Source organism: Lolium perenne, chromosome 6 (genome assembly GCF_019359855.2).
Source record: "Lolium perenne isolate Kyuss_39 chromosome 6, Kyuss_2.0, whole genome shotgun sequence".
Taxonomy (NCBI): Eukaryota; Viridiplantae; Streptophyta; class Magnoliopsida; order Poales; family Poaceae; genus Lolium; species Lolium perenne.
Window position 1 is genome coordinate 111,592,033 of NC_067249.2, and position 72,089 is coordinate 111,664,121.

Sequence of the window (72,089 nt, forward strand, 5' to 3'; positions counted from 1 at the left end):
ATCGACAACGACGACGGCACCCCGAGGATCCAAGCGGTTCATTTGACACCTCCACCATAGCAAGTTCAAGATCGTCGGCCACCATCATCAAGTGGTATAACTTGCTCCTAACTTGTAGCCCTAGCCTCTTTTGCGTACCTTTCCTATCGAGAGTGGCTTTCTAGTGTTGCGAAGCATTGCGCAAGCGTCCCGACCGTGAGGGTGTGCGTGTGTTGAGCAAAGCTACGAAGCAAGCTCGTGTGAAAAGATAAACAAAAGAAGTGTGACATACTTACATAGATAGTAGTTTCTTTGCGTAGTGAGAAAAAGAAAGAAAAAATACAAAAAGAGAAAAAGAAAAAAGTGTGTGAGTGACACCTATACACAAAAGAGTCCAAAGCTTTTAAGCAAAAGAGAGAAAAGAGAAGAGAGGCGTCTTGCGCAAATCTTGTTGCTTCTCAATTTTGCAACCAAGCCACGGTCTCTCTTGCGTTAGCGTGACACCGAGCTAGTAGTCTTCATTAGGACCATTTTGTTCTTGCTCATTTTCCAAGTCGCGCTAACCCCATTTTGTCCCACGCGTGTGTTCCTCCTTGTGTATGCCTTTTGTGATCACCGCCTTTGACTTGTGACTTTTGGATCTTACCCACTTTTGACAATAGACTTTTCGTTTGGTTCTTCCATTTGGCTTTCCACATCCATACCTAACACCATATAGAGTTTTGTTTTTGTGTGTGTGCATACATATCGGTTGCCCTCCGCCTTGAAACACCTTTTCGATTTTGGTTTGCAAGTTTTGACCCTTTTGGTAGTCTTTCCTAACCACCCATACATAGTTCTTGTTTTAGTTGTAACCATGTCTAGTGGAGAAGGGAACCAACTACCGATGACGCGGCACCAACATTGGATAGCTACTCAAGCCGTCCACGCCAAGCTCAATCAATTTGAAGCCATGCTCAAGGATACCAATGTCCGCTATGAAGAAATAGCTCAAGTGCAAAGGAATGACCTCAACAATCAAGTTCAAGACCTCAATGAGAAGATTGAAACTCAAGGCAATGAGTTGAAGGCAACACTTGCCATACAAGGTCAAGAGACAAGGGAAATGAAGACGGCGTTGGACAATATCCTCCATACACTCAACCGTCAAGAAGATAGAAGACACCACTCAAGGTCTTCGCGCTCTCATAGCTCAAGGTCACGAGCTCCTACACCGTCTCACCATGATTCCAATGAAGACCCACGCCACCATAATGTGGATGTTCAAGTGCTTCACCAACAAGCTCAAGAAGCGGAGCAAGCTCGACTTCGACTTGTCCAAGAACGTCAACGCCTTGAAGAAGAGCGCCTTCACCAAGAGAACCTCAGTGCTCAATTCCAACAAGAGCAAGAACGCCTTCGACATGATCAAGAGCTAGTTCGAGCAAGGGAACAAGAGCGTCTCCGCAATGAACAACAAGCACTTGAAGAACAAGAGCGGCAACGACAAGCACAAGAAGCTCAAGCTAGAAGACAACGCCTTCATGAAGAGGAACAAAGGCAAGAGCGCCAAATCATCAATGTTGTTCATCCTCAACGCCCTCAAGGTCAAGATAATCGCCGCCATCATGATGATCGTCCTCATGCTAGAAGACCTCCTCCAAGGGCAAGAAATGAAGAATCAAGTCATCACCAAGCATCAAGTGAAGAAAGTGTGATGCCTCGACGCCCTCGCAACAATGATGATCAAGATGAAGGTCATGGAAGACCACCTCCTCGTCAACAACATAGCAACAACAATAGAGATGCTCAAGGTCCACAACATCCACCGCAACAACGTCAAGACCTTGGTGAAGAAAGACCACCTCCTAGACGCAATGACCGCAATGAAGAGGAAATCTTTGGGAAGCTCAAGTTCACCATGCCTAAGTTCCATGGAGAAGAAGACCTCGATGCATACTTATCTTGGGTTCTCAAGGTTGACAAGATTTTCCGCATACACAACTTCTCCGAAGTAAAGAAAGTGGCCATGGCATCACTAGAATTTGAAGGGTATGCAAATGTTTGGTGGGAAGAAGTGAACAAGAAGCGTGACAAGGAAGATCTAGAGCCCATTGCCACATGGGAAGAGATGCAAGAAGTCATGAATAAACGCTTTGTGCCCAACCACCATAAACGCGACCTCTTCAACAAGCTTACTCAACTCAAGCAAAGCTACAAGTCCGTTGAGGAGTACTACAAGGAGATGCACATGACCATGATGAGTGCCAATGTGGATGAGCGAGAAGAGCAAACAATGGCAAGATTCTTGAATGGATTGAACATTCCCGTCAAGAGGATAGTGGAGTTCTTGCCTTACACCAACATGGTTGAATTGCTTCATCAAGCTACAAGAGCCGAGTGCCAAGTGCGAGAAGACTTAGCAAGTGCAAAAACAAAGTCCTTCTTCGCCGCAAGAAATGCAACAAATACCTCCTCAAGCATCAAGAACACAAGTGCTATGGCTCCCAAGGATCCTCCTAAGCAAACGAAGAGTGCCTTCAAGACAACAAGCTTTAAGCCGGATCAATCAACTATGTCCTCCAAAGCTTCCACGGGATCTAGTAACATCACTTGCTTCAAGTGTGGAGCTCAAGGACATAAATCCTTTGAATGCAAGAACACAAGAGTTATGATAACTCGAGATGATGGAGATGTGGAGTACTTGAGTGAAGGTGAATATGAAGCCTTGGTACAAGCCGCAACCAATCATGAAGATGATGACTTGGAAGACCAAGAGCAAGTCCTATGTGTGCATGATGCAAGCCCATCTCTTGTGGTGACCAAAGTGTTGACAACCCATGCACTACCCAATGAAGATCAAAGGTGCAACATCTTCCAAACAAGAGCCGGAATCAATGGCAAGTCAATAAAGGTTATCATCGATGGAGGGAGTTGCCACAATCTTGCAAGCACCGAACTATGCTCCAAGCTCAACCTCACACTCCGGAAACACCCCCATCCTTACCATGTGCAATGGCTAAGTGACAATGGAAACGTCAAGATACAACATACCGTCTCCGTATCCTTCAAGATTGGCGCCTATGAAGACACCATTGATTGTGATGTAGTGCCCATGACGGTGTGCCACATGCTACTTGGTCGCCCTTGGCAATATGACAAAAGAGCAAGCCATGATGGCTACACAAATGCCTATAGCTTCAAGGTCGGCGACAAGACATTCATCCTACGCCCAATGACTCCTAGCCAAGTAATTGCGGACAATGCAAAGGCTTTAGCGAGGGCTAAGGAAGCTACCATCACTAGTGAGATGAGTGGTGAGAGAGTGACCCACCACAAAGAAAGTGAGCGCCACAAGCCATATATGAGTGAGATGAAGAGTGTCCTCATAGCTACCAAAAGTGAGATGAGAGAATTGCACCACAACCCATCCACCATATTGCACTACGTGCTCATTTGCAAGGGGCCATCCTCGGAGACTAACAACTTAACAACACTTCCTTCGTCTTTGTTGTATCTTTTGAAGGAATTCCAAGATGTCTTCCCCGACGAGCTCCCTCATGGACTACCACCATTTCGAGGGATTGAGCACCGCATCGACCTCATACCCGGCGCCCCTCTACCAAACCGCGCCACCTACCGCACCAACCCCGAAGACACAAAGGAGATTCAACGCCAAATACAAGACCTCCTCGAAAAAGGGTATGTTCGTGAAAGCTTAAGCCCTTGTGCGGTTCCCGTGATTCTTGTTCCTAAACCGGATGAGACGCAACGAATGTGTATGGATTGTCGCCCCATCAATGCCATTACCGTTCGATACCGCCATCCCATTCCGCATTTAGATGACATGCTTGATGAATTGAGTGGTGCCACGATTTTCTCTAAGATTGATTTGCGTAGTGGCTACCACCAAATTCGCATGGCAATAGGTGATGAATGGAAGACGGCATTCAAGACCAAACTTGGTCTCTATGAATGGCTTGTCATGCCATTTGGTCTTTCAAATGTTCCATCTACTTTCATGCGTCTCATGAATCACATCTTCCGACCTCTCATTGGCAAGAGTGTGGTTGTCTATTTCGATGATATTCTCATTTATAGCAAAAATCTCGAGGACCATGTGCAACATGTGAGAGAAGTCTTACGCATCTTGCGTCATGAGAAGCTTTATGCAAACCTTCCCAAGTGCACATTTGCTCAAAACAAGTTGGTTTTTCTTGGATTTGTGGTTTCCGCCAATGGTATTGAAGTTGATTCTTCCAAGGTTGAGGCCATCCACAATTGGCCCACTCCTACAAATGTTGGTCAAGTTCGAAGTTTTCATGGACTTGCCGGTTTCTACCGCTGCTTTGTGAAAGATTTTAGCACCATTGCTTGCCCTTTGAATGAGCTTACCAAAAAGAATGTTCCGTTTGTGTGGGGCAAGGCATAACAAAAAGATTTTGATGAGTTGAAAAAGAGACTAACCGAGGCACCACTTCTTGTTCTTCCAAACTTTTCCAAAACTTTTTAGATTGAGTGCGATGCGAGTGGACTCGGTATTGGTGGAGTTCTTATGCAAGATGGAAAACCCATGGCATACTATAGCGAGAAGTTGGATGGCGCACGCCTCAACTATCCTATATATGACAAGGAACTTTATGCTTTGGTTCGTGTTCTTGAAGTTTGGCAACACTATCTTTGGCCAAAAGAGTTTGTTATCCACTCCGACCATGAGTCTTTGAAATATTTGAAAAGTCAACACAATTTGAACAAACGTCATGCAAAATGGGTTGAGTTCATTGAGTCCTTTCCATATGTAATCAAATACAAGAAGGGCAAGGACAATGTTGTTGCGGATGCCCTTTCCCGCAAACTCACCCTCTTACTCACTCGTTTGGATATCAATGTTTTGGGTCTTGATGAAATCAAAGATTTATATGCCTCCGATACTTTCTTTGGCCCAATCTTTGCAAAGTGTTCTAGTGAGAAGGGCATCGATGATTTTTATTTGCACCAAGGATTCTTGTTCAAGGGCAACAAACTTTGCATCCCCATGTCGTCGCTTCGCCTTTTGCTCTTACAAGAATCGCATGGTGGTGGTCTTATGGGACACTTTGGACGAGACAAGACATATTCCATGCTCTCCACTCACTATTATTGGCCAAGAATGAAGCGCGATGTGGAGCGCCTTTGCCGCCGGTGTACAACATGCTTACAAGCTAAGTCAACTTCCAACCCCTATGGTCTTTATACACCATTGCCTATTCCTCATGCTCCTTGGTCCGATATAAGTATGGATTTTGTGCTAGGATTGCCTAGAACCAAATATGGTCATGATTCAATTTTTGTAGTGGTTGATCGATTCTCTAAAATGGCTCATTTCATACCATGCTCCCGAACGGATGATGCTTCACACATTGCTTCCTTGTTTTTTAGGGAAATTGTGAGACTCCACGGTGTACCAAGAAGCATTATGTCGGATCGAGATGTCAAGTTCATGAGTTACCTTTGGAAGACACTAATGGCCAAGTTCAACGTCAAGCTTTTGTTCTCCTCATCCTCACACCCACAAACCGATGGGCAAACCGAAGTGGTGAATCGAAGCCTCTCCACACTACTACGAGTCCTTGTCAAGAAGAATTTGAAGTCATGGGAAGATTGCATCCCGCATGCGGAGTTTGCCTACAACCGCGCCAAGCACACTACAACAATGAGAAGCCCGTTCATGGTTGTCTATGGCTTTGAACCACCTACGGCGATTGACCTCCTTCCTCTACCGCTACATGAGCAAGTAAACATGGACATCGACAAGCGAGCACAATACATGAAGAAGCTACATGAAGATACAAGGGCAACAATCGAGCAACAAGTTCTTCGTCAAGCAACACGCCTCAACATGAAGAAAAAGGCACGGATCTTCAATGAAGGGGACCTAGTGTGGATACATCTTCGCAAGGACCGTTTCCCTCAAGAAAGAAACTCCAAGCTCAAGCCCCGAGGCGATGGTCCCTTCAAGGTCCTCAAGCGAATCAACGACAACGCCTATGTCATCGACATACCAACATCCAAGTACTTGGTGAGCAACACATTCAATGTGTCCGACCTCTCGCCATACCATGAAGATGAAGAGACGTTAGAGTCGAGGACGACTCTTTCCTAACGGGGGGGGGGGGGGGGGGAGATGATGTAGCCCTACCCAAGGTCGATACTACATCAAGACCGACAAGCCCTCCTCGTGGTCCAATGACATGAGCTCGAGCCCAAGCCCTACACCAAGAGGTGAATTCGCTCCTCTCCACGTATGCTTTTGACACCCCTTTGGATGGCTTGCTACTTCATGCCAATACCCTATGTTCAATCAGGTACATCGACCAAGAAGAGAGCCATGGAGACCAAGCCAATGGAGAGAGAGCTGGAAATGATGAAGATGGAGCTACAGCTCCCAGGCCGGAACTTCCGCCCCCCAGGACCGGAACTTCCGGCCAGATGCCGTCAAGATGCCTTCCAGCGCCCAGGAGAAAGGATCCAGCTGGAACTTCCGCCCCAGAGGACCGGAACTTCCGCCCGCCGGAACTTCCGCCCAAGTTCCGCCCAACTTCCGAAAGTCCGCGAAAACCATACTGGATGCTACTGCGGGACAATGGCGGAATTCCGGAACAAGGCCGGAACTTGGCCGGAACTTTCGCCCCGACCAGAACTTCCGGCCCGCAAGACCGGAACTTCCGCCCCTGACCGGAACTTCCGCCCAAGATGACCGGAACTTCCGCCCCATCGAACTTCAGCAAAACAACACTTTTCAGCGTGTAACTTATCCCTTCGCCCCCACCTATAAATAGCCTTGTTGGCTCAGATCTGAGATTAGACTTGATGTGAAATTAAACCTGAGCTTAGCTCACCCTTGTGGGAACCCTACCTAGATCTTTGATCTTGTACCCACCCGGGCTCCTTATCGACTCGTGAAGATCTCTTTGGTGACTTCTACCGTTTGTTTGATCTTTTGCTTGCACTTCTACCTATTTGGTCTTTTGCTTGCACTTCTATCAACCTTCTGGTCTTTTCACCCTTCTAGATCTTGCGAGCTTCGATTTGTCGATCTCTTTGCGGGACTTCTACCGGAAGGTCTTTTCTCGCAACCTCTATCGAGTTGGTGGTTCGGGCCAACGAGGGAAAACCGATTTGTGTGCGTGTGTGTGTTGTATCCCCACGATTCCCCCTCGCGTTCTTCGTGTTCATCGCGTTCATCCACCTACCCCCACGAGTTCCACCCAAATCCGTGAAGATCGGGCACATCCTTGGGCTTAGCCCTTATCACCTTCCGTGCGCTACTATCGGTTGCCTCGGGAGGCACTGCCAAAGTGCCGCTTCCTGCTGATGATGCGCTGCTGGACTTGGGCTTGCTTTGGGTTGCTTCTTTGGACTTAGAAGGGGATCGCGAAGATGAAGATTTGGTTCCGCGATCGCCGTTGGCCTCCTCCGAAGATGTTGTTTCTGGCTTGGTTCACGACACCGTTGATGTACGCCATGATGAGGAGGTGCCAGCGGAGCACTGCGACAACCCCTCTGCTGGTGATGGCGCTCTTGGAGATGACTGATGAGGATGATGGGGTACAGGCGGGTCGAGGCGGCCGCCCCAGCCACGAGCCATCATCTTCGCCTCAGAAGGAAGGCCTCAAGCGTAGGCTCGCTTTCAATCGTTGGGCTCGTGGAAGATGCTTTTGGTGCCTCGAGCATGGCCACTAGGTCAGCACATGTCGTGAGCCTTCCATATGCATCCTTTGTCGTCATCCTGGTCACCGTGAGCATTTTTGCCGTCCACGGTTTCCCGTTGCTCGTTCTGACTCTCAGAATGCTCGTCCTCGTTCTCTGGATGCACACGCCACTTGGCAGCGGAGCTGCTCTCCGTCCGCATAGCCTCGTTGTCCCTCGGCATTTCGGAGTTGGGCTGAGGTCGTGTGCCACTCGTCGTCGCCTACAACTTCGCCGCCAGGGCCCTCTCCAAGGTGTTGCGAGGAGTTCATTGTCAACGCGAGTTTCGACTCTCGCCTTCAGTTCCAGTTTGCCTTCATGCGCATGGAGCTTGCTCAGTATGTTGCTAACCGTGTCGAGGAGGCATCTCACCCCCTTCGTGAGGAGGTGGCAAGTCTCAAGCTGATGTTGGCACGCGTTGGTGTTTCTTTGGAGCCACCGGAGGCGTGTTCTTCTGATGGGAAGGAGATCGCCACCGTGCAGGCCTTGTTGCCGCTTGGCTCCGCTGGACTGAATTCTTCGGTAGTTGAGATCACGCAAGAGTTGCATGAGGTGTGTGGGGATTCTTCTGTGGTGCTTGAGCTTCTTGAGTTGAGTGGTGGTGTGGCTATGCGTCCTTCCGTCGAGGAAGTGAGGTCCGACTCGCACGAGATCTCCGTTGTGACTTCCTCGCAGAGTCAGTTACTTGGATTTGACAAGAGTGGTGTTGTTGACGATGATGTCCCTCCCTCGCCTGAGTTCGAGAGGCATGTGTTTCCTTTTGGTGATGAGGTTGCTAAGTCAGGACTGTTGGAAACAGTGCAAGGCGCTCTAATCGCCCGAGAGGTTTGTGATTTTCGTGCCACCTTAGTTGCTGCCTACCCTGGATCCACAGTTGATTGATGGGTGCCCCCAATGTCATGACATGTCTATATCGACGCAGTGTTGGAGTTTGTTCATGTCGCCTTGTGGTCCCCTGTGTTGGCTAGAGTAGGTTTGGTCTCGTTGTTTGGGTGAGTTTGTGTGGGGTGGAACATATTGTCGTAGGTTTTTGGCTGGTTTTCTCCTAAAAACTGAGCACTCCCTTCTTAACTAATAGATGAGGCAAAAAATTTGCCTTCGTTTAAAAAAAAGTTTTCAGCTAGCTGAGTACTAAGTTTGTGCTCAGTTAAGTTCTACATTGTTAAATTTGCTTTATGATTCGTGCTAGTTATAAGTTACAACATGAGTTAAAACTCGACTAAGAACCTCGAAGTTCACTGAGAAATAGCCACATCCTTATTGCATACACCTGGCAAGCTGCGGAATGTACATTAGGACACCCCAATACTCCATTCACACACAGATTTGTTTTGCGTGAGCAACCCGCCATCGGAAGATTTCAGAATCATCCATTTCCACTCTCATCGTCATCAATTTCCAGGTAGCTGGCCCGGTGACTTTGGAATGCAAAGCCTGGGTCGTTGCCTCTCGTCCGTTTCTTATAATCTCCCTATCATCCTTTGGTCCCGGACGTACGTGTACCTTCATGCTGACTGTTCGCCAAGAAAATAACTTGTAGCACCACAAATTTGGGGGTCAAATGAATCTATCACTTAAGTAATCACGAAGCTTTACATTAACCAACCCAACACAGATCCACTATTGGCATTTGCAATCCTACTAAAGCAAAACCGCGACTGAAGAGAAAAAAAACTCAAGAACTCAAGTCTATAGGTAATTAGGTACCCTCTCAATCGCGAACTCTGTATTACATATGCTGCTCACGAAAATCAGTATGCTGTGGCTACATCCAGCAGGCGCCTGGGCTGGAGTAATACTGAGGGTAGCCATAGGCGCCGGCTGCAGGGTGCTGGTAGTAGTGCCACGGGTACGCGTACTCGACGACGGCGGCTGCTTCGGCAGGCTGCTTCTTCTCCTCCTCCTTCTTGACCTCTCCGACCTGCAAGAGCTGTGCACGCCCAACCTTCTTTCGCAACGCGCTGGTGAGCTTGACGGAGTCGACGCCGTCGCCGACCACCACCACCTGGTCCTTGCCGTCCCCGGCCAGCGCCACCGAGTCCACCCCCACCGTCGCCGCCACCAGCGCCATTGCCTTGGACCGGCACTTGTCGCACGTCATCTCCACCTTGATCACGATCTTCTGTTTCATGGCGGCTTGCTTATTTTGGCTAGAATCAACTTTCAGGGTAATGGAGGAACTGAGAATAGCAAGGTGGAAGCAAGAGTTTGCCGTGGAGGGAGCAGCGAACCTGGGGTCGATATTTATAGGCTTGTTGCCTTGCTGGTCACTCGATCAGTGCGGGGTGTGTATGTATGCGCGTACGCCCAAGCTGTGACACCTGATTGCGAGATCAAAGGCGTTTCCGGGAGTAGTTAGGATGCGATTAGACAAAGCGAGGTTCAAGAGCTGGAGAGTATGATTTTAATTCGTAAAGATGGGATTTTGCTTTGTTTATGGACCTGGCTCTGGTCCGTCAGTCTCACTCTCACCTGAAGGCACGACTGGGCAAGAAGGAAACCGTGTTCATGGTCCACTATAGGTTACTACATGCGCAAGTGTGCAACTAGTCAGTGCCCAACTTAGTGATCAAACAATCGCCTTGAGTCTTCGATTGTTAAGACAAGTGAAGAATTCTTCCTGATCGGATAACCTGCTGTTGAGCTGAACAGACGAAACTGTCGCGTTCATGCACGACGCCCGCTGCTGAACTGAATTAGCTCACCAACACACACATGTCCATCCTGCCGAACCACAAATCAACATGTACATATTGTCATTACTACTACACTGCACACAATGACGGCCGGCCTACTGGTGACTACGGACTGATAGTGATCATTCAGAGCAAAAAAACAAGATATTTCAACTGGGGCGTGGTTTACGGGTTTATGTTTCAAAACACCCATTTGACGTCTATATCTATACCTACTAATAAAAGAAGGAAGGTTTCTCCCCAAAATTTTCGTCCGTTTTGAATTTACCCTTGGCTTTCAGTCGAATTTACGTAGAATGCCACCGCATAGTAGTAAATAACGGTTCGCTATTAGTTTCGACCATCCAGCGCTGCTTCTCCCTTCGATGGCATGCCCGTCGGTGAGCCCCTGCACTCTTGGGCCGGCCTGTTAATTCTTTTGTCGTTTGCCCTGTGCTTCCTGAAATACCGGTCCATCTTCTGGTCGTCGCCCCCTTAACTAAGACACACCGATTTATAAACGGAGCTGGGAATCAACATGCAGCAGCGTCGTTGTTTGATGTGAAATATAGTGATCGGGAAGGAATTAAATTCACCATGTGCTGATGATGGGCATGTCCTTGTGAGGCAATGGAAAAACCGCTACCTAAAAACAGTTGTGGATGGTAATTAAAGGGGAGGACTTGATTCGCTGGCTAGCATCAGCGATGGTGCGCCGCCGGCGCTAACTCCAGCTCCCTATCAGATTCGTTCGACTCGATCCGATATCATACTCCATGTCTCCGCCACCGCGTGCTGCCACCGCTCACTCAACAATCAACGTGCAACAAAAGAGGGGTGAGAAGAGGCAATGCATCTTTACCTACTGCAGTACATAAGTTCGTGTCCTCCCACTGTATCAATTCAGGATGATTTTTATGTGCCGGAGAAGATGAATGCGACAGAGACAATGGAGCAGAGAGAGATTCAGTGCGACAGATGCTTGCTGCTCTGCTCTGGCTAGCTAGCCCAGGCCAAGTTCAGTCCTAGGGTGCAGGCATAATACAGTCAATCGACACAGCAGGCCTCGGAACATCAGCAAATGAGGTGAAAATCACTCTGCATCTTTACCTAAATCATGCATAAAGCTTCTGGAATGGAGTAACATGTGCACACGTACAGGTAGCCATAAATCTGATGTCTAAACTTTGACGATGAGCTGAAACACAAACGATGTTGGGAACCGAACTAATCTAAATGCATCACATAATCAAGTATAACTCTTTTACCTAGGACAAAAACTGACCCAGATTTTTGGAGTTTCGTTTCAGATTTGACATTCGACATTTTACTTCAAGATTTGGTGTTTATGGGTGTTGAAGCCGGATTCAAAAACTTGTGGTAATGCTATATGCATATTTCATTTTGAAATAGTTGCAATTATTTTCACTATTGCTCAATACAAAAGATATATCAAGGACTCACTCAATTTAAATTTGTTTGACGTCCGGATTTAGTGCATAGATTTAACAAACTTAACGTGGCGCCGTGGCAACGCACGGGCTTTGTGCTATCTATACCTAATAATAAAGGAGCTAACGTTTCCTTGGTTTGGTCCGTCAAAGATTTCCGTCGTCCGTCGTTGAGAATTTTCGTTCGTCCATACACCACGTTTCTACCTTGACGCGCGAGAAAACCGATCTAAGTATCCCAATCTAACACGAGTAGTCCTCTTCTTTGCCGTATCCCAATAAGACACGTCCTTTTCTCTCTTTCCTTCTATAACCAAATCAATATGTGAGCGATCGACGGTAGATCGACGGAACTAAATTCGACGAGACCGATCGACAGTATGCGGAAATAAATTCGACGAGATCGATCGACGGCAGACGGAAGTAAAGTTGACCAGATAGTGGAACTTTAGTCGCAGCATAGGTTGTCGCCGCCGTCACCTAAGCTGCTCAGTCTGGTCGTGTGTTTTCAAGCTATCAGACAGGAGGCGCGACCACGGCGGACCGAAGCAAGGCCGGCGAGGTGATAAAAGAGAAGTCGAGAACAGCAAGTTGATCACGCAGTCAGCTCCAACGGTGAGTGCTTTCAGATCGAGTCGCAGCTGCCGCCGCCGTCACCGAAGCTGCCCAGTCCGGAGCCGGAGACTGAAGACTTTGACATGAACGCCACTAAGGCCCTTCGGGCGCCCGTGCAACGTCCGGTGGTGGTGCAGGAGGAGTACAATGCCGGCAATACGTCCCACGCAGAGCACATGAAGCCGGACGCCATTGTCCTGGGAAGAGCACGGCCAACATCCGACGGTAGCGTTGTTCGACTTCGACGGCAACCACGCCGGATCAGGGCCTGCATGGGACATGTTTGATGCCTCCTCGCCGGCGGATTAAGCGAGCACGGCGCTGGCCGCTGTGTCTCCTCCTCTCCTGAAAACCAATTCATGAGATAACACCGGCCGGAGGATGATGGTGTATCCTGGCGGCCTACGGTATTTAGCATATAGCTAGGCGCCGACCCGATTAGCTATCACCCACAACTTTCCAGGCGACGACTGCGAAAACATCTGTATTCTCCATCCCACAGAGCGAGATGCGTGGCTGTGCGGCTGCCCGTACTGAATTCGCCCGTACTACGGTCGCCTCCAGGTATATGCAGCAGAACATCAGGAACTGAACCCTTTGCCGTAGTGTCGCCGCCGACGTACGTGCAGATGTCCGTCACGCACACGAAGCAGCAAATGCAGGTGCTGTATCAGTGCATCTCCGTGTACAGGAGCAGAATGGAAGACAGAGTCTTACAACTGTTCAGGGGCAGCTACAACTAAAAAAATAATTCTGTTGTAATGGTTCTGTACTCCAGGATTCAGATTTATGCTAGGTACGACAAAATTATCTTATCTTGTTGGATCAAAGTTCTCTTACGCATACGTGCATATGCTGATGAATGATCTTCCATATTTTCAGGTCATTCAACTCAAGCTGATCAGCATAAAGATGTTGGTATCTCAAACGTGTTTATAAACTCTGTGAGGATGAGCTTAAATTGATGTATTTCCCTGTATTGTGCTCGGAAAGCTCCGTATTAACAGCCAACATTTACGAATTCTGTCATATTTTTCTGCTGCTGCCAGTATGTTCAGCCGGCTGTCGTCGTTGTGTAAAAGAGCACCAAGGTGTGGTGACCGGCTTCGACTGACCGCAGTCTTCATGGAGGCCGGGTCAGGGTAAAAGGATCCAAGACGTGGTGATGACAATCGTTTGATCAGCTTTTAATCTCTCGAGGTTACAACCGCGGTGCATTACAACATCTTTTTTCCCTTTCAGTTAGTGAACCAATCTCACCATTTGAGGTGTGCCGCCGCTAAATTCTCATATGTTAAATTCATGATGAAGCACGTAACCATCTTGATCTGATCCCAATCTTTTAATCAAGAAAATATTCGCACTATGAATGTATATCTCTGACTCGATAATCTTATCTATTTTAGAGAGAAAATGTGAGACAGTTACGGTGGCCTTAGGCAACACCAAAGAGTCCATAAAGTGATATTTTGAGACACGTGACAGATTTACCAAATGATTAATTATTCTGCATGTTTTACGAAATATATATTTTTTCTCTCCCGGTGCAACGCACGGGCATATTTACTAGTCTATACCTAATAATAAAAGCAAAAGGGTTTCTCCCTCGGTCGTTGTCCAACTTAAAACTACCCAAAAAGTGGATGAAAATTACCCACTGTGCCCTTTGTACGGCGTCCGTCCGCTGGAAACCCACTTTGGCCCGGCTGCGACGGTACCCGTTTATGAGCGACGCACGCACCCACAACTCAGAGTTAGACATCGATTCATACACGAACATCAGGACTAATAAAAGCAGGGCTGCCTTCTTGGCCCTTGCCCACGATCCCAATCGCAAGGCTGCCAACCCAGCCTAGCACCGATCCGTTATTCGCCGTGTATAATCGACCTATCAAGAGCGATTTCATCAAGTTTTCGCTGATTACAAAGTAGTACACGGAACCGGCCGGCCATGAGCTCTACATATTAATTGGCACACCAGTGCTGGCCGGCCGGCCGCGATCTAGATGCTCAAGCTTAATCGATCGTCCGGCCATATGTCGGAGGAGTGAGCCGTCGACGAGCAGAGGGAACTCATAATTACATGGCAATCTACAATAACCTCCGATAACGGCGGCGAGCGACGATCGCAGCGCGAATTTGCGGTTGGGAACTCTGCCCATATGCCGTCCGGCATGTGCATTATGCGCTGTCTCTTGTTACTGATTGGTAGCTGCCCTACTCCTTTGGAGCCAGGCACACCGGCGTGTCGGGGAGGCAGCGCGCCGGCTACCCACGATACATGGATGAGCTCAGCGGAAGGAGGCAAGGAGTACTCCTGCTGTGCTTTTGATGTGCTGCACAAGTACGGTGTCCATCAGTCCGCGGCCCAAGGAGAACGATCGAATTTACAGGCTAGCTGCTCTGTGGATTTAGATTGAGATTTAATTTTAACTGGTCAAAGTCTCAAAGATGCATGCCGTTTAGTACAGTTAGACAGGCACGACCTCAGCGGAAGCAGGCGACGGTGCGCTAGGGAGAGATGAGGTTGATTCATCGAAGCCTTTGTCGGACAGTACAAACCAGCATCTCAGCAAGGCAGCGGTACTGCTCCGCTGCTCTGCCTTTTCCTATCCTTGCTGCTACCGTGTGTCTGCTATTGGTTTAGTTCCGGCAGTATTATACAACTTCTTAACCTGCAGCGGTTGTTTGTTTTTGTTATTTGCTTTGTCTAACATACTACGATGCTACGAAACTTCATTACATGATACTACTCAGAAATCTGGTAAAGGGAAGGCTGGTCGGAGACTTTCTTAAGATGAGAGACAAGTGAATGGCAAATTATGAGATATCTTTTTAGTTGAATCAAGCTCTGGACTTCAGGTCTATCAGGCAGCGAGAGATTTACAGTTTCTGCTCGTGCTACAAACGAAGCAAATGTTATATATTTGACGAGCCATCCTGCTTTATTGATGTGAAACAAATGCTCAAAGCTGCCCAAGTTATCCGTTCCTTGCTAAAACACAAAAGTTAAAGACGAAATACATCTCAAAAAATATAAGAAACTCCTATCATTTGATTTACTCATTACACGGTTGGGAGACAATTTCACTGTATTTTTGCAGCTAAGCAATTGTTGTGCAGCATGCTCTTACAACATACCTCGTAGATTCTAGAATGAAGATAGTTTGCCTGTACTTCACATGTAGCACAAAGATAAATGTCAATTTTGGAGCAAATCAAACGGTACCTCGTCTGCATATTTGGACTGTCTCAGCTTACATTATGGCTATTGCTCAAGATTTAAGAAATGGCATGCCAAGGTCGAAGTATCATGAGTCGTACACAATGTAACAAATGGTTGGATACACGTTATAAACGGTTCGATCCAAAGACATGCTTTCAATAATAGTCATACATTTGCCATATACTGGGCTGGGCCAGGAGATAGGGTACTGGTTAGGAGCTTGATCAAGATAGGGATTTTGATGACGCGCTTAGTTCCTGGTAGTCTCTAGAAAGCGTGGCGGGTGCTGGCCACGCTCATGGGAGCTATCACTTTCACAATGATGGTAATCGTCAACATGTAAGCAAGTGCTGGTAGCGCTCACGCACGTTATCACCTCGTGCGGCCGATGATCATCACCGGTGGTGTAACCGTGTCTGTGGAAGAGTTTTTTTTAATCCCGGTGCAACGCACGGGCAATTTTACTAGTTAATTACAAAGGGAAATGACAAACTTTGCACCGTAGAATATTCAAATTTGGGTGCTGCGGCAAATCATTCAGGTAACACGGAATGTTCACCAAACGAAAAGAAAGGAGCACCGAGCTGTATTTGTTTTAAACTGATTCAGTGCATGCCTATTTGTATCTCAACGTGAGTATATAATACGCTTAATCAGTTTTCTATTAAGGGCGATCGCATCCTTGAGCGGTCGTACCTAATACCAGTTGCCATATAACTACTCAAGTTATCGGTTTCGGTTTGGCAATGCATCTGCAAGGCAGCGTCGACGAGCACACGCGTGTGCATCCATCCATAGCTTTCTTCTCCGTTCTTTAATTTCTTCAATCAAACAACGTAAAGGGAGAACATGCTTACATGCACCAAGTACGGTTGGAATTATGAGCGAAAGCGACCAGTGATGTTTTCTTTATCATCTGGGCTCCGCTAAATTAATTCTACGCGGATCTTCGAGAGTATTCTCAGATTAACTAGAAGACCTTGACCTGGGTGGGACGCGGGAAGGTCGGTTTCATACGCGCTTTGATCGGAATTCGACAATAGTGTCTTTTTGTTGGTGTTGTTGCTTTGTGCTCACATATCAAGCATCCCACTTAATGGCGGTAGTAACTTAGTTGGGCGTATTGATAGAACTGTGTTAGGTACACCGTACATGCATGGGTACGTCCTGAACTTCCCCTTGTCAGATTTTGCGTCATCATATACTCCGACAGATCTTCGAGGGTCAAAGGAGCTCCTGGCATTATGCCAATGGCCTCTGACGACTACAATCGACCGGTCCGACTAGGATGTGTTCGGTTCCAGAACGAGGAGGAATAGAATGCAATGGTTCCGTTCCGAGGTCATAGGACGGTTCCGACCCGTGTCCGGTTCAGAAAAAAGAGGAATGAAATGCTTCCATATTTTGTTCGGTTGGAGGAATTGGGAACGGAACGGAGTAGCCACAGTCGTGCTTAAAATGCTAATAATTGTAATTAACGGGCTGTTTTGGCTCAAAATATTTGCACATTTTTTTTCCAAAATCAAATTACAGAGGTCAAATCTAAATTAGTTAGGCAAAATCCCCGCCCCGGCGCCTGCAGCTTCCTAGCGCCGCCGCCTGTCGCTTCCCAGCACCGCCGCGCCTGCTGCCCACCCCGCCCCGACGCCTGCAGCTTCCCACCCCGCCCCGCCGCATGTAGCTTCCCAGCGCCGCCGCGCCTGCTGCACACCCGCCCCGGCGCCTACAGTCCCCAAAATTGGGGCCAAATCAGAGCCAGCCGCCGGAGGGCCCGTGGATGGAGGCAAGGAGCCAGCCGGAGGCGTGGTGGATCCAGCGAGAGGTCCCGCACACCGCCGCTGGTGCCCGGGGCCACGCTGCGGGACTCGTCGAGGCTGAGCAGGTGCAGCATGGCGCGCGCGCGTCCCAGACGGCGATGTGGCCGTGGCGGTCGCCGGCGGCGAGGCGGAGCGGGCGGTGGTCGTCGGCGTCCTCGTGGCATGTGTGCCTCGCGCCGCCCTGGCTGGCCTCGGGGCCGCAGTGTGAGATGGTTAGCGATTATTGACGCAGTCGTTAGCGACCCGTTCCTCGCGGTCCGCCCGATTTGGTGGAACGAGGCAATTCCGCATCTAGCACGAATATTCGCTTCGGGGGAACCGGTTGGTTCCGTTCCATGACCCCAACCGAACACTAGAATAGCCTCCAGGTGCAGAACGGTTTCATCCCATTCCTCTGTATTCCAAAACCGAACACACCCTAGAGGAACCGGGTAATGGTATCATCCTTAGAAAACGGAAGGGAGAAGTCCCTCCTTGTTTCGGATAAAACGGATATAATAAGCACCAGAGATTACAATGATGCATATATCAACGAAGCAAGCCGATCAAGAACTAGAGGAAGTAACAGACACCGGATGAGGACGCCCCTTTTGTTTTGCGTGAAAGACCCACCGCCATCAGAAGATTCACGATCATCCATTTCCAGCCTGATCACCATCATCAATTTCCGTAGCTCGTCCGGTGACTTTGGCTCGTCGCCTCTCTTCCGTTTCTTAATCTCACTGTCATCCTTTGGTCCCGGACCTCCAAGCTGACTCTTTTGCCAGAAAGTAACTTGTAGCGCTACTCAATTGAGCCGCAAATGATTCCATCAATTAATTAAAAATCAGGAAGCTTCGAAAACAACCAACACAACACAGATCCCTCTCCTTTGGCATTTGCAATCCTAGCTACTAGAGCTAGCTAAACACTGATCGCGAACAAAAAGATTACTCAAGAATGCTGAGTGGTGTGGCTACATCCACCAGGTGTCCAGCCGGTGCTGGTAACCGTAGGCGCCGGCGGGGTGCTCGTAGACCGGCACTGCGTGCGAAGGGTACTGGTAGTAGTGCCACGGGTATGCGTACTCGACGACAGGGGTGGCTTCGGCAGGCTTCTTCTCCTCCTCCTCTTTCTTGACCTCGCCGACCTGCACGAGCTGCGCGTGGCCGACCTTCTTGCGCAGCGCACTAGTGAGCTTGACGGAGTCGACGCCGTTGCCGACCACCACCACCTGGTCCTTGCCGTCCCCGCCCAGCGCCACCGAGTCCACCCCCAGCGTTGCCGCCACCAGCGCCATTGCCTTGGACCGGCACTTGTCGCATGTCATCTCCACCTTGATCACGATCTTTTGCTTCATCTCGGCTTGCTTTGATTGGTTGGAATCAAGTTTAAGGCTAATGGAGGAAGTAAGAATAGCAAGTTTGCCGTGGAGGGAGCAGAGAACCTGAGGTCCATATATATAGGCTTGCTGCCTTGCCGGTCACTCAGTATGTATGCGCGTGCTCCGAAGCTGCCACACCTGATTGCGAGATCAAAAGGAGTTTCAGGGAGTAGTTAGGATGCGATTAGAAAAAGCAAGATTCAAGGATTTTAATCGTAAAGTTGGGAATTTGCTTTGTTTATGACCTGGTTCTGGTCCGTCAGTCAGCTGAAGGCACGACTCGGCAAGAAGGAAACCGTGTTCACGGTACACTACAGGTTACTGCATGCGGCAGAGTGAGTGCGACTATTCAGTGTCCAACTTAGTGATCAAGCAATCGATTTGGACTCTTTGATTGTCAAGACAAGTGTAGAATTCTTCTTCATTCGATATCCTGCTGTTAAGCGAACAGACGAAACCCCCTCTCCACCCTCTCGCGACCCGCGCCGCCCACCGCGGCGGACGGGTCGCGCAACCTCTCCGCCCGCCTCCAGCGCCCCCTCCGATCTCCCTGCACCGGACCTTGCCCGTGCGGTGCCGGTGGGGGCGGGGGCGCGGGGGCCTCAGGCCCGCGGCGGTGGCTTCAGGCTGACGGCGGGGTGGCGTGGGGGCGTCGTTTCTGCGCGTCAGGTGCCTCGGAGACGCAGTGGCGCTGCCGCTAGCAGCGGCATGGCTCGGCCCAGATCTGGGCTAGTTTGGGCCCCATCTTGTTTGGGCGAGCCGTAGCCCCTTGGTCGGTGGCGGTACTCCCGGGACGCAGTGCTGGTGGGACGGTGGTGGCAGGGTGCTGGCGGCGCTACGGCCGGCTTGCTGCAGCTTGGCAGCGGGGACCTAGTGGGCCAGTTTGGACCTGGTTTGTCCTTGCGGCCATGTCCGGTCGGCTCCCGCGAAGGCGGTGGAGGTAGTTCCCTCCCGCTAGGCTGGTGTGCTGCTTCCCCCAGCCCTGCTGCCCTTCGGCCCCCTTCTTAGGCCCTGCGTCGAGGACTACAGGGAGACGGCAAGGTTGGCTTCAAGACCGTGGTGGCGTGTGCTTGTGGGCGAAAGGCTGGGTGGAACACTTTGGATTGACCGGGATGGTGGTGTTGGGGTTGAGAGAAATCCATGTTGGCTTGGCCGAAACCGACACGGCGGCGCCCTTACCTTCCAGGAGGGTGTCGGGTGTACCCCTCTCCCCAATCCCCTCCGCGTACCGGGGAAAACCCTAGGATTAGTTCGGACAGCAGCGGCGTCGTCGTTCACTCCTTGTTGAAGGTGGTGTTTGGTATGCGGCGATTCAGAGTGCTAGGAGTGTGGTAAGACTTCTCCGGAGGACGCAGCGGTGGCGGGTCATCCTCGTTCTTGTCGAACTGCCGGTGTTGGCATTTTTCTTTGTCTTTTTCTCGGTTGTTTCTTTTGGGTTTGGTTGTGCTGCGGCCCCAGCATACTTGTTGTATCATGGTTGCTATAATAATATATCGGGGCGAAAGGCTATTTTAAGGAGGGGCTGAAGAGATGAAACTATCGCGTTCATGGACGATGCCTGCTGCTGAACTGATTAGCTCACCTCCACACACATATCCATCCTAGCGAACCACAAATCAACATGTTCATACTGTCATTAGTACTACACTGCACACACTGACGGCTGGGCTACTGGTGATTGCGGACTGATAGTGACCATTCCTAGCAAAAAAATCAAGATATTTCAACTGGTGGTTTACGGGTTTATGGTTCAAAACACCCGTTTGACGTTATATTTCAAAGGGAAATGACAAACTTTGCACCGTAGAATATTCAAATTTGGGTGCTGCGGCAAATCATTCAGTTAACGCGGAATGTTCAGCAAACGAAAACAAAGGCGCACCGAGCTGTATTTGTTTTGTACTGATTCAGTGCATCCAAGTATAATACGCTTAGTCAGTTTTTTATTCAGGGCAATCGCCTCCATCAGCGGTCGTACCTAATACCAGTTGCCATATAACTACTCAAGTTATCGGTTGCGGTTTGGTAATGCATCTGCAATGCAGAGCAGCATCGACGAGCACACGCGTGTGCATCCATTCATAGCTTTTCTTCTCCGTTCTTTAATTTCTTCAATCAAACAACGTACGTAAAGGGAGAACATGCTTACATGCACCAAGTACGGTTGGAATTATGAGCGAAAGCGGTACGTGTGTTGTTTATCGTCTGGGCTCCAGCTAAGTTAGTTCTACGCCGATCTCCCAGGGTATTCTCAGATTAAATAGAAGACCTTGACCTGAGAGAGACGATGAACACAATAGGTGTGGGACGCGGGAAGCACGGTTTCACATGCACTTTGATCGGCAATAGTGACTTTTTGTTTATTTGTTGGTTATGCTCATCAAGCATGCCGCTCAATGGCGATAGTGACTTTAGTTGGTCGTATAGACACTGGTAGAAAAATGGCCTTTAGTCGCGGTTCGCAACTGCCATTAGTCGCGATTGCGCAACCGCGACCAATTAGGCGCTACTAAAGGCCCCCCCCTTTAGTCGCCGTTCCATACGCACCGCGACGAAAGGCCCCTCCACGTGGGGGGCAGGCGTGCGCCAGGGCGGAGGACGTTTAGTCGAGGTTCTTCCGGCCAACCGCGACTAAAGGCCTCCGAGGGTTTAGGGTTTAGCCCCCTCCCCTAAATCTGGTTTCTTTTTAATTTGTATTGTTTTATTTCTTTTGGGTTTTAATTTTGAAGGAGTTTCACATATTCTACGGTACTACATACATGCATATGAATGTACAATTTCAAACAAATTTGAAATTAGAACCAAAAAGAATTCAAGCGGAATATACAATATATATTCAATATCGGATGACCATATACAATTTTGAACAAGTTTCCATCCATAATTTAGTGCATATGAAGTTCTACGTCCTCTACATAGTGTTCTCCTCTAGGATCGATGACTTCCCTCGCGAACCATCCAGCTAGTTCCTCTTGAAGTGGTCGGAAGCGAGCTTCTGGACTAAGCGTCTTCCGGAGGTTATCCTCTTGATGTTGTTCTCACACTGCTGATTCCGCTCATTGGTGTATCTCCGGATCCTCTCACAAACATAGTATCCACATAGATTGGTCCCCGGTGGCTGAATATCCCCAGTCCCAGACACTGCCCTTTTAAATTGTAGCTCTTTTTTGAATTCACCGACCTTTTGATCTACGAACCGTCTCCAAACCCTACGAGGCAAAGAAAATTAAATGAACAAGAGAGTTATTAATTAGTTATTACTTGATATTAGGAAATGAACGAAATAGGCCGATCGATATAGAGCGCAAATGAATGAAAATAATTACTTTTGCATCATTTTTCTCATGTCGGCCCAAAGCGCCGGATCCACATTCAGAGAGTCGTGGATGAGAACTGTGGAGGTGTGAAATTGAATTACTAGCAGAATCCAGTGGAACCTGCGGACACGATACATGCACAGTCATGCATAACTCATCGATTAGCCACATACCATGCATGGAGTAAACAAAAGAGAATGTGCTCAAGACAGAAACACTCACCCAAAATGGTAAGGAAATAGAATATCACTTTTGAGTTCCTGTTTTCTAAGAAACCGCCACAGGTCATCCTCCACGTCGGCGGGGTGGTGTTCTAACACATATGAATTAACGATTTGTGGGTCAATGAACCCAACATCATGGATGTTCCTTATTCGCATTTCCCGCTTCTTCATTCTGCATAATAGCGTACACAACAAGATAGTTAGGACAATATATATATATATATATATATATATATATATATATATATATATATATATATATAGAGTGCAGGCAATGAACGAGATGGGGTAGAAATTAATAAATCACTTACAGAACGTAGCAACTGATGATAGATTTGTCGAGCTCGCGCAGATTGAACAGCTGGAACAATTCACTCCGATGAATTGTTATATAGTAATGTTTGAAGTGATGCTCATATCTAACTTCCGCATAAATATAGTCTTTGGCGTTTTTAAGTTTTATGTAACCCTTGTACCAATTTAGCAGACCTTTCATTTGTCGAGGTAGATCCTCTTCCTGCGCAGGCTCGACGAGAGGGCTATTTTTCACATATGTAAATACTACGTCCTTCATTGGCGCCTCATCAAGGCCTAACAGTGCACGAAGAGTGATACCTAAGTCGGCCGCTTGTTCTCTGGCACTCGTTACAGTCAATCCATGTGCTGCCGCAGCTGCTATGATATCGGGGGCATCCGGACCGGCGGCTTGCACTATGAGCGGGGTGATCGATTGTTTACTTTGTTCCCCGAGCTGGGCAACTTCTTTCCCCCTTTCTAATTTTTTCTCGGCCTCCTCCAAGGCTTTCTTCTCCTGCTTCTCCGCCAACTCTTGGTTCCTCTTGAACGCGAGTGCTTGCCTACGAAGTTCACGTGCATAGTCGTCAGGCAGATTCTTCGCGGCTTGGGACGGTGTGTTCAAAAATGACTTAGCCCAGCTCTTTTCCTTGTCAGAAAATACTTGCTTGGGCTCGCCCTATCTTTTCTTCTTGCAGTCCGCCTTCCATTTCTCATAATCAGCAGCCGCGTGTGCGTCGACTTCCTCGGCACTACGTTCCCAAGGCCTTGTGGGGAGAGGCTTCAGTGATGGCTCTGGTATCTTTGTGGTTCTAGGTACATAAGGGTCCGGGTTAATAACCCAGGACTGCTTCTGCTTCTTCGCCGGAGGTGGATTGGGGGGCGGCGTCTGATCACCCGCCGGACGAGGACTGGGGGGCGGCGTCTGCTTACCCGCCGGAGGTGAATTGGGGGGCGGCGTCGGCTGACGTGAAGGAGGTGTAGGTGAAGCACCACCACCACCACCGCCACCGCCACCGCCACCACCACCACCGTAGGGGGTGGACTTGTTGGCGCCTCGCCTGGAAACTTGATAAACTTCTTTTGCCATAGAATGAAGTGGCGCTTGACATCTCCAAGTCTTCTCGCCCCTTCAGGTGTAGCAATGTCAATGTCCAGGTCCTCAAACCCTTGGACTATGTCCTCCACCGTGACACGAGCATAGCCATCTTGAATGGGGTTGTTGTGGTGGAGTGCTCCAGGTAAACATGGTAAAGCACTGCCGATGGCTACCTTCATGGACATGTTCCCGATAGGATAATACAGATGACATTCTTTCATCTCCTTTATATCGTCCACGGGGTAGCGAGGAGGCTCCGGTGCAGTAATTTCGACCACCAGAGGCTCCGGTGCAGTAATTTCGATCGTCGGTGCACCAGCCGGTGGGGCCTCCGTGGAAGCCACGCTGCTTCTTCTCTGCTGCTGGCTTCCGAGATCCATTGGATGATCTTCATGCTGCGCCCGAGCTGCATCTCTTTCGGCTACTAGTACACTCACGGTTTTCTTCATCACATCCATTTCCGATACCAACTGCGCCACAACATCTGCATCCCGATCCATCTTTCTCTTACGGCTTCTGTAACCGTACGGGTCATCGTTCTGGGGGAACCATATTTTCCACGGAATGGGCCCCATGCCTCGTACACGTCCTCCGTGTTCAGGATTCCCGAGGGCTTTTGTCAGCGCGTCGTTCTCTCTGTTGAACTTGATCTTCCCCTCTTGAGCATCCCTCATTGCCTCAATAAGCTTTTCGGTGGGTTTAATTATTTTGCCCCGGTAAACACACTCCCCTGTCTCCGGGTTCAGCGATCCCCCATGCCCGTACCACCAGCTTTTGGCCCTTGGGTCCCATCCCTCCGTACCTGGACGGATTCCTCGCGCCCTCAGCTCGTTCTCCATCTTCTCCCACCTAGGCTCCCAAAGGCGATACCCTCCTGGCCCCATAATATGATTGTACTCCTTCTTAGCCGCCTTTTCCTTATTTTTTTTCGATAGTTGAAGGAACTGCTCCGATTTCTTTTGCTTCACAAATTCTGGCCAATCATGTTTCAGTTTCTCATATTGTCCTTTGAAATCCGGAGTCTTGTTCTGGTTGACATAGTCACGGGCTAGATTTTGCTTGAATTTCCGGAATGCATTGGCCATCTTTTGAAGAGCGAACTGTTTGAGTAGCTTCCTCCTCTTCTTGTTTTCCTCAATCTTGTTACCCTCCTCATCGAATTTGTGGTATTCCGGAGGTAGGACGACATGTTCCATAAGCTTTTGCAAGCAATCTTTTTTTGTTCTCTTCTCGACAAAAGTGAAACCAAGACGTGCCTTCTTTGGCACATTCCACTCCTGGACGGTGATCGAGACGTTGTCTCTAACAACGGCTCCGCATTGGTTGATAAACTTGGTGGCGTTCTTCTCGGGCTCCAGCGGCTTGCCGGTTGCACTGTCGACAACCTCGATGGTATATATTTCTCCTTGTTTCAGCGTCTTGGTTGCGCCACGCTTTGACGATGTACTCGATTGTTTCGATGATCCGGCCGAGGGCTAAAATAAGAAAGAGAGTCGCGCGCGTTAGTACACACATATTTATTCAAATCAGATAGTTTGTATCACCAGAGGCTCAATGTATATATATACCTCGGCGCCGGAGGTGGTTGGTACTTCCAATTGAAGATCGTCGTTTATCGACGTTTCTTCGGCATCATCTTGCTGACGGCGCCCTTCATCTTCACCGTCAAGGTTCAGATAAGAAGAGATATCATCTTCTTCTTGTCCGGTCGGCACATATAGAATATCGCCTTTTATGATGCCGAACATATGGTCTTCAGCGTCCGGATCATAGTTGTCCATAATCGGGTCAGCTCTATCGTCCGCCATATGTCAGTCCTGAAAACATGTGGTAAAAACAAATTAATTGTGTATATGCATTATCACATCTCTTCTACATATAAAGAGAGAGGGCGACGAGGGAGGCGAGAGGGGGGACGCAGTGACCGCGTGACCGAGAGACCGGTGGCGGTGGCGAAAGGGCGGTGGCGAAAGGGCGGTGGCGGTGCCCGCGTGACCGAGAGACCGGTGGCATGGCATGGTAGGAACTAATACCTACATATGCACATGTAATATTCTTATCTAATGCATGGCATCGTAGGATAACTTTAACCTGGCTGAAATCATGATATTTATTTTTGGCCACTTAAATACCCTCATAGTATTCGAATACCAATAAGCCCCGACAGGTGACTTCCTCCGGTTATCATTATGGAGATTATTTTTTACTATCTGTCATAAAGACCAAGATAATGATATTCCATTCATTTGCAGAAAGTTGTTTGGTTAATTACTTTGTCTTTAGTTTTATGCTCTCATTGTGTTCATCCAATTTGCACCGTGAGTATTCTTTGTTCACATTCTTACATTTTTATGGAAAAACTTCATGTGAATACCTTAGGCGCGTCGAGGGAGAATGTCTCTTAAAATGAAGGATAATGTGTATGTCCTTGCATTTTATACACATTGCATTAAATTATGTCTCTTAAGCAATACATATTTTCTAAAACTTGCAAATTTTAAAAATTGTTTTTTTGTTAATTTTATACACTTCTTTTTTGTTATACACTTCTTTTTGTTAATTAAGAAGAACAAAAAAAATGGGCCCCCGGCCTCGATCTGTACGACGTCGCCCTCCTCTCTTTCTCCCCTCTCTGTCAAGGGCGCGCGGCGGCGCGCGGCGGTCACGGCCGGTGCGGCGGTGGTGCGTGCGTGGCCGGCGGCGCGGTCACGGTGGCACAGAGGAGGCGCGCGGCGGCGGCGGTCACGAAGCGGTGCGGGCGCGCCGCGGTCACGGGTGCGGCGCGGCAAGACACGCGTACATCGCCGTACGGCGCGCGGCGGTCGCGGCGACGGCGGCCGGGATCGCTTTTTGGGACGCAGGGCGGCGGCGCGGTGAGACTTACGAGGCGACGAGAGAAGAGGAGGGCGCGGTGACGGCGGCGGTCACGGGCGGCGCGGCGAGACGTCGAGGGCGCGCGGCGGCAGCCTGACGGCGACGAATTCGAAGAGGAGGATTGCGCGCGTGCGAGGATGAAGACGAAGTGAACCGCCTGGCGCGGCGCGCAGGTATTTATAGGGAGGGACCTTTAGTCGCGGTTGGGGAGGGGTACCTTTAGTCGCGGTTGGCGACCCCAACCGCGACTAAAGGGTATTTTCGCCGCGTTTTAATTTCCCGCGGAAAAATGCCCTTTAGTCGCGGTTGGTGAGGCCAACCGCGACTAAAGCTATTTTTCAAATTTTTTTCTTTTTCAGAAATATATCAATAAAAATAAAACTAATTCAATTCAAAATTTTAAAAATACAAATAATATATCAAAAAATTCATAAAAATAAAACTAATTCAATTCAAATTCTTAAAAATACAAATAATATATCAAAAAAATCAGAAAAATAAAACTAATTCAATTCAAATTCTTAAAAATATAAATAATATATCAAAAAAATCAGAAAAATAAAACTAATTCAATTCAAATTCTTAAAAATACAAATAATATATCAAAAAAATCAGAAAAATAAAACTAATTCAATTCAAATTCTTAAAAATACAAATAATATATCAAAAAAATTAGAAAAATAAAACTAATTCAATTCAAATTCTTAAAAATACAAATAATATATCAAAAAAATCAGAAAAATAAAACTAATTCAATTCAAATTCTTAAAAATACAAATAATATATCAAAAAAATCAGAAAAATAATATATCAAAAAATTCTTTCTTCCCGCCACTTTCTTCCCGCCACTTTCTTCCCGCCTCTTTCTTCCCGCCACTTTCTTCCCGCCACATTCTTCCCGCCTCTTTCTTCCCGCCACTTTCTTCCCGCCTCTTTCTTCCCGCCTCCTGTCTTCCCGCTCCCATTTTTCCCGCCATTTGTCACTACATATAGGTAGCCCGGCTTGGCCAGCATTATCACATCTCTACAATCTCTCATCACTCTCTCATGGCTTCCACCGCACCCACTCTAACCTACCAGCAGGTGGAGGAGCTTTGCGCCTCGAACTACCCTTGCCCACCGGGCTACCGCGTCCCTGCCGGCTGGAGCCTAAGCGCCGGCGGCGTGCCGGTCCCTCCCGTCCCTCAGGGTAGTGCGCGCCGGGCGGCCATCACGAACCACTACAACCTCGACCTCACGCCGGAGCAGCGGATGAATCCCCGCTGGCATCCCGATAACCAGCATACTTGGGACGCCTTCTTCATCAATCGGCGTGAGAGGGCGCTCGCCAGGTATGAGGAGGACGGTCTGCCTCCTGGAAACTTCCACGAGGCCGGCCGTCGGCTATGGTGGTACGGCCGGACTCTCGGGCGTCATGGACTACATCACGGCCGGCGATATCCCCGCCTGCGCTACCCTCGATTCGAGCCACGAGCGCCGCCCGACGGCCGACGACGGCAACGACGACGGCGGCAACTTGGAAGGCGACGACTACCAGTACAACGGCGGCGACTATGAAGACTACGAGTATGCATATTATACGCCTAGGCAGGAGTATGACTAAATCACTCCAAATTTCATGTATCATCAGTGCTATCTCGAATTAATCGAATCATTCGAAAATGGACACCAGAACACATCACGGATAATATAATTCACATGATCCATTCAACAAAGTTTGGTACAATAAATTATTACACATCATTTCTTCCCTTGTGTCCCTGCTTGCTTACGATTGGGCCGTATCCATGGAGCATCCTCATCATTTAACTTAATGCTTGGGTCGGTGTTCACTTTGAAGGGCGGAATTTCACCAAACATATTATAATCTTCTGACATGTCTGTCTTGTCCTCCACTCCCACGATGTTTCTTTTCCCTGAAAGAACAATGTGGCGCTTTGGATCATCGCATGATGTACTGATCGTTTTCTTATCTTTCCGTTTCCTCGATTTGCTACTCATGTCCTTCACATAGAAAACCTGAGCGACATCTTTCGCTAGGACGAATGGTTCGTCAAGGTAACCAAGATTGTTGAAATCCACCATTGTCATTCCGTATTGCTGGTCCACCTTTACCCCACCTCCTGTTAGCTTGAACCATTTGCACCGGAACAAAGGGACCTTAAAGGAGGGTCCATAGTCAAGTTCCCATATCTCCTCTATGTAACCATAATATGTGACCTTTTTCCCATTCTCGGTTGCTGCATCAAAGCGGACACCACTGTTTTGGTTGGTGCTATTTTTATCTTGGGAGATCGTGTAAAATGTATTCCCATTTATCTCGTACCCTTGGAAAGTCGTTATAGTCGAAGATGGTGTCTTGGCCAACATGTACAGCTGATCTACAACCTTATTGTCATTCATTAAATGTTTTCTCAACCAACTGCCGAAAGTCTCCATGTGGGCCTTCCTAATCCAGGATTCAGGCTTCCCCGGGTTGTCCGAGCGTAAAATATTCTTGTGTTTCTCAAAGTACGGAGCCACCAAGCTGGAATTGGTCGAACTGTGTGGTGTGCTTGATCGTAGAATGGCCGTCCATACATATCGTTGATTTCCTTCCGATCGTGCCTTTTCCACTTAGTCTGCCCTCGTGCCGCGATCGAGGAAGACCAATCGGCTTAAGGTCAGGAACAAAGTCAACACAAAACTCAATTACCTCCTCATTTCCATAGCCCTTGGCGATGCTTCCTTCTGGCCTAGCACGGTTACGAACATATTTCTTTAATATTCCCATGAACCTCTTGAAGGGGAACATATTGTGTAGAAATACAGGACCGAGAATGGAAATCTCTTCGACTAGGTGAACCAGGAGGTGCGTCATAATGTTGAAGAAGGATGGCGGGAACACCAAATCGAAACTGACAAGACATTGGACCACATCGTTCTGTAACCGTGGTAGAACTTCTGGATTGATTACCTTCTGAGAGATTGCATTGAGGAATGCACATAGCTTCACAATGGCTACTCGAACATTTTCCGGCAGGAGCCCCCTCAAAGCAATCGGAAGCAATTGCGTCATAATCACGTGGTAGTCGTGAGACTTCAGGTTTTGGAACTTTTTCTCCGCCATGTTTATTATTCCCTTTATATTGGACGAGAATCCAGACGGGACCTTCATACTGCTCAGGCATTCAAAAAAGATGACCTTCTCTTCTTTGGTCAGAGCGTAGCTGGCACGACCTTGAAACCATTCCGGATGCCGGTTATCAGGGTCTTTCAAACGTTGCTGGTCCTACCGTGCTTCCTTTGTATCATTTGTCTTCCCATACACGCCCAAGAAGCTTAGGAGGTTCACGCAAATATTCTTCGTAACGTGCATCACGTCGATTGTAGAGCGGACTTCTAGGACTTTCCAATATTCTTGCTCCCAGAATATAGATTTCTTCTTCCACATGGCTGCGTGCCCGTCAGCTCCCTTCGGAACTGATTGTCCGCCAGGACCCTTTCCAAAGATGACTTTCAAATCCTTGACCATATCAAATACCTCAGCACCGATGCGTTCCGCAGGCTTCGCCGGTGATCTGCCTTGCCGTTGTAATGCTTGCCTTTCTTTCTTACTGGATGAATTTTCGGAAGAAATCGACGATGCCCAAGGTACACGTTCTTCTTACAATTTGGCAAATGTACACTTTCAGTCTCATGTAAGCAGTGCGTGCATGCATTGTATCCCTTATTTGACAGTCCTGAAAGGTTACTAAGAGCAGGCCAATCGTTGATGGTTACGAAAAGCAACGCTCGTAGGTCAAATTCCTCTTCTTTGTGCTCATCCCACACACGGACACCAGGTCTGCCCCACAGCTGTAAAAGTTCATCAACTAATGGCCTTAGGTACACATCGATGTCGTTGCCGGGTTGCTTCGGACCTTGGATGAGCACTGGCATCATAATGAACTTCCGCTTCATGCACAACCAAGGAGGAAGGTTGTAGATGCATAGAGTCACGGGCCAGGTGCTATGGCTGGAGCTCTGCTCGCCAAAAGGATTCATGCCATCTGTACTTAGACCAAATCTTATGTTCCTTGCGTCAGCTGCAAAATCTTTGAACTCTTTATCGATCTTTCTCCATTGCGTTCCATCTGCGGGGTGTCTCAACTCCCCGTCCGACTTACGGTCCTCTTTGTGCCATCGCAACAACTTGGCATGCTCTTTGTTCCTGAACAGACGTTTCAACCGTGGTATTATAGGAGCATACCACATCACCTTGGCGGGAACCCTCTTCCTGGGTTTCTGGCCCTCAACATCGTCACCAGGGTCATCGCCTCTGATCTTATAACGCAATGCAAAGCATACCGGGCATTCATTCAAATTCTCGTATTCACCGCGGTAGCGGATGCAATCGTTGATGCATGCATGTATCTTCAGAACCTCTAAACCTAGAGGGCAGACAACCTTCTTTGCTTCGTACGTACTGGCGGGCAACTCGTTATTCTTTGGAAACATATTCTTCAACATTTTCAGCAAGTTTTCAAATGCCGAGTCAGCTACACCTGCCTGTGCCTTCCATTTCAGCAAATCCAGTGTGCAGCCCAGCTTTTTCAGACCATCATCGCATCCGGGGTACAGCGCCTTTCTGTGATCCTCTAACATGCGATCCAAATTCTCCCTCTCCTTTTCAGTTTCGCAGCGTCTCCGTGCATCAGCAATGGTCCGACCAAGATCATCAACGGGCTCATCACGTGCCTCTTCTTCACCTTCCCCTTCACCTTCCCCTTCACCTTCAGCATCCTCCATGAAAGTATCACCGAAATGAGCAAGATAGCTTTCATCGATGAAATCATCCCCTTCTTCATCTTCTTCCATTATAACCCCTCTTTCTCCATGCTTGGTCCAACAATTATAGCTTGGCATGAAACCGTGCCGAAGCAGGTGCATGTGAACATCTCTTGAGGAAGAGTAACCCTTCTGATTCTTACAGTTAACACATGGACAGATAACAAAACCCCCCTGCTTGTTCGCATTAGCCACTACGAGGAAATCTTTCAAACCCGTAGTGAACTCGCCGGAGAGTCGGTTACCGTACATCCATTGCCGATTCATCTGCATTATTATAATATAAAATATATAATTAACCATCATGCATTTGTTAAACTAACTAGCTACAAACAATATAAATTAAACAATGAACTACACACATGCATATTTTATCAATGACACATGCATGAAAGGTTCAAGTTGCTAACCGCGATCGAGGAGGAAAAAATAAATAAGGAAGCTCAAGTGTGGCTCCAACACTTCATATCATGTTTGTTTCATGCTCTTGGGGCATTTTTATCAAACACCTTGTGTGCATAAGGAGGAACCAAAAGCAAACCTACACCCCCTTGTAAAGCTTGTGAAGAGAAGTGGCACCAAATGGCTAAGTGCTGTGTGCTGAGGCCCTTTTATAGGGATGGGCCTTTAGTCCCGGTTGGCCTGGCCAACCGCGACTAAAGGCCTTCGGGCCAGGCCAACCACGACTAAAGCCCATCCCGTCCACCAGCTGGCCAGCGAGCGCGCTGGGCCCAGCTCTTTAGTCGCGGTTCGCCACCAGAACCGCGTCTAAAGACCCCATTAGTCGCGGTTCCTATATTTTGGCGACTAATGGGGCTGGACGGAAGACCATTTTTCTACCAGTGAGATTTTGCTTTCAGAACTGCCGTGTGGCGTCCTGACACTGGGAGGTACACCGTACATGGGTACATCCGTCCTGAACTTCTCCTAAGCACACTTTGCGTCATCATATACTCAGACAGATCTTCGAGGGTCGAAGGAGCTCCTGGAATTATGGCAATTGCGTCTGACGACTACTATCGACCGGTCCGACCAGAGGAATCGGGTAGTGGTATCATCCTTAGAAAACGGAATGGAGAAGTCCCTCCTTGTTTCGGATAAAACAGATATATTAAGCACCAGAGATTACAATGATGCATCAGCGAAGCAAGCATATCAAGAATCACTAATGTGACATGCAACCATAAAGGTAATTTTTGTGACTACGGGTCAGGAGAATCACACTGTTATAGGGATATCTATTTTCAACCACCTAGTCAAATATACCAAGTGGCAAATTAACAATTAATGGTTAACAAAAGTACAATTAATTGGTCATGATCAAGAAGTCAAAGAAGATAAGAAGATAATTAAACCCTCTCCCTCACCCCTCCCAACCCTAGCCGCCTCCTGCCGCCGCCGGTAGCGCCGCCGGGGCAAAGACCCGGGGCGTGGCGGCGGTGGGGGCCCTTCCTCGCTGAAGCGCAGTGGACGGCAGACGAGATCCCTCCTCCTCGACGCTGCGACCTGTCGGCGTGGATGGTGATGGGCGGCAGCGGCCTGGCGTGCGGCCCCCCTCCTCCCGTCGGCTCTCCCACTACAAGGAAAAGGCCTATTGCCGGCGCACCAAAAAGGCCTATTGCCGGCGCACTTAGAGCCCGCCGGTGGGAACAGGCCGGTGATAATCGCTTATTGCCGGCGCACCTGTTGGTGCGCCGGTGGTAACTCGCGTTATCCCCGGCGCACCTGTCTTGTTCGCCGGCGGTAGGTTATACAAGAAAACAAAAAAAAACAAATCTAGATCTAGATCTAGATCTAGATCTAGCTAATCAGTGGTTGTCGTCTCTGCGCCGGTGTAGGAGGTACAGGAGGTGCAGGATGATGGCGTAAGCTCCCGAGGTCATCGCGTCGGTGTAGGAGGAGGAGGAGTAGGCCGGAGGTGGAGGAGCCCGGAGTAGGTGGGGGAGCCCGGAGTTGATGGAGGTGGCCGGAGTTGGTGGAGGAGGCCGGAGGTGGTGGAGGAGGCTGGACGTGGTGGCGGAGGCCGGACGTGGTGGAGGAGGCCGGAGGTGTTGGAGGAGGCCGGAGGTGGTGGAGGAGGCTGGACGTGGTGGCGCAGGCCGGACGTGGTGGAGGAGGCCGGAGGTGTTGGAGGAGGCCGGAGGACGTTGTGGCCGTCGGTGGCCATCGTGGCCGTCGGTGCAGTAAAGGTCGCCGGAGTAGCTCGCTGCAGTAGCTCGATGTAGTAGATGAGGAGGAGGAGGAGGAAAAGAGAAGGAAAATGTAAAAGTGAGGAGCACATGCAGGTGTGGAGTATATATATACCATAGGTTACTGCCGGCCCACCAAGTAGGGTGGTGCGCCGGGGGTATTTTTTTTCTTTTTTTCTCCCAAATCTTAAATCTGAAAAAAGTCCTGTTTCTGTTTTGAATTTGACGAATCCATTTTTTCTCCAAACGGCCGTAGGCTGTTGAATTCGAATAGGAAATTTCGAGTAGATCGATTTTGATATAAAAAAGTTTTTCAAATTTACCGAAAGATGACGCCATTTTGCATAATACATCGAAATTCAAATTTTCAAACTTTTACTAAAACTAGATCACATATTACGTGGGCATTTCAAAGGATTTTATTTTTTGAATTTTCTGTCATTTTCTATTATTATTTTCGAAAACTGAAAAGGCGATTCCCGGGGGGGGGGGGGGGGGTGGAGAGAAAAATCTAGGCAGCTTACCCCCGGCGCACCTCTATGGTGGTGTGCTGGTGGTAAATTGTCTGCCACCGGCGCACCACCATAGAGGTGCACCGGGGGTAAGGTGCCCATAATTTTTGGTTCCGGCCAGATCTCTTCGAATTTTATCCCCGGCGCACTAATTTTTTTTGTGCGCCGGCAGTATAGGTCCATCGCGGGCGCGGCGCTTATTTGGTGCGCCGGCAACATGTTCCACCGGCGCATGCCTATGGTGGTGCGCCGGCACCACTTGCGTGCAGCTATAGCCCTTTTCCTAGTAGTGTCCCCCGTAGCACCATTTCCCCCCAGCCTCTCACCGGTGCGTGGAGATGGTCTCGGGCTTCTCCCGCGACATGAGGTCGCCCGGGGCAGCAGCCTTGGGTTCGACGGTGGAGGCGGTTCTCTTCTTCGCCGAAGAGGGTCGGCCTGCGGATAGTGGTGCTGGATCTTTCGATCTGTCATCGCGTTCCGGCGGCGAGGTGGAGAGGCATGGAAGCCGGCGACGGCTGTTGTCGCCGGTGGTGGGCTGGCATTCAGCTGCGGCGGTGCGCAGGGCGTGTACGGTGTCTTCGGACAACGCGATCAACTCTTGGTGTCTCCGGCGGCAACCTTGGTCGGCCTGGGATGGTCGCCGGCATGGGGGCGCGACCTGAATAAAGGCGGCGGTCCTAGGATTCCAATTTGTGTCAAGGTGTTGATCTGCCAGAGCTGTGTCCCCATTGATCTGGCTAGAGTGACGGGTTCCGGGAGGCGCCGCCGGCGATCTTCCATGGGCGATTCACGCCTGGAGACTGCTGGATCGGGTGGGACTTGGTCGTGCGCACCCATGTTTTACTCTGGCCGTTTGGTTTCAAAGGGAGAGCTTCGAAACTCTGCTGGCTGTTAATATCATTGGTCCATGGTCCTGGCAGAGAATGTCATGAAGGCTGAGATCTGAGGACTAGCAATGGAGGATCCGTTCTCTGTGGCGAGGAGGAGTTGGCTTGGTGTTTCATGACTTGGAGCAGCGGCATGCAAGTGGGGGCGACAGGAGAAGACCAAAGTCTTATCTTTCAGGCTGAAAATCAAGGTCTGGCCTTAATTGGTTGTGCCTGGCAATGGCCTTGTTGAAGGCATTGTTTTGAGAGTGAGGACCTTCTTCAGGGTGAAAAGACAGATCTTTGATCGGACGACGACATCGCTTGTGCACTGTTCCCTTCTTGGAGGCGCCGCTTTTGAAGAAGTTGGACTTATGGTGCTGTCTTGGTGGTGTTATTGATGTTGTTTCAATTTTTAAAATACCGTAGCGAAACTTTTCTTTTTTTCTGTAATTCTTTTTTTTCGGCTGTGTGCATCCGTAAGGACGCTAGGGCAATGCGTTGTTGCAGAGGCTGGGTGTAATTGGTATCTCCGATATTAATATATGTTTTTTGTCGAAAAAAGAAGATAATTAATTGGTCGTGATTATAAGGGAGATAATATTCCTTCGGCTCGCCGTCAATTGCACAATTGCATATATATCCTTGAATCTGAATAATGCGCGGAAAAGGAAGGACTAGCACTGACACTGAATTATTATACACAGCCCATTATCTTTGAGAATGATTGTTTGGAGATAGTTAAGCTGCTCCAAAACAAGCACATGGATCGTTTTGTTAATGCAACCCCGCATGCGAGCCCAAACAGTTAAGCACATCAGATGGATAGATATGTGGGTTACATCATCTCTAGTAGATACTCCACCCCTCCCTTATACGGTACTTTTAACCAGATGGCCGAAGCCCAGCTTTATAAATAAAGTCAACATGGCAACCACGAATAGTAGAGTCATACAACACACATTACTTCTATAAATGTTCCTAGACTACCCGGCCAACCAGCCATCCAAAAGGGGCACATCAATCTCGTTCGTCCAGTCCCGAAGCTACAGTAATTTCCATGTCCCGCTTTTCACCTCAACCGTTGGATACGGTAGTTTCATTTTTCACCTTCCGCTTCCCCTTATGGGTGCATGACGACTGGGGCCGAGGGCGTGCGGGGCCGCCTCTGGAAGGCAGCGACGGCAGTGAGCTCGCGTCGCCCTGCGTGAGAGGAATCTCTGCGACGGTGAAACCCTAGGCCCAATCCCCGCCTCCGCCTCGTCCCTGGCTCCTCCCCTCCTCTCCTCCTCTCATAACAAGCGGCGGCGGCTCGCTGCGCGCGCTCGCCCCACCGTCGTGCCTCCCCCCTCGCCCCTCGCCCCTCCTCCTCCGAGACCCCGAGCCGCCGTTGCGCCTCTCTCCCTCGACCTACCGAGCGCCGGAGGTGGAGGAGCAGCGAGGGGCGGCGCTGGGACGGAGGTGAGACCAGGAGCTAGAGGCGTGGCTGCAGGGAGGAGGGAAGAGGCGCCGTCCATCGCTCCGCTGCGCCGGCGTGCGGCGAGATCAAGAAGGAGGGCGGATGGTTGCGGCGACCGGAGGCGCTGGGCGCGGCCGGAGACGGGCCGACGCGGGGCGGATCTGCGGCGGCGACGACCGGAGGTGGCGGTGGCGGCGGCGACCGGAGGCGCCGGGCGCGGCCAGAGACGGGCCGGCGCTGGGCAGATCCGCGCCGGCGACAACCGGAGGCGACGAGGACAAAGATCCAGGTCGGTGCATCTTCCCCTCGCTTTTCTCTCGCCACCAAGGGGGTGCTGCAGGCGGGCGTGCAGGGCGAGCTGTGGCGCCTGAGCGACGGCGCTGGGAAGGTGGCCGGCATGATCGGGTGGCTGCCGGAGAAGGCCGTCACGTTCGTGGACAACCACGACACCGGGTCGACGCAGGGGCTGTGGCCGATCCCGGCCGACAAGGTCATGCAGGGCTACGCCTACATCCTCACACACCCAGGGCTCCCCTGCATCGTAAGCATCATCTCTCCCTTTACATAAGGCTCTCTCAGGTCTTCACCCAGACATTCTTGTGACGTGTGTGCGTATGCAATGCAGTTCTACGACCACATGTTTTCTCATTTTTGTTTATGCAGATTTATCCAAACCATTGCAACACTTGTGAGGAGTAAAATGGACATTTTCCTTGTAAATATGAAGTTTGTTCATCTCTACTCACTATTAATGCATGATAAAAAGAGATATCCAGTACATTGTGATAAACAAAACATAGATCAAAGTTGTATCAGATGCTGGGAACTGCAGTAGACTTTTATCATATTATTATGAATGTCTGCCATTTTATCATAGTTTCATGTAGACTCACAACACAGCATTACAGCCTGGACCTAGAATTTAGATGTTTATTTTCCAAAGTTATTCAGAAATTGTGTAGCTAAAATGTATCAAGCAGACATGTTATTCAAAAATGTTGACCTTATCTTGCGAGTTGGCCTAGCAATCCCCGAAACGTTTGATAGTTCTGCTTCCAATTCTTTTTTCTGCAAACAGGAAAAGTGATTATACTGTTGGCTTGTAATATAAATTATCAATAAAAACATTGCACTGGTACAAATAATCCCACCATTGTATCTCTCATTTTCTCGAACAAAATTGACTTAACAGGCTCCTTGCCAATCCATCGACAAAGTTCAAGCGTCAAACCCTTGGAAGAAGCCCGAACGTTCTGATCTGGATGATCAAATAGCTCAGGAAGCATCTTTAGAATCTTTTTGGGTGGTACAACCTTAGCTCCGAATTCACTGGTAGGAAAAAAGTAGTTAACAGAGGTAAAAAAAACGTGTTCTAACAAGAAACCAAATTACCAGCTAGGAACTTACCTAAGTGCTTGAAACATAACATCAATAGCAGGTACAACAGCTTTTGCCACTTTATTCTTTACAGCTTTCTCCATAGATTCCTGGTGGCAGTTTGAAAAAGTTAGCATGCTATCAATTGTAAGTACAAAAGGGAACATATGGTGGTACAAAGTACAATGAGATCACAAAAATTGATTGGTTGAGTAAGCGACAGAAAAAGAATACGGTATTAGATAAAGGCTGGTCATCAATGCCTTGTGGCAAGATATGATGCAATCACCAGAATAAATCCTTTTATTATAAATGCTAAGATAAATCAACAAGCTCATGAAAATACTTGAGCGCTCAAGCAAGATACTTGCAATTGCAAATAAATGATGGGATACCAAATGAAGGTTCTCGTATTAACAACTGGAATCTAATCCGTGCTATGTATATATGCTAAATAGGTGTACCAAGAAGTACTCCCTCATGTCTCGAAAGATATGACGGAGTGATATCTATGCAGCCGACCGATGTTCTGAAACTTTGATCACTTAGAGGCTAGGGAGGATTGATCTATGTAGGCCATGTGATTTGGTTTCTCTACGCCGGCAAGGTCTTCAAAAGTATTAGTTACAGTCAACCATGATGTGATGTGACTGCTATTGGGAATTAGTTTTGTCTATAGCAAGGATAACATAATAAGCTTGAAGTTAGTTATGTCATGCAGATGTATATTGCTTACTCCACTTCTTCTAACATGATTGATGTGTTTTTGTTGAAGGCCTTTGCGCTGCAATTGAAGCTTGAGCCACACAGTGGGGCATTTGGAATGCCTATGTGGGTTCCTTTGATTGCCACCAGCCCCTTACCGTGCTTGAAGGAGACTCTCGGAGGTGTTTCACTTCTTGCATTGTGTCAGGTAAAATTTTCTTTAATTTTTTTTACATTTTAGCATTGTGTTTGTTTACACCCTGCATGCCTGAATTTTTTGGTACCTATTTCAGCACGCTGGTGCATTCAACCTTGTTGCTTTCTCCTCAGCCAGGTATGATATAGCTGCGCTCATCGACACTCTTTGATTTTGCACAACTTTTGACTCGATAAGCTTGCTTTTGAGTATGTTGTTCAGTTCCGGAGCTACAGGATTTCTGGAAAAAAACACTATTCAGATTATTGTGCATGTGTGATGGAGTAAATGAAAAAGGCAGCCTTGCAGTGTAGTTGGTCGTTTCACTACTGAAATTAGTCTTGAACATAATGATGAAGGTCTTTGAACTGAAATTCTGTTAAGCTGTTTTCACATGTCTACATTTTAAGATAGCTGCATAAATGTTATTGTGTGCTGGTAAATTTTCTTTAGGTGAAAATAACAGGCTAAGAAAATTCTGTTATTGGATATATTCCTAAATGCATCGTGCGCTCCTTTGCTTTATTTTTATTCTCCCATGAAGGCCTGCACAACTTGCTTATTTAACTGTTATTTTGGTGATAGAGAATGATGCCCTGCCTCTGTTACTCGAGTTTTGAGGTTTATGTTTAATCTCTTCTATAACTCTTTCCTCCTATTTCACCCTGGCCGTCAGATGCGATTGTTTCTTTTTCACCTGCTGGTTGTCTAGATGGGCCAGTGACTTAATTGACTGCTGCTACTGTATTTTACAATTGAAATTCCTTTTTCTAGCTCTAATTGCCTGCTCCCGCTGGATTTAACACACACAGGTGAATTAGTTTCTCCTCCTGGATAATGTGTTACATGTCTTAGTTCTTGATGTATCTGTATGGTTTCTTGCCTGGCCTCAGAAGATCCACTTACAAGGTGGTTTCCTACTTTTTATTCAAATCACACTGTTGTTGATTTTCTTGACATATCTTATTATTCTTGCCTTCCATAAGTGCATCCATCGTGTTTAATTTAAGATATTCCTTTCTTCCCCCCTTTCATGTTAGTTACTTCTTTTTACACAATATCTATGCCAGTTTGACTTATGAATAATCGCATCAGTTCTTTGGATCTGGTGGACTTGAATAATTAGCTCTCACCTTTAGATTGAGAATATCCAGTATAGAGGATTAGTTTCATGGTTTCAAAATCTAAGATTGACGGATCTGCTCTTAATATTAATGCTTAGATGCACCAGTGAATTCAGTTTCTTTCCGTGCTCTTAATATTCAGGTGTTTAGCTATGAAAGATGATGATTCTGGAGCTATTTCCTTTCTACACTTCCTGTCTTGTTTACTTGGAGCTGTTTTACCGTGTTTTGGATCTATTTCTGATGCCTACCTTGCGTTGTGTTTATGTTTGACTTTACCCACCCTTATTATTTATCGTGCCTACTCTAGAGCCCGTTGCAGCACCAAATCTCTTTTGTGAAAAAAGTGCAGAAGTGATACTGAATTTTCCTTTCTACTATAACGTTTTACATGTTTCTGGTTATATCATTTTGGCAACACTGATAGGATTATCACGTAAATACTACCAGGTTTAGTACGTAGAGGCTGAACATGTACTAAATATGCTTTTAGCACTAAGCTGTTGTTGATTGTCACCTTACTCAGAAGGAACAATATGTGATGCTGATCTTGTGATTACTGTTGCTGGTGATGTCATACTTGCATGGGCTAACCATTTGTTCGATAACTTGATTCCCATTGTAAGGTGTTAAGTCGGATCGTATTTGTTCTGATGAGGTCAGTTTTTTGGATAAACAATAATCCTCTATCAGCTTACCATGAATCATCCTCTGTTTGTGAAAAAGTTGGTTTCCTAGCAAGTTATGTATAGTTCCTTATTCCTTGTATGCTGCTAAAAACGAAATAAAAAATAGCATTACTGTCTAGCAAAAAATCTTTGCTGCATATACGATGATTTTGAAGTGCTGGCAGTGTATTTGAGGTGCCACTTTCTATCAATTAGATTTAGCGTTAGAACAATAAAACTCCGCCTTCATATATGAAGCTTTTTTCCTGTCTGCATCGTAAAGAACCTAATTTTACATGGTATTAACAATGTATTTGGCTGCGCAAAGTACAGACATAGATTAAGTTCATGTAACTGTTATTACATTTGATATTAAATAATAATAATTAGTATGTTACACATACATTTAAAGTACTAGCATTCAGAGTCAGAGTTAATGTATAATATGAGCCTGAATTAGATATGCTCATCCTTCCCAATCTAAGTAAGCCATTATCTTTTGTCAGCTGAAACTTTGATATCCTTTTTGCAGGCAAAGCATGCAATAGCTCGTTTATCCCTGTTTACCTTGGCACCGGATTGATGGACCACTATATACGCATGGAAATAAATAAGTGTGTATTCTACGGATAATATTTGTATTGTATGAATCTCAAATTGGCCTGGGATGGCAATTGCTTTAACCCATCTCTCATGTTATTTTGCGGATTTTAATATGCTCAGGTGTCATTTTAATTTTATCATATAGTTGAGTACCTCCTTTCTCTTCCCTTCAACAATGCAGCGCCAGAGTCTGAGCTTGTAACCGGGATACTATTATTAGTTCGTAGGCATGGACAGTTTCAGCCTTTTAAGTCTATACCTGAACCTGTAACTATTGAAAGTATGTTTCTTGGGTTATCTACGAAGTATACCTTTAGCCGAAGGGTTACAACATGAATGCTCATGCTGGCAGAATCACTATTGCAGGTGTAGAGGCGACAAGCAGAGGCCACCCAGAACGCTGCCATGGCGCCTGCTATCTTGTTTCTAGAGAATGAGATGTCCATCAGTTCGATAGACTAGAATCACAAATCATGGCATGCTGAACTAAGTGTCTCAGGCAGTACATGTAGAGCAGGTAACACCTAAAGATACACAAACATTGCCGATTTACCTTTTTTGTGTCGTGACTGAAATCTTGGCATCAATTTGAATAAAAGTCCTCTCGCAGAGAATACATTGGCACTGAATAATATGTTACCTTTTCAGATCTTCTCTTCTTTTTTCTTTTGCTGGAACTCGATATTGACTTTTTTGTTCTTTATACCATCACATTGTTCCCGCAGTTTCAGTTAGTTTGTGTGTTCCCAATGTTCCAGGAGACAACACATTTATTTTGGATAGTAGTGGAATGGAGATCATCAAGTGACTTGGAAGTACTCAGCCTGAAAATATGACAGGTAACACTTCTATATTCCCGATTTCTCCATAAGAATCTGTTCGTTGTGGGGAATTGCAGCGTACATCATACTTTGTTGGATTCTTTTTATATATAAAAATAGGATGGCACATTACCTTATCTCATCCATCTGCGTTAGGTATAACCATCAATTTGAATTATGGAAGTCCCTGTTTAGTCTGTCCATTTTTACACAAAGGATGGATTTTGCTGCAATATGAATAGGCTGTATATTGACGAATTGCCTATCCTAGGATCACTTATGAGATATTCATGTATTTATGAAGAGATAAACTTTGTGTTTTCGCACCTATTTTTCTAGAAAACAATTATTTTAATATACTTTAGTGGTGGAAGCATCATTTTTTCCTTGCTGGACATTATATTGCTTGTAAGTTACAGATAATTTTCTGCTCTTGAGAAATTTTATGATGTCGGCACCTGCTGAGTGCCTTCTTCTGCTGGCAGGGATGTGCCCTCTTCTCCATATCTGCATGATGGCTCAAAGCACGCCACCATGACCAGATTGTTTCTCCACAACAACAAGCTAGACAGATAATGCTTTAGCTCCGTTGGCTCTGGTTTTAATTTCCTTGGTATGGCTGGCTCTGGTTTTAAGCTCTCCAAAGGTATGGTCTCCAGTGGTGAGGTGAATGCTTATGAATTGCGATTTGTTGTTTTTTGGTTGCATTTTCCTTACTGGTCGCCCTTTAGCGCAGACAGTTTTCCAGATCGTGCCCTTTGTTTACTTGAGATGATCCCTTTCAGTCTATCCTATTTTAATTAAAAAGCTCAATAACACTAGGACCTTCGAAATTTCAATAGTCAGTTGAGGCATTATAGTCTAGGTTTATATAGTTTGTAATTTTCTGCTATACTGAATTCATAAGTATGCAGATTCAGTGGCTGACCTACTAGCTATTAGCAGAATTTTTGGCATGTGCAGAGTTGTTCCAATAACATGTAGCTAGGTTTGCATGAACTAACTTCCATGTTCTTATATTGATATGTTGGGACAGTTCCTTGATGATATTATGATTTTATGTATTTAAGGTGTCCAATTCCAAAGAATTCACTTAATTTAGCCTCTTTAAAGAGGCCTGGAGCTTGCTTGCTTTTGGTATCTCCAGTTCACATCTGCAATGAAGTAGTTGAGAAAGTTGCATACATTTTTTTATTTCCCCTGAGATCGTGCCTTACAATTACTGGATTAAGATAATGATCGATGACTATTTATATAGTCATTATCCCATCATGTGTTGGCACTTAACATCTCATCTAAATTTTTTTGACACTTAACATCGAAAGGTTGATTTTCCTCTTTGGCAGTTCAATGGTCTTATCTAAGCTCCTTAACAGGGATAAGTTATTTCTAACTTCATATTTCTATTTCCTTTTTCGTGCCAAGTCATACCAATTCTGGTATCTTTGTTGAACTCTGAATTTGGAGCAAGCTGACACTATTGTCGATACTGACTGATGTTCCATCTGCTTTCAGTTTCATGAGATGATGCGCAATGAAAAAAAAACTTTTGCAGTATCTGCAGCACTTAAGAATCATGCTATTATGGTGCTTCACCTCCGCCTTCCCTCTATATGTTTGTATCCATTTTTGCGAGCATGGCCGCTTACTCTGATTTACGAATGGGCATGGATGCATGGGAAGCTGCTTTCAGTCTGTAGAAAACTCGTGTTACTCAAGGATGGGGATATAATTGAAGTGAGGTTTTCTCCACATATTACACGAAATAATTTACAAGTTGGCTACTACCTCCTGAGTCTGTACATAATGAGAGTGTGTGGTAGTAACTTGTGCTGTAAGTATGAGTTTTGATGCAATAAATTTAAGTTTGGATCAAATACTTGCATCTCCTGAGTTTGTACAATGTTATTATACCTTCTGTAATATACCTTCGCTAAATTGCTGTAGAATGTAATACAAATTCCACCACTTAGGTACTATAATATACTTGTGGTTCTTACAATACTGTCTCGCTACTGCCTTCATGCCGGGGCGCAACGGGTCATCTAATCAAGTTTCTTTTGTTGTGAATGACACTACCGTATTTGGGGCACCAAGCATGTTAAGCCCAAATTGGTCATGTGACCGATCAATGAAGTAATGTTAGTTGTAAGATTGAATCGCTGAGCACGTTGGTTCCCTATCACCCATGTTATGTAATATAGCGGTACAAACTGGATCGCGCTTGAGTTATGTACAATGTATCAGCTCCGTGAGACTATTCTATTTTGTTTTGTTTTTCTAGCTACGTGTATGCTTCATATCGGTTTCATAATGGCTGATTGTGTTTGCCGAGGTTCTTAATAATCGTGGAGCTGTATTGTATATGCCAATACATGATTTTAATAACTTACTTTCACCAGCAAAGATAAATAGTATTATAATATAGTATTACACATGGTTTCAATATTGTGTCGCTTTCGCGTGTGCGCCGGGGCGCACCGGGTCATCTAGTCCAACATAGTTCTAGCAAGGTTCTAGGAAATAGATGATCCCCCTGGATCAATACAGCATGGACGGATAGCTACGGTACACACACTGAGAAGGTAATGAAGAAGATCAACGTGAAGTCCTGTCGCCTCTAGTCCGCGCGTAGAGCCTCCTGACGTCGCCCACCGCCGTGTCCACCAGCGTCCGATCCGTCGGTTTGATCAGAACCCTCCAGTGCTGCATGTGAAGAAGCATATGATAGAAAGCCAATCAGTTTTCCTTCAATAGTTAGTTTGTTTCTAATGTTTCAGAGGGACCAGCATTGGGCCGCAAAGGTGAACCAAACTAGCCTACGCAAGGGTCCCGAGAGACCGCTGGCTAACGCGATGAACTCACCTGCCCCTGCAGGGTTCCAATCGCAATGGAGTTTCTCCCTGACTCCTAGCCACCTAAACCGAGGAAGGAAGTCTGGTGCGAATCAGCTGGCAGAGAAAAACTTTAATCCTAGGCGGGACGCGAGTGCGCCAGACTTCCTGGAAGCATGTAACCTTATACGGTACTGGGCTGAAACGTGGCCCGAACAGATGCGGCATCCTAACCCGCATCACGGTTTTTCGTTGTGGGGTACCCAACCCCGCACGCGAAGCCCCTATTTAACGCGGATGCGAAAGTTTGGATGGGGTAAATCCGCAACTCGTTTAACTTAATAGATGTTTGTCAATACATGCAACTCGTTCATCGTTAAAAATAGATAATTTATCAAGTATTCAACTTAATAGATGTTTCATCGATTGCTTTACCATCACATCTAAGAATATCGTTGCATAGGGCGGGGCATCATCTTGTTCAAATGATACGCACAGACCTTTTATTTCATAGTTTATGTTTCAGATTCAGGTTTAGGTTTACCTTTGTGTTATTGGCCTTTCACACACGAAAGAACGGGAGGAAGTAAGAGACACCGGATAAGGACGCCCCTTTTGTTTTGCGTGAAAGACCCACCGCCATGAGAAGATTCACGATCCTCGATTTCCAGCCTGATCACCATCATCAGTACGTTTCCGTAGCTCGTCCGGTGACTTTGGCTTGCGAAGCCCGGGTCGTCGGTTCGTCGCCTCTCGTCCGTTTCTTAACCTCGCTGTCATCCTTTGGTCCCGGACCTCCACGCTGACTCTTTTTGCCGGAAAGTAACTTGTAGCGCTACTCCATTGAGCCGCAAATGAATCCATCAATTAATTAAAAATCAGGAAGCTTCGAAAACAACAAAACACAACACAGATCCCTCGTTTGGCATTTGCAATCCTAGCTACACACTGATCGACGAACTAAAAGATTACTCACGAATGCTCTGAGTGGTGTGGCTACATCCACCAGGTGTCCGGCCGGTGCTGGTAACCGTAGGCGCCGGCGGGGTGCTCGTAGACCGGCACCGCGTGCGAAGGGTACTGGTAGTAGTGCCATGGGTACGTGTACTCGACAACATTGGCGGTGACAGCGGCTTCGGCGGGCTTCTTCTTCTCCTCCTCCTTGACCTCGCCGACCTGCACGAGGTGCGCGTGGCCGACCTTCTTGCGCAGCGTGCTGGTGAGCTTGACGGAATCGACGCCGTCGCCGACCACCACAACCTGGTCCTTGCTGTCCCCGGCCAGCGCCACCGAGTCCACCCCTACCGTCGCCGCCACCAGTGCCATGGCCTTGGACCGGCACTTATCACACGTCATCTCCACCTTGATCACGATCTTCTGCTTCATGGTGGCCTGCTTAATTTGGTTGGAATCGAGTCTCAGGGCAATGGAGTAAGTGAGAATAGCAAGGTACCTAGAAGCAAGTTTGCGGTGGAGAGCAGAGAACCTGAGGTCGATATTTATAGGGTTGCCACCTTGCTGGTCACTCAGTGCGGGGTGTGTCTGTACTCTGTACGCGCGTACTCCGAAGCTGCCACAAGTCCACAACCTGATTGCGAGATCAAAAGGCATTCCAGGGAGTAATTAGGAAGCGACGTTCAAGGTGGAGATCAGGATTCTATAATTCGTAAAGATGGGAATTTGCTTTGTTTATGACCCGGCTCTGGTCCGTTAGTCTGTTGAAGGCACGATTCGTCAAGAAGGAAACCGTGTTCACGACATGTTTATGCATGCGCCAGACGCCACAGTTAGTGCGACTAGTCAGTGCCCAACTTAGTGATCAACTTCGAGTCTTGGATTGTTAAGACAAGTATAGAATTCTTCTTGATTCGATAACCTGCTGTAAAGCTGAAGACACGAAACTGTCGCGTTCATGGACGACGACGATCGACACGACGAACTGAATTAGCTACGTCAAGACGTCAATATACACGTACTATCACCAGTACTCCCTCCATTCCACCAAGGCTGTCTTATATTTGTTAAAATTTAAATGTACATAGATTTTTTTTGAAGTAGTACATATATTTTCTAGTTTATGCATACATTTAAATTTAAACAATAAATCTACAACAACGTTCACAAGATGGAGGAAATACTACACTGTAAACACTAACAGCCAGGCCGGCTACTGATGACTACGGACTGATAGTGATCATTCACATCAATGAACATATCACTGATATGATATCAGTAAGTTGTCTTATATTTGTTAAAATTTAAATGTACCTAGGTTTTGGCCGGGTCAAACCGGTCTCAGACCATGAAAGAATTTTTATACGCCGGTTTAGTTGCGCGGGTTGACGCAAACCGGGCAAAAACCACTTATGCGGTTCGGTGCGGGTTGGGCTCGCGGTTTGACTGGTTTAACACCAAACCATACACGGATTGACATATCAGTAAAGGAAAACAACAAGAGATTTCAACTGGGGCGTGGTTGGGGGAATTTTACAATTTTCCACACTTTTTTTTGCACTTCTATCATTTGCCATTTTGTGTCTCACTGACATGGTTGACGGGTTTATGGTTCAAAACACCCCTTTGACACACAAGGTAGACACATGATACATATGATGCACTTCCAAGTACCACCGTTAAACTCAAAATTAACAAGCATGTTAAATTACTAAAGGTAATGACGAACTTTGCACCATGGAATATTCAAATTGATGTGCTGCGGCAAATAATCGTTCAGTTAACACGGAACTAATGTTCCAGCTAGCAAACAAAAAGAAATGCGCTACGAGCTGTATTTCTTTTGAAAACTGATTAGTGCATGCCTTTTTTTTTAACTTAACGTCAGTATATAATACACTTAGTCAGTTTTCTCATATAAGTGCAGATCGCCTCCTTTGAACGGTCGTATCTAATACTTTCTTTGTTCATAAATATAAGCTGTTTTAGATATTGAAAAATGAACTAAATACGCACCGTAATGAGTGAATCTACACATTAAAGTTAGATTAGATACATACTAAAATAGATTAATCAATAAAAAATAAAACATCTTATATTAGTGAATAGAGGGAATACCTATTTCAAATACTAAATAGTTAAGTTATATGCATCGAGGAGCACATGCATTAGAAAAAAATGCCCCCTCTTTATTTTAAATTAGTTGAGTTAAACTTGCATGTATTTAGACAAGTTTTATTTGTAGGAAAATTTAAATCTCATTGTACTACTGTACTCCCTCCGGTTTAAAATAATTAGTTAAAAATAGATTTATATATACATGTTTTAATATACAGATATAATAATTTTTAAAAAGTTATTTTGAAACGAAGGTAGTAACTTTTTTTCCAAGCGACCCAACGAGGGATCGAATTTCATTACCAGAAGATAACGAAACCATGACTAGACAGTCGGGTATCACCCCAGAGCGTGATAAAAACAAAAAAAAAGCGTCGCCTACTACTAGTGTTTGCTGGAAGAAGAAGAAGTAAACTAAGTTTATATTACATACCAACATTAGGAAGCCAACGAATAAAAGCTGCTGCACCAGAAACGACAAAAAGATTGCTAACGAAATCCATGTAGAAATTCCATCAACCCTGCCCAGGAGATTCTTCAGCAATCTTGTCATCATCAGCATCCTTATCTTCCAACAGTAGAGGAGGGGTTTGGGACAAAGATACCCGCACCCACATCTTTAGATATTGAAGCAAGCCTCATAAGATTGTCTGCTCCAGCCCGAATATCTTCCGCATCCTTGACGCCATGAAGACCTGCCCAGTATTTCATGAAAATGACAGAGTAGTTGATTAGCTCAATAGGAGAATGAATCAACTTGCTCTCGAAACAACCTCTGTTTAGCAATTTCCAAATTGCTCAGCAAATAGCTGCAATCCCAGCAATTTGGGTGTTGCGACTAGCAGGAACAAACTGGGAAAACCACCAGAAAAATTGGGAGAAATTTCCTGGACACGTGGGAGCTCTAATGGCCATCCCCACAGAGCTCTAGACAAATTTAGCAGACAACACTCAAAGAACAAGTGGGTAATATTGTCATGTTCATTGAAGAGAATTGACAATCGTGGGCTTCCTGTCCAGTTGCGCTTCAATAGGTTGTCTTTAGTAGCAATCGCATTGTGCCATATGAGTCATGGCCATATTTTGATTTGAAGAGGAATTTTACTTTTCAAGAAATATTTGAAGGATCTGTCCAAACCACTGCTGCAAAAGTGTTTGTAGACAAATTTAACTCTAAATTTACCATTCTTTGACCACTTTTTGAAAGTTTATCCTTTTCACTGTTGAGAGTAATCTGGGCCAACAGAGCCAACAATCCATTCTTCTGCACAGGCAAGTCAGGTGTCATCCATCTCCTGAAAGTGAATCTCCATCCCATTTCAGCAGTTAGCCACTGTAACATCTTGCTCATTGCAAATGTTGTAAATATCAGAAAATATATCTTTCAAAGGACTAATTCCACACCAAGAATCACCCTAGAAGCTAGTTAACGATCCATTCCCAACCTGCATTCTCCTCCCACATAAGTACAAGCTTTTGATCTGCAGCATATCAGACCAAAGGGGAGAGTCACCAGATCTGTGTTTTGTATAAAAACACCACTGAGATATTTCTTGCTCATGAAAATATATCTTTCAGAGGACTAGAATCATTCTCCATTTTTCACCACCATCTGCACAGCAAACTAATGTTGAATTTGTGTAAATCCTTCACCCCTAACGGAGGTAGTAACTAAAAAATGGACGCAAAAGATCGTTCCATTGCCACCAGCTTTCTTTACTATGAGCTGAAGAAAATATTTAATACATGTGAACATGCCCAGCCAAAAAATGGACGCAAACGATCGCTCCATTGCCCATCGGGAGTCTCCCACGAAGCCAGGACTCCAGGCAGCGATCGATTCCCTTCAGTAAAAGAATAAACGACCGAATGACTCAGGCTTAGATCCGACTAACCACTATTCGTTTGCGGTAAGCCTGGTCATCATCTCTGCGTACCGCCGGCTCTCCCATTCCGTTGCCTGGCCGCCCAGTTGGCCGATCGCCTCGGCCACGCCCAGTCACCCACTCACCGATCGGCAGCCAGCCGCCTTTTCCTTCTTTAAGTCCATGTCCTTCATCTAATCAATGATTTGCTCCCTTAATTTGGGTTCTAATTCAACGAAAATTCCTTGACCATTATAGGTGTCATAATGCTAAAACAATTGTCTGTTGCTGGCAAAAAAAACTTGAGAATCGCAGAGAGATGCTTTACTTTTCCAGCTAAAAGGGAGTGCACGAAGAAGCTTTTTTGGGAAGGATTGAATCAAAATTGTTGATGATGCCAATGTAATTTGGTTTTCATTTGAAGTAATCAAACTAGTAGGAAATACTTGTTATATTATGCTACCATTTTATTATTATTTCTATTGTAATATGACATTGCTTAAGTGAAATTATTTATAGACATTTTGTAGTAAGAATGTTTGCATACATTTTATCTCTTAAGTTAAGAAACTATAAATAATTAGTCATGATCAAGAAGTCTAAGAAGATATGAAGGTAATAAAAAGTCAAGGCAAGAAGCCAAACTAGTTAAGCCCACTAGAAGTCCACCGTAGACCATATACTACACCATTTTATTTGTCCACCATATTTTTTCAATACGGAGAATAGCCCCAGCCTCTGTATCAAAGTGATACATACGAATTTTTTTTTTCATTATTATCAAAGCGTCCGTCTCCAGAACGATAAAAAGTATGCGATCATCACAAATTTGTTCATGTCCACCATATACCGGTGGATCAAATAATTTGTCCACCGCAAGGGTAGCACTAACCATTTGTCCAGGTCCCGGACCTATCATAGGAGGGCACTAATAACTCCATTCACTCTCACATGTATGAAATCAAGAAAAGTGCACTAGAGCTACAAACATTTCCAATGAGACTAGAATACGTTAAAAAAATCGTTATTATTCTGCTTGGTGCTCGGGCCGCGTCCCTAATGCCACGAGGCCGTGTGAGCCATTTGTGCTAGCCTCGCAGTGCTTGGTGTGGCACACGCTAGTGTGACACGACCCGGTTCCATCGTTGACCGGAGAGGATATATGCTTCGCTGTGCGGCATGGCTCATCTAGTGTTAACGCCCACTAAGACATAACCCAACACTAGGCATAGATTTAGATGTTTACGCGTATACGGTTTATAGCTACAACTAAGAGCCGTCTTCATCCTAAAAGATCGGATTGAAGGAGGCGGAAACCTCCCCCTTAGGAGCTGGATGTAGCCACTTCTCTTAGAAGAGGTTGGGCTAAACACTAAGGAGCCTCACTAGTCAACAGCAACACTAACATCTCATCCCCTTGAAAAGCCCCTCGGGAAGGCATGGCAATGTTGGCTCTCTCACTACAGGAATGGGGCTATATGCCGAGGGCCGGGAACCCTCGGCGTAGCCTGCTTTAGCCGTCGACATAGCCTGCTTTAGCCGTCGGCTTAGGCTACGCCGAGGGCCGCCCTCGGCATAGCTCCTCGGCGTCTAACTCCCTCGGCAAAGCCACTATCACCGTCAGCGTAGCCCGGCCCTCGGCGTAGCAGGCTACACCGACGGCAAAACCCTCGGCATAGACTTTTAAAAAATTCAAATTTCCCTTCTCCAAAAAAATAAAAAAAAATCGAAAAAATAATATTTTTTTCTATATGCCGACAGCAAAACCCTCGGCATAGATTTTTTAAAATTTTAAAACTTTAATTTCTTTTACACAATTTTTTTTATTTTTTTTACTTGTTTATCTTTCACCCAATACACTTTTAACTCTAACTACACTTAATCTTAGGTCAAATTACAATCATGGTTAAACCTCCCCCTTATGAGCTGGATGTAGCCACTTCTCTTAGAAGAGGTTGGGCTAAGGAGCCTCATGATGACCCACAAGTATAGGGGATCGCAACAGTCTTCGAGGGAAGTAAAACCCAATTTATTGATTCGACACAAGGGGAGCTAAAGAATATTTGTAATCCTTAACAGCGGAGTTGTCAATTCAGCTGCACCTGGAAACAGACTTGCTCGCAAGAGTTTATCAGTAGTAACAGTTTTATAGCAGTAGCAGTAGTGAAATAACAGCAGCAGAGTAACAAAGACAGCAGTAGTGATTATAGTAAACAGCAGTATTAAAATACTGTAGGCACAGGGATGGATGAACGGGCGTTGCATGGATGAGAGAAACTCATGTAACAATCAAGGTAGGGCATTTGCAGATAGTAATAAAGCGGTATCCAAGTACTAATCAATCAATAGACATGTGTTCCATATATAGTCGTACGTGCTCGCAATAAGAAACTTGCACAACATCTTTTGTCCTACCAGCCGGTGGCAGCCGGGCCTCTAGGGAATCTACTGGAAATTAAGGTACTCCTTTTAATAGAGCACCGGAGCAAAGCATTAACACTCCGTGAACACATGTGATCCTTATATCACCGCCTTCCCCTTCGGTTGTCCCAATTTCTGTCACTTTGGGGTCTCGGGTTCCGGACAACAATACGTGTATACAACTTGCAGGTAAGATCATAAAACAATGCATATCATCATGAAACAATAACATGTTCAGATCTGAGATCATGGCACTCGGGCCCTAGTGACAAGCATTAAGCATAACAAGTTGCAACAATATCATAAAAGTACCAATTACGGATACTAGGCACTATGCCCTAACAATCTTATGCTATTACATGACCAATCTCATCCAATCCCTACCATCCCCTTCAGCCTACAGCGGGGGAATTACTCACACATGGATGGGGGAAACATGACTGGTCGATGGAGAGGCGTCGGTGGTGATGATGGCGATGATCTCCTCCAATTCCCCGTCCCGGCGAGGTGCCAGAACGGAGTTTCTGGTCCCGAGACAGAGTTTCGCGACGGTGGCGGCGTACTAGATGGTTTCTGGCGACTTCGACTTCCCTTCTCGCGATTTTAGATCGAAACCCTTAAATAGTCCTGAGGGGGGCGTCAGAGGCTGGCCGAGGCGGCCACACAGTAGGGCCGCGTCCCCCCCTCCAGGCCGCGCCGGCCTAGTGTGTGGGGGGCCTGGGCCTCCCCCAGGCCTGCCCTTCTGGCTCCGTTAATCTTCTGGAAAAATAAGCCCTTCGACATAAATTCCGGGGATTTTCCTGAAAGTTGAATTTCTGCACAAAAATGAGACACCAGGGCAATTCTGCTGAAAACAGCGTTAGTCCGTGTTAGTTGTATCCAAAATACACAAATTAGAGGCAAAACAATAGTAAAAGTGTTTGGGAAAGTGGATACGTTTTGGACGTATCAACTCACTAGTCAACAGCAACCCTAACATCTCATCCCCTTGAAAAGCCCCTCGAGAAGGCATGGCGATGTTGGCTCTCTCACTACAGGAATGGGGCTATATGCCGAGGGCCGGGAACCCTCGGCGTAGCCTGCTTTAGCCGTCGGCGTAGGCTACGCCGAGGGCCGCCCTCGGCATAGCTCCTCGGCGTCCTCGGCAAAGCCACTATCACCGTCGGCGTAGCCCGGCCCTCGGCGTAGCAGGCTACACCGACGGCAAATCCCTCGGCATAGACTTTTAAAAAATTCAAATTTCCCTTCTCCAAAAAAATTAAAAAAATAATCGAAAAAATAATATTTGTTTTCTATATGCCGACGGCAAAACCCTCGGCATAGACTTTTAAAAATTTTAAAACTTTAATTTCTTTTACACAATTTCTTTTAATTTTTTTACTTGTTTATCTTTCACCCAATACACTTTTAACTCTAACTACACTTAATCTTAGGTCAAATTACAATCATGGTTAAACTTCCCAGTCGATCACCCATCCTCACACTACTCCAGCCTCAGCACGCTTAATTTCTTGGTTCTATTCTGATGAGCTTCCATTATAGAATTGACACCTCTTGCTGATAATAATAGTATATCAACCCTATTAACCCTTGAACCTTGATTCACACCGCTTTATTTTTTAATCCCAAACAATTACTTAAGTAGACAACAATGAATATACAAGTAATAATAATATTGAATTCAAATAACAATAAAATGATTTTATTTTTTGGTCTTTTTTCTATTTAATATGGAATAATTAATATCTTTAAATCGGAAAAACGAAATTCCACAAATAATATGTCTAAATCGATCAGAAAAATGAGAGGAATCTAAATATAACATCCATATCATCAGTTGAACCTAAAAATTTGAGGAATCCAAATATGACGCCCAATTTGCCATGTGGCCAAAACGCCCCCTTAGGATATGCGAAATGGCCGTATCTGGCGGGCTGGTGCACCATTCGCCAACACGCTAAACGGATAAAAATTAGCACATAAAGTGATGTGTTATATACCTAAAAACATTTTTTGCGGAATTTATTGAGCGACGGAAAGTGTACCCCTAGTTCAAATCCGGTCAGTTTCCACCGGATTCGGCGGGACATCGCAGGAAGCCGCAAGGATTCCCAGATAGCTAGCACGTACATATGGCATGTGATATGTGGTGCGGAGGCGGTGTCCTAACACTACGCGGAGGTCTCGCGCAATACTAAAATGCACCCCATGTAGCTGCTTGATGACCCACAAGTATAGGGGATCGCAACAGTCTTCGAGGGAAGTAAAACCCAATTTATTGATTCGACACAAGGGGAGACAAAGAACACTTGGAAGCCTTAACAGCGGAGTTGTCAATTCAGCTGCACCTGGAAACAGACTTGCTCGCAAGGGTTTATCAGTAGTAACAGGTTTATAGCAGATGCGATAGTGAAATAACAGCAGCAGAGTAACAAAGACAGCAGTAGTGATTTTAGTAAACAGCAGGATTAAAATACTGTAGGCACGGGGACGGATGACGGGCGTTGCATGGATGAGAGAAACTCATGTAACAATCATAGCAGGGCATTTGCAGATAATAATAAAACGGTGTCCAAGTACAAAGCAATCAATAGGCATGTGTTCCATATATAGTCGTGCGTGCTCGCAATGAGAAACCTGCACAACATCTTTTGTCCTACCAGCCGGTGGCAGCCGGGCCTCAAGGGAAACTACTGGATATTAAGGTACTCCTTTTAATAGAGTACCGGAGCAAAGCATTAACACTCCGTGAACACATGTGATCCTCACATCGCTACCATTCCCTCCGGTTGTCCCGATTTCTGTCACTTCGGGGCCATCGGTTCCGGACAGCGACATGTGTATACAACTTATAGGTAAGACCATAAACAATGAATATCATGATGAAACAATAACATGTTCAGATCTGAGATCATGGCACTCGGGCCCTAGTGACAAGCATTAAGCATAACAAGTTGCAACAATATCATCAAAGTACCAATTATGGACACTAGGCACTATGCCCTAACAATCTTATGCTATTACATGACCAATCTCATCCAATCCCTACCATCCCCTTCGGCCTACAGCGGGGGAATTACTCACACATGGATGGGGGAAACATTGCTGGTTGATGTAGAGGCGTTGGCGGTGATGGCGGCGATGATCTCCTCCAATTCCCCGTCCCGGCGGAGTGCCAGAACGGAGACTTCTGGCTCCCGCGACGGAGTTTCGCGATGTGGCGGCGTTCTGGAGGGTTTCTGGCGACTTCGACTTCTCTCCCTGCGTTTTTAGGTCGAGGCCGATAAGTAGTCCGAAGGAGGGCGTCGGAGGCCAGCCGAGGGGGCCACACCACAGGGCCGCGCGGGCCCCCCTGGGCCGCGCCGCCCTATGGTGTGGGGCCCTCGGGCCTCCACCTCAATTGTCCTTCTGGCTCCGTTAGTTTCCTGGGAAAATAGGGCCTTCTGCATAAATTCCGAGGATTTTCCCGAAAGTTGGATTTACTGCACAAAAACGAGACACGAGCAGTTCTGAAAACAGCGTTAGTCCGTGTTAGTTGCATCCAAAATACACAAATTAGAGGCAAAACAATAGCAAAAGTGTTCGGGAAAGTAGATACGTTTTGGACGTATCAACTCCCCCCAAGCTTAGCTTATTGCTTGTCCTCAAGCAATTCAGTTAACAACTGAGCGATAAAAGAACTTTCACGAACACATTTGCTCATATGATGTATATATTCTCATGCAATGGCTAATACTTAAGCAGTTCATAATGAGATACATGCAAATAAGATCATCTAACAGCTATGTCAATCATGGAGAGGTACCAACAATTAATAAGAAGCATCATGAATCATGTATATAAGCAAGATTGCAATGTTCATAAGAGAGTATGATAAAGTGGTATCTCGCTTGCCTGTATTTGATTGGCAAAACATAAATGCCCGGGCACCTCTGGAGTTCATAGAAAGACTAGAAGTAGTGATTGTCAAAAGATAAATGCATCAAAGTTATACCACAATCAATCATATTTTGAGACAAGCATATTATACTAAGAATGACAGTTGTGCTCTCAAGATAGTGCTCAAAGAAATAATGGAGACACAACATAAAAGTAAAAGATTGACCCTTCGCAGAGGGAAGCAGGGATTAACATGCGCTAGAGCTTTTTATTTTTATAAAGACAGGAGTAAAATTATTTTGAGAGGTGTTTGTTGTTGTCAACGAATGGTAATGGGTACACTAACTACCTCGCCAACCGGACTTTCAAGAGCGGCTCCCATGAATTATTGTATATTTATTTGGCACTCCTTCCAACCTTTCTTGCACAAACCATGGCTAACCGAATCCTCGGGTGCCTGCCAACAATCTCATACCGTGAAGGAGTGCCTTTTTATTTTAGTTTTATTATGATGATGACACTCCCCCCAACCTTTGCTTACACAAGCCATGGCTAACCGAATCCTTCGGGTGCCGTCCAACAATCACAAACCATGGAGGAGTGTCTATTTAAGTTAATTAATTCGGGACTGGGAATCCCATTGCCAGCTCTTTTTGCAAAATTATTGGATAAGCGGATGTGCCACTAGTCCATATGAGAGTCCGTCAAAAGTAAATGACAAGGTTGAAAGCTAAACACCACATACTTCCTCATGAGTGATACATCTCCAACGTATCTATAATTTCCGATGTTCCATGCTTGTTTTATGACAATACCAACATGTTTTGTTCACACTTTATATCATTTTTATGCGTTTTCCGGAACTAACCTATTGACGAGATGCCGAGAGGCCAGTTGCTGTTTTCTGCTGTTTTTGGTTTCAGAAATCCTAGTAACGAAATATTCTCGGAATCGGACGAAATCAACGCCCAGGTTCCTATTTTTCCCGGAACCATCCAGAACACACGAGAAGGGCCAGAGAAGGGGGATAGGGCCACCAGACCACACCCCGGCGCGGCCGGGGGCGCGCCCCCTATGGTCTGGCAGCCCGTGCCCCTCCGACTCCGACTCTTCGCCTATTTAAGTCGTCGTGACCTAAAACCTCGACACCAATTGACGAAACTCCAGAAAGACTCCAGGGGCGCCGCCACCATCGCGAAACTCCAATTCGGGGGATAGAACTCTCTGTTCCGGCACCCTGCCGGACGGGGAATTGCCCCCGAAGCCATCTCCACCGCCGTCTTCACCGCCATCTTCACCGCCATCGCTGCCCCCATGATGAGGAGGGAGTAATTCACCCCTGAGGCTGAGGGCTTCGCTGTAGCTATGTGGTTCATCTCTCTCCCATGTACCTCAATACAATAATCTCATGAGCTGCTTTACATGATTGAGATTCATATGAGTTTTGTATCACAATTTATCTATGTGCTACTCTAGTGATGTTATTAAAGTAGTTCTATTCCTCCTGCACGTGTGTAAAGGTGACTAGTGTGTGCACCGTGTGGTTCTTGTCGTAGGCTATGATCATGATCTCTTGTAGATTGTGGAGTTAATTATTACTATGATGGTATTGATGTGATCTATTCCTCCTACATATGCATGAAGGCGATAGTGTGCATGCTATGTTAGTACTTGGTTTAGTCTTTTGATCTATCTTACACTATAAGGTTACTAAATATGAACAAATTGTGGAGCTTGTTAACTCCGGCATTGAGGGTTCGTGTAATCCTACGCAATGCGTTCATCATCCAACAAAAGTGTAGAGTATGCATTTATCTATTCTGTTATGTGATCAATGTTGAGAGTGCCCACTAGTGAAAGTGTAATCCCTAGGCCTTGCTCCTAAATACTGCTATCGCTACTTGTTTACTACTGCTGCGTTACTACTGCTTGTTTACTGTTTTACTGCGTTACTACTGCTGCAATACTACCACCATCAACTACACGCCAGCAAGCTATTTTTTGGCACCGTTGCTACTGCTCATACTTATTCATACCACCTGTATTTCACTATCTCTTCGCCGAACTAGTGCACCTATTAGGTGTGTTGGGGACACAAGAGACTTCTTGCTTTGTGGTTGCAGGGTTGCATGAGAGGGATATCTTTGACCTCTTCCTCCCTGAGTTCGATAAACCTTGGGTATCCACTTAAGGGAAAACTTGCTGCTGTTCTACAAACCTCTGCTCTTGGAGGCCCAACACTGTCTACAGGAAAGGAGGGGGAACGTAGACATCAAGCACTTTTCTGGCGCCGTTGCCGGGGAGGAAAGGTAAAAGGCACTCATACTCCGGTTCCAGGTAAAGTACTTTTCTGGCGCCATTGTGTTTGTGCTCGAAGCTATTTCCTTTAGATCCTGCAATTGCAACTTTTTGTTTCTTGTTTACACTAGTTAGGCATAATGAAAAACAACAAAAAAATTGGTGAGCTTTTTAATCTTTTTCCTGATTTAGAATTGTTTGATGCAAAAATTAAAAAACCTATGGAACCTTATTTGCATGCTAGTAGCGATGTTATTAGTATGAATGCAATTACTGCTAATGCTATGAAGAAGTCTAAGCTTGGGGAAGCTAGTTTTTGTGGTCTTTTTAGCTTCCCATCTTTAGGGGAGAAAATTTGTTCTGATAATGCTTTATCTCCCATATGCGATAACTCTAATAATGCTTCTGATATTTTAAATCCACCTGCTGAAAGTATTCCGTATAAAATACCCATGAAGATTATTGAACGTGTTATGGACAACCACTATAAAGGGGATGGAACTGTCCATCCTAGAGATCATTTACTGTTTTTGCACGAATTATGTGGGTTATTCAAGTGTGCAGGTATCTCTATGGATGAAGTGAGGAAGAAGCTATTCTCTGTTTCATTGTCACGGTAAAGCAGCGCATTGGTATAAATTGTTGGAGAATAGGCATTCTCTTGGTTGGGAGGAAATTGCATCTCTCTTTTATTCTAAATTTTATCCTCCGCATGAAGTGCATATTGATAGGAATTATATTTATAACTTTTATCCTCGTGATGGAGAGAGTATTTCTCAAGCGTGGGGGAGATTGAAATCACTAATGCTCAAATGTCCCATTCATGAGCTCCCCCGTAATGTTATTGTTAACAATTTTTAAGCGAGGCTTTCAGGACAACACAAGGACTATCTGGACGCGTGTTCGGAGGGATCTTTCACAAGCAAGGAGGTTGAAGCTAGGTGGGACCTCCTTGATCGGATTGAGGACAACGCTGAAGGATGGGAGAACAATGAAGGTAAAGAGTCAGGTATAAATTATGATTATGAATGCATTGAAGCTTTTATGGATACCGATAAATTTCGAAATATGAGTGCTACTTATGGTCTTGACTCTCAAGTTGCTGCAAATCTTTATAAAGCCTTTGCTTCTCATTTCGAATTGCCTAAAAATAATTTTGATAAGTATCATGAACCTTTTAAAGAGGCTTGCATGAAGAATGAAATTGTTGTTAATTATTGCAATAAGCATGCTCAAACTCCTAAGAATGCTATTTCCTATAAGCATGTTAATTTTTGTGGAATACATAGACCTTGTGGAATTAATCAAATCAAAGATGAATATTGTATCCATCATGCTAATGAAAAAACTAGAAAGTGGTTTAGGGCTCTAGATGATCTTGGTAAAAAAGTTTGTGCCCTCTATCCTTTTATTTGTGAAGTTTGCCATGAAGTGGGTCATTTTAATTTTCAATGCTCCTCCAATGATAATTTGAACCCAATGAGTGCTGCAAATTTGTATTGTGATGATGAAATTACTCCTAATCAGCATGATGAACTTACTTTATTTTTGGGGTGTGAAGAACTGTCGAGAAAAATCTCTTTGTTACATATGAGTGATCTTGATATTGATGATGTCCTGCATGGGTGTTTTTCTTATTGCATTGATAATAGCCATACAAATACTTACATACAAAATATTTTAGAAGATGACACCTTGCCAAAATATGATAGGACCGCTGTGTGTTTTCAACTAATTAACGAAAAGGAGGGATCCTCCCAAGTTTCTTCTATTGTTTCTGAAAGTAAATCAGGTTATGTGGACAAGCCACCCACCAAGCCTCTTCTTCCTGAAGAAGGGAACGAGGAGAAGGAAGAGAAAAAGAAGAAGAAGGGAATGAAGAAGAAGAAGAAGAAGAAGAAGAAGGGGAATAAAAAGAAAGAGGTAACATCATATCCCCGCGTATATGAGATAACAATAGGTAACCGTAAGTATGTTGCTCCTAATGATTATTGTGATAATGAATCTGAATATGATGATCTTCCTATGCCCTTTACATACATTAGCAATCGTGATTTGAATGAGCACACTACTTTTGATATTGCAAATCTCTGGGAAACTAATTCTGAAAATGATGATGATAATAATTGCCATAGTATCAGTACTATCCATGCTTCCTCCCATAATGATATAGAAAGCTCTAAGCTTGGGGAAGAGGTGTTTGCAAATCCTTTAGCTACTGGTCATTATGTTCTTGACACATCTCCTTCTAATAACAATAATGGTGTGGACACAGATAAACCGATTGTGAAGGATAACTATTCTATTTCTTATGATGACACTATGCCTCCGATCTCTAATGATTATTATAAAGAATGCTATGATATAGGTTCTAACTATCCTTATGAAACTTGTCATAGTCATGATTGGATTACCAAAAACAATCCCCTTAATAGGCAACTTGTTTACCATGTTCAAATTCTTGATAATAATCTTGCTCCAATTACTATTAATGAGAATAACTCTTCTTATGCCAAATTTAATGATACTTCTATGCATATGAACCATGATAAGAATGTTTTAAGTGATGGGTATATTGTGGATTTCATCAATGATGCTACTGAAAGTTATTATGAGAGAGGGAAATATGGTTATATGCATCTTAATAATATTAAGTTTCCCCTCCTTATGTTGAAAATCTTGAAGTTACTCGTGTTTTATCCTCTTATGCTTGTCACTTTGTTCTTCATGAATTCATTTGTGTACAAGATTCCTCTTCATAGGAAGCATGTTAAACTTAAATTTGTTTTGAATTTGCCTCTTGAAGCTCTCTTTTGCTTCAAATACTATTTCTTGCGAGTGCATTATTACAACTGCTGAGCCCATCTTAATGGCTATAAAGAAAGAACTTCTTGGGAGATAACCCATGTGTTATTTTGCTACAGTACTTTGTTTTATATTTGTGTCTTGGAAGTTTTTTACTACTGTAGCAACCTCTCCTTATCTTAGTTTTGTGTTTTGTTGTGCCAAGTGAAGCCTCTAATCGAAGGTTGATACTAGATTTGGATTTCTGCGCAGAAACAGATTTCTATCTGTCACGAATCTGGGATTTTCTCTCTGTAGAAAAATCAGAAAAATATGCCAATTTACGTGCGTGTTCCTCAGATATGTACGCAACTTTCATTAGTTTTGAGTTTTCTGATCTGAGCAACGGAAGTATTTATTAGAAATTCGTCTTTACGGACTGTTCTGTTTTGACAGATTCTGCCTTTTATTTCGCATTGTTTCTTTCGCTGTGTTGGGTGGATTTCTTTGTTCCATTACCTTCCAGTAGCTTTGAGCAATGTCCAGAAGTGTTAAGAATGATTGTGTCACCTCTGAACATGTGAGTTTTTGATTATGTACTAACCCCTCTAATGAAGATTATGAGAAGTTTGGTGTGAAGGAAGTTTTCAAGGGTCAAGAGAGGAGGATGATATACTATGATCAAGAAGAGTGAAAGCTCTAAGCTTGGGGATGCCCCGGTGGTTCATCCCTGCATATTTCAAGAAGACTCAAGCGTCTAAGCTTGGGGATGCCCAAGGCATCCCCTTCTTCATCGACAAAATTATCAGGTTCCTCCCCTGAAACTATATTTTTATTCCGTCACATCTTATGCACTTTACTTGGAGCGTCTGTATGTTTCTTGTTTTTATTTTTGTTTGAATAAATGCTTGTGTGGGAGAGAGACACGCTCCGCTGGTTCGTATGAACACATGTGTTCTTAGCTCATAATATTCATTACGAAGGTTGAAACTGCTTCGTTAATTGTTATATGGTTGGAATTGGAAAATGCTACATGTAGTAATTGCTATAATGTCTTGGGTAATGTGATACTTGGCAATTGTTGTGCTCTTGTTTAAGCTCTTGCATCATATACTTTGCACCTATTAGTGAAGAAATACATAGAGCTTGTTAAAATTTGGTTTGCATGAGTGGTTTCTCTAGAGTCTAGATATTTTCTAGTAAGGTGTTTGAACAACAAGGAAGACGATGTATAGTATTATAATGCTTGTAATATGTCTTTTATGTGAGTTTTGCTGTACCAGTTTATACTTGTGTTTGCTTCAAACAACCTTGCTAGCCTAAGCCTTGTATCGAGAGGGAATACTTCTCATGCATCCAAAATCCTTGAGCCAACCACTATGCCATTTGTGTCCACCATACCTACCTACTATGTGATATTTCCTGCCATTCCAAAGTAAATTGCTTGAGTGCTACCTTTAAACAATTCAAAATTTATCACCTCTGATTTGTGTCAATGTTTTATAGCTCATGAGGAAGTATGTGGTGTTTAGCTTTCAACCTTGTCATTTACTTTTGACGGACTCTCATATGGACTAGTGGCACATCCGCTTATCCAATAATTTTGCAAAAAGAGCTGGCAATGGGATTCCCAGTCCCAAATTAATTAACAAAAATAGACACTCCTCCATGGTATGTGATTGTTGGACGGCACCCGAAGGATTCGGTTAGCCATGGCTTGTGTAAGCAAAGGTTGGGAGGAGTGTCATCATAATAAAACTAAAATAAAAAGGCACTCCTTCATGGTATGAGATTGTTGGCAGGCACCCGAGGATTCGGTTAGCCATGGTTTGTGAAAGAAAGGTTGGAAGGAGTGCCACCCAAAAATAAAATAATTCATGGGAGCCGCTCTTGGAAGTCCGGTTGGCGAGGTAGTTAGTGTACCCATTACCATTCGTTGACAACAACAAACACCTCTCAAAACTTTACTTTTTATGCTCTCTATATGTTTTCAAAACCAAAGCTCTAGCACAAATATAGCAATCGATGCTTTCCTCTTTGAAGGACCATTCTTTTACTTTTATTGTTGAGTCAGTTCACCTATTTCTCTCCACCTCAAGACGCAAACATTTGTGTGAACTGTGCATTGATTCTTACATACTTGCTTATTGCATTTGTTATATTGCTCTGCATTGACAACTATCTATGAGATATACATGTTACAAGTTGAAAGCAACCGCTGAAACTTAATCTTCCATTGTGTTGCTTCAATACCTTTACTAAGAATTTATTGCTTTATGAGTAACTCTTATGCCAGACTTGTTGATGCTTGTCTCGAAAGTACTATTCATGAAAAGTCTTTGCTATATGATTCAATTGTTTACTCATTGCATTTACATTGTTTCGAATCGCTGCATTCATCTCATATGCTTTACAATGGTATGATTAAGATTATGTTGGTAGCATGTCACCTCAGAAATTATCTTTTATCGTTTACCTACTCGAGGACGAGTAGGAACTAAGCTTGGGGATGCTGATACGTCTCCAACGTATCTATAATTTCCGATGTTCCATGCTTGTTTTATGACAATACCAACATGTTTTGTTCACACTTTATATCATTTTTATGCGTTTTCCGGAACTAACCTATTGACGAGATGCCGAGAGGCCAGTTGCTGTTTTCTGCTGTTTTTGGTTTCAGAAATCCTAGTAACGAAATATTCTCGGAATCGGACGAAATCAACGCCCAGGTTCCTATTTTTCCCGGAACCATCCAGAACACGAGAAGGGCCAGAGAAGGGGGATAGGGCCACCAGCACCACACCCGGCGCGGCCAGGGCGCGCCCCCCTATGGTCTGGGCAGCCCAGGCCCCCTCCGACTCCGACTCTTCGCCTATTTAAGTCGTCGTGACCTAAAACCTCGACACCAATTGACGAAACTCCAGAAAGACTCCAGGGGCGCCGCCACCATCGCGAAACTCCAATTCGGGGGACAGAACTCTCTGTTCCGGCACCCTGCCGGACGGGGAATTGCCCCCGGAGCCATCTCCACCGCCGTCTTCACCGCCATCTTCACCGCCATCGCTGCCCCCATGATGAGGAGGGAGTAATTCACCCCTGAGGCTGAGGGCTTCGCTGTAGCTATGTGGTTCATCTCTCTCCCATGTACCTCAATACAATAATCTCATGAGCTGCTTTACATGATTGAGATTCATATGAGTTTTGTATCACAATTTATCTATGTGCTACTCTAGTGATGTTATTAAAGTAGTTCTATTCCTCCTGCACGTGTGTAAAGGTGACTAGTGTGTGCACCGTGTGGTTCTTGTCGTAGGCTATGATCATGATCTCTTGTAGATTGTGGAGTTAATTATTACTATGATGGTATTGATGTGATCTATTCCTCCTACATATGCATGAAGGCGATAGTGTGCATGCTATGTTAGTACTTGGTTTAGTCTTTTGATCTATCTTACACTATAAGGTTACTAAATATGAACAAATTGTGGAGCTTGTTAACTCCGGCATTGAGGGTTCGTGTAATCCTACGCAATGCGTTCATCATCCAACAAAAGTGTAGAGTATGCATTTATCTATTCTGTTATGTGATCAATGTTGAGAGTGCCCACTAGTGAAAGTGTAATCCCTAGGCCTTGCTCCTAAATACTGCTATCGCTACTTGTTTACTACTGCTGCGTTACTACTGCTTGTTTACTGTTTTACTGCGTTACTACTGCTGCAATACTACCACCATCAACTACACGCCAGCAAGCTATTTTCTGGCACCGTTGCTACTGCTCATACTTATTCATACCACCTGTATTTCACTATCTCTTCGCCGAACTAGTGCACCTATTAGGTGTGTTGGGGACACAAGAGACTTCTTGCTTTGTGGTTGCAGGGTTGCATGAGAGGGATATCTTTGACCTCTTCCTCCCTGAGTTCGATAAACCTTGGGTATCCACTTAAGGGAAAACTTGCTGCTGTTCTACAAACCTCTGCTCTTGGAGGCCCAACACTGTCTACAGGAAAGGAGGGGGAACGTAGACATCAATGAGCTATGAAACATAAACACAAATTGAGAAGCATTTTGAAGGTTTTAAAGGTAGCGCATGAGAATTTACTTGGAATGGTTTGAAATGCCATGCATAGGTATTTATGGTGGACACTTTTGGAACAACTTGGTTTTCAGGTGTTTGGAAGCACGAGCGGCGTTCCCGCTCAGTACAAGTGAAGGCTAGCAATAGACTAGGGAGCGACAAATCAAGAGAGCAGTAACTGTCATAATCATGCTTGCGGCAAAATAAATTAACGGAGGCATAAAAGTGATACAAGAACTCTGAAGCAATATAGATCATCGAGGCTTAATTGACTTTTTTGTTCAGTCATAGCATGCGTGAGCATGTGCCAAGTCGATATAAATGAATTATTCAGAGGAGGATACCACAATGCCATACTTACTTATGAATAAAACGATGCAAGCAAACATCCATGACATGCTACTCATATTAATAAATTGGAGCTAAACATGAGAGATCATGAACTACTAGACTTTCTCAAATAACATATACCTCACATGAACCAACTAAGCATGCTCACATGGATGAGTATATGTACAAAAATGAAAACAAATAGAGTTCATACCAGCCTCTCACCACAATCAGATTGTCGTATATCGTCATTATTGCCTTTTCACTTGTGTAGCTTGGATAATATGAAATGAAAACCACGCTCCAGCCACCGAAGACCATTGAACTCATAAAGAACTTTACAAACCAAAGAAGAACAGCAAATATTTTTGGTGTTTTCAAATTGCAAATAAGAACAAGAGGAAACAAACAAACAAAGCAAAATCTTTTTGGGTTTTCTTATAGCAAACTAGTAATAGCAAATAAAGTGAAACAAATGCAAGAAACCAAAGCAAACAAATGGTGAAGAGAAACAACAGAAATATTTTTGGTCTTTTTGTGTTTTGGGAAAGAAACAAAGCAAAAACAAGAAATAGCAAACTAAAAGAAACACATAACAACAGGATGACAGAAATCTGCCAAAACCTGACAGCAGTACAGAAATCGATTTTTACAAAAATCTTACGTTGCTCAAATCGAAAAGTGTTCAACTAATGAAAGTTAGATAACAACCTGGGGAACCTGCACAAAAATTGGCAGCTCAAAATGATGCTCTGGCTATTTTTAAGAATTTTTACGGTAACGCTCCAGAATCTGTTTTCAGGCAGCACTTCCCCAAATATCATCTTCCTCTCATTAGAAAACCACTCAAACGAACAAAACAAGTATGTGCAAGTATCCAGCAACCATAATATGCAAAGAATGAGTGATGCCGGTATACCTCCCCCCAAGCTTAGGCTTTTGGCCTAAGTGGAGTTCAATCCCATCGATCCCATGAAGTAGTGTCTCCGTAGTATGACGAAGATGGATCGTATTCTGGGTATGTACTAGAAGAAGCACCGGGATATGTGACGGTGTAATCATAGGAGGGCTCGACGTCCTTGGAGTCATGCTGCTGGTGGAAATCTTGTATCTTCATATGTTCATCCACCTCCTCCTTAGTGCACGACCATGACTGCCTGTCAACACTTAACAAACCTGGTTGGGGAAGAGGGATTTCCTTCTCCTCCCCGTCAGAAAACAACATTCTATACACCATATTATCTAAAGTAGAGTCAGTGGTAACAAAATGATGACTCTTCATAGCAGTAATATCGAGTCTCCTAGGGGCCAATGGCACATCATTAGGATCAATAGGAAGATTTAGATATGTTAAAACACGCAGTGCGATAGTTCCTCCAAAAATAGGCCCCTTGGTAGTCAGGCGGCGAGCAATAAGAGCACCAAGGTGATAGGATGTTTGACCAGTAAGTGCAATATTCAGGAAAGCAAGATGGTAGCTAGAGATATTACTAGTGTTCTCCCTACCAAGAATGCTAGTAGCAATGTAGTATGCAAAATACTTAATGGCGGGGAGTTGAATGTTCCTTATCTTGCCCCGCTGAATGGTGCGACAATCATCATCGGTGATCCCTCGGTAGAGCTCCAACAAGTCCCGGGGGTTGTCATCAATCCTACTTGCTGTACCTACAGGGGCAATATCCAAGGCACGACAAAAATCCTTCAATGGCATAGTAACAGGATTACCATAGATCCTGAATGCAACCGTTGGCTCATATTGTTTGTTGTTGAACTGGAAACTCTCGACGAAGATTTTGGTGAGCAAGTAGTATTGCTCCCTTTCATCTCCCATATAGGTGGTTAACCCTGCCCTGTTGACAAGGGTTAAGAAATCCTCCAATATCCCTGCATTCCTTAGAAAATCATAACATGGAAAAGTAGAAGCATTAGGAGGCCCGTTATCCTCTTCGGGCGCGAAGCTAGGCGCGATGATGTCTTCATTATATGATCGCCTAATCCGGGTGGTGGCCCTAGAAGGCCTCCCGGTGCTGGTTGTCCCTTTCTTGAACAACTCTCCAAAGCTGAACTTCTTCATAGCTTCTCTGAAATTTTCAACAAATGACATAAAAATTTGATTTGGTGACATATAATTAAGGGAAACTACCATAGAAACTTGCTAGAGTACTAATCATGCATCAAAACTAGTTTCTACCACTTAGAACAAGCATGCAAGCTCACTAAACATGTTACCTACAGCAGCAAAATATTCAAGATATACTTAACCAAACGAAATTCTACTTGGATAGGTGGAGGAGTCACATACCGAAGAGCAAATGTGCCAAATTTCAGACAGAAATCTGGGCTGAGCAAAGAGATCGAGAAATCTGGAGCTCTGGAGCAAAAACGTGAGTGAGAGGAACTTGGTACGATTTTTTTTGGGAGAGAGAAGGTGCTGGGAGAAAGAGATGACAAAGTGGGGCAAAGGGGGGCCCACACCACATGGTGGCGCGGCCACCTCCTTGGCCGCGCCGGCCTGTGGTTTGGCGCCCTCTGGTGCCCCACATGTCATCCTCTGGTGCTCCCAGGTGCCTCGTCGAAAAATAGGACCAACGGTATAATTTTTGTGAATTTTTGAAAACTTTGAAAAACGCACATTTCTGGGTATTTAGTTTATTATTACTGGCCAGGAAAAATTTTGAAATCTCCAAATAACTAAGGAACTTTGCAAATTAAACGTGCTACAGCAACTAGAGCAAGTGGGGGAAGAAAGATATGTTGTTTACCTCCTCTATGCATATAAAAAGTATCCGTTAACAAGGTTGATCAAGTCTTGTCACCAAATAACTTTTTCATAGCATAAGAAGAAATAAACCTCAAATCAATCATGTTACCTTGAATTGTATTGATATGGATCCAATCACGAGAGTTTGATATTCTTCCTTAGGCTCATATATAGGACAATCAATAGTTCCCACTTTGATAGTTCTCACATTAGAAATAGTATTAACTCCACACGCTTTCTCAATCCTCTTGGGAAAATAAACGGTATGCTCCCTATCATCAACATTGAAAGTAACCTTTCCTTTATTGCAATCAATAACAGCCCCTGCGGTGTTAAGAAAGGGTCTCCCAAGAATAATAGACATATTATCATCTTCAGGCATTTCCAACACAACAAAATCAGTTAATATCAAGCAGTTAGTAGTAACTTGAACAGGAACATTCTCACATATACCAACAGGAATAGCAGTAGATTTATCAGCCATTTGCAAAGATATATCAGTAGGTATCAACTTATCTAAGTAAAGTCTCTTATAAAGAGAAAAAGGCATAACACTAACACCGGCTCCCAAGTCACATAGAGCAGTTTTAACATAGTTATTCTTAATAGAACAAGGAATAGTAGGTATACCTGGGTCGCCCAACTTCTTTGGAATTTTGCCATTGAAAGAGTAATTAGCAAGCATAGTGGAAATTTTCTCATTGGGGATTTTCCTTTTGTTAGTAACAATATCTTTCATATACTTTGAATAAGGAGGCAATTTAATAGCATCAGTCAAAGGGATTTGCAAGAATAAAGGTTTCATCCAATCACAGAATTTATTATAGTGTTCTTCTTCCTTTGATTTTAGTTTCTTAGCAGGAAAAGGCATTTGCTTTTGCACCCAAGGTTCTCTTTCATTACCATGTTTCTCAGCAATAAAGTCTTCTTTAGTATACTTTTTATTTTTAGCATGCTTTTCAGGTTCTTCTTCAACCTCTTCTTTATCAGGAGTATCATTCTTATCATTATCATTATCATTATCATGTTCATTACCACTTTCAGTTTCAGCATCAGAAATAGAAATACTATTAGGATCATTAACAGGTTCAGAGGATTCTACAATATTTTTATGTTTCTTCTTCTTTTTCTTCTTAGAATGAGCACTAGGTTCAATGCGTTGAGAATCTTGTTCAATTCTTTTGGGATGCCCTTCAGGATATAGAGGATCCTGGGTAGAGACACCACCTCTAGTTGTTACTTCATAAGCATGTTTCTCTTTAGAATTATTCCCTAACAAGTCATTTTTCACTTTAGTGAGTTGATCAATTTGAGTTTGAATCATATGAAGATGTTTAACAAGCATCTTAACATCATTGGAGGTTCTCTCCACAATATCATGCAATTCACTAATAGCTCGAGAATTTTCCATTAAGTGATTCTCTACTCTCATATTAAAATTTTCTTGCTTAACAATATAATTATCAAACTCATCTAAGCATTGTGCAGGAGGCTTTGAATACGGAATATCTTCCCTAGTAAAGCGTTGAAGGGAGTTTACCTCAATCATGGATGAAGGGGGAATTATCTCACATATATCTTCTATAGGAGGTAGATTCTTCACATCTTCAGATTTAATACCTTTCTCCTTGAGAGACTTCTTGGCTTCCCTCATATCTTCATCATTCAATTTAATTAAACCCCTCTTCTTCAATATTGGAGTTGGAGTCGGTTCAGGCGTAGTCCAATCATCATGATTTCGGCTTATTTTAGCCAATAATTCTTCAGCGTCGTCTGGAGTTCTTTTCCTGAAAACACAACCAGCACAACTATCCAGGTATGCCCTAGACTCAATGGTTAGTCCACTATAAAATATATCAAGTAAATCATGCTTTTCCAGATCATGCTCAGGTCGAGCTCTAATAAGAGAGCAAAATCTCGCCCAAGCCTCAGGTAATTTCTCTTCATCTCCCTGGTCAAAATTATAAATTCTCTGCAAAGCAATATGTTGAGCACTAGCAGGAAAGTATTTGCGGAAGAAAACATCAAGCAATTCTTTTGGACTTTTAATAGAATTAGGTGGCAAATTATTATACCAAGTTTTAGCGTCATCCTTTAATGAAAATGGAAAGATTTTAGCAACAAAGTAAGTACGCATCTTGACATCATCAGAAAACAAGCTACTCAAAGTAGATAACTCAGTCATGTGTTCAACAGCACTTTCTTTTTCAGTACCACAAAAGGGTGTTTTCTCAACAATAGCTATATGAGATAGATCAAGAGAAAAATCATAATCTTTATCCCTAATATTTATAGGAGATGTGGCAAACTTAGGATCAGAGACGCTTTATATCTAACGACATGTTCTGCAAGCAACTTTTTAATTTTTCTTGCATCAGTAGTAGCATTGCATTTTTCAATAAAATCATCATTAAGCTCCACATAATCTTCCTCAGGATCATCACTAAAATAATCAAGTTCAGGTGAACTAACAGGTGTAGTAACATTAGGAGTTTCAGTATTTTCAATTTTTCTAGACCTAGCAATTGTAGCATCTAGAAAAGATCCCAATGAACCACTATCATCAAGCACAGCAGAAACATTATCAATATTATGAGAGTTTTCAGATTCAGCAGATGTACCCGCATGCGAAGCATGTGGCTGTGAAACAAGTTTATCAATCACAGATGGTGAATCAAGGGCAGCAGAGGTATTCAGAATTGTACCTTTTCTTGTAGTGGATGGTAATATGGCGATCTTAGTATCGCGAGGTTTACCCATGATGGAGAATTTGCAGCGAACAATATTAATCCAAGTGAACTTCCAAATAAAGCTATGCTCCCGGCAACGGCGCCGTAAAAATAGTCTTGATGACCCACAAGTATAGGGGATCGCAACAGTCTTCGAGGGAAGTAAAACCCAATTTATTGATTCGACACAAGGGGAGACAAAGAACACTTGGAAGCCTTAACAGCGGAGTTGTCAATTCAGCTGCACCTGGAAACAGACTTGCTCGCAAGGGTTTATCAGTAGTAACAGGTTTATAGCAGTAGCAGTAGTGAAATAACAGCAGCAGAGTAACAAAGACAGCAGTAGTGATTTTAGTAAACAGCAGGATTAAAATACTGTAGGCACGGGGACGGATGACGGGCGTTGCATGGATGAGAGAAACTCATGTAACAATCATAGCAGGGCATTTGCAGATAATAATAAAACGGTGTCCAAGTACAAAGCAATCAATAGGCATGTGTTCCATATATAGTCGTGCGTGCTCGCAATGAGAAACCTGCACAACATCTTTTGTCCTACCAGCCGGTGGCAGCCGGGCCTCAAGGGAAACTACTGGATATTAAGGTACTCCTTTTAATAGAGTACCGGAGCAAAGCATTAACACTCCGTGAACACATGTGATCCTCACATCGCTACCATTCCCTCCGGTTGTCCCGATTTCTGTCACTTCGGGGCCATCGGTTCCGGACAGCGACATGTGTATACAACTTATAGGTAAGACCATAAACAATGAATATCATGATGAAACAATAACATGTTCAGATCTAAGATCATGGCACTCGGGCCCTAGTGACAAGCATTAAGCATAACAAGTTGCAACAATATCATCAAAGTACCAATTACGGACACTAGGCACTATGCCCTAACAATCTTATGCTATTACATGACCAATCTCATCCTATCCCTACCATCCCCTTCGGCCTACAGCGGGGGAATTACTCACACATGGATGGGGGAAACATTGCTGGTTGATGTAGAGGCGTTGGCGGTGATGGCGGCGATGATCTCCTCCAATTCCCCGTCCCGG

At 45.1% G+C, this 72,089-nt stretch overlaps 4 protein-coding genes and 1 long non-coding RNA gene across 8 annotated transcripts; 2 read left to right on the plus strand and 3 right to left on the minus strand.

Moving 5' to 3' along the window:
• Positions 1-9,254: 9,254 nt before the first annotated feature.
• LOC127326512 (disease resistance protein Pik-1) lies at positions 9,255-10,081 on the minus strand. The gene has a single exon (XM_051353362.2). The coding sequence runs from the start codon at positions 9,815-9,817 to the stop codon at positions 9,452-9,454; it is 366 nt and encodes a 121-aa protein (XP_051209322.1). The 5' UTR covers positions 9,818-10,081; the 3' UTR covers positions 9,255-9,451.
• Positions 10,082-17,916: 7,835 nt separating this feature from the next.
• On the minus strand, positions 17,917-46,285 carry LOC127326510 (disease resistance protein Pik-1). 3 transcript variants are annotated; one of them, XR_007867946.2, is made up of 3 exons: positions 45,781-46,285; positions 45,349-45,639; positions 44,364-44,676 (listed from the first exon to the last, which is right to left on the minus strand). XR_007867946.2 is itself a non-coding variant. In XM_051353358.2 (2 exons), the coding sequence occupies exon 1, from the start codon at positions 46,188-46,190 to the stop codon at positions 45,801-45,803; it is 390 nt and encodes a 129-aa protein (XP_051209318.1). In that variant the 5' UTR covers positions 46,191-46,285; the 3' UTR covers positions 17,917-18,253; positions 45,781-45,800. The 3 variants fall into 3 exon arrangements, 2 of the variants coding, with proteins under 2 accessions (XP_051209318.1, XP_051209319.1); XM_051353358.2 differs by lacking the exons at positions 44,364-44,676; positions 45,349-45,639 and adding an exon at positions 17,917-18,253; XM_051353359.2 differs by lacking the exon at positions 45,349-45,639.
• On the minus strand, positions 18,237-19,180 carry LOC127326511 (heavy metal-associated isoprenylated plant protein 47). Its single transcript, XM_051353361.2, has 2 exons — positions 19,079-19,180; positions 18,237-18,971 (listed from the first exon to the last, which is right to left on the minus strand). Exon 2 carries the CDS (start codon positions 18,807-18,809, stop codon positions 18,426-18,428), a length of 384 nt encoding a protein of 127 aa, XP_051209321.1. The 5' UTR covers positions 18,810-18,971; positions 19,079-19,180; the 3' UTR covers positions 18,237-18,425.
• LOC127326539 (uncharacterized) lies at positions 36,042-37,823 on the plus strand. The gene is given in 2 exon segments (XM_051353384.2): positions 36,042-37,544; positions 37,628-37,823. Coding segments are annotated over 2 exon segments (297 nt in total). The 5' UTR covers positions 36,042-37,443.
• Positions 40,410-43,968, plus strand: LOC127326514 (uncharacterized). Of its 2 annotated transcripts, XR_011747184.1 has the most exons (5): positions 40,410-40,536; positions 41,079-41,160; positions 41,516-41,666; positions 41,908-41,988; positions 42,456-43,967. It is a non-coding gene; the product is annotated as an uncharacterized lncRNA (long non-coding RNA). The 2 variants fall into 2 exon arrangements; XR_011747183.1 differs by having other exon boundaries at positions 41,079-41,666; positions 42,456-43,968.
• Positions 46,286-72,089: the final 25,804 nt, after the last annotated feature.

Coding starts and splice junctions, on each gene's coding strand:
- LOC127326512 (XM_051353362.2), bottom strand. CDS start 9,817: ATGAAACAGAAGATCGTGATCAAGGTGGAGATGACGTGCGACAAGTGC.
- LOC127326511 (XM_051353361.2), bottom strand. CDS start 18,809: ATGAAGCAAAAGATCGTGATCAAGGTGGAGATGACATGCGACAAGTGC.
- LOC127326510 (XM_051353358.2), bottom strand. CDS start 46,190: ATGAAGCAGAAGATCGTGATCAAGGTGGAGATGACGTGTGATAAGTGC.